The sequence below is a fragment of the Diospyros lotus genome, chromosome 14 (assembly GCF_014633365.1).
Source record: "Diospyros lotus cultivar Yz01 chromosome 14, ASM1463336v1, whole genome shotgun sequence".
Taxonomy (NCBI): domain Eukaryota; kingdom Viridiplantae; phylum Streptophyta; class Magnoliopsida; order Ericales; family Ebenaceae; genus Diospyros; species Diospyros lotus.
Genome location: NC_068351.1, coordinates 36,215,215 through 36,286,282, shown reverse-complemented (window position 1 = coordinate 36,286,282; position 71,068 = coordinate 36,215,215). Strand labels below are relative to the sequence as shown.

The window sequence follows — 71,068 nt, the reverse complement described above, 5'->3', positions numbered from 1 at the left end:
AACAGATGCAGAAGGGGGAAGCTCCGGTGCGGCCAACTGGTGAAAAGACAGAAGCCCGAACTGGTAAGGTTGAGGCGCTGAGCAAGGGTCTTCCCCGAGCATCTACCCACTTTCAGTATGGGTCCAGTTCTCGAAGTGCTGCCTGGTCACATCAGGGGTGGCGTAAGTTCTGGAACAGCAACGTGGATGCAGGCCGATCGTTGGAGGGTGACGCAGCAAGAAACTTCACAGATGGTGGGCCTCACCTTCGGGGGGCTTTTTCTCATGCAGGTGGCCGACAAAGGCCAGGCCCAAATGGGCCACGGGGACCTGGTACAGCCATGGAAGGGCGGCTGTCAACCAACCACCGAGCGGCCCCTCTCAATAGAGCAGGCCACCCATCTTCTGGGTATGTTCGTGAGCTCCGGCCCAAGGCCTTTGGGCCTTCTTCTTCTAGCCAGCAGCATAATAATGATGGGCTGCCTTTTAAGGGCCCAATATCCCAGCATGTGGGCCGACAGAAATTGGGCCCAGCTGGCCCAAAATCGCACGGAAATTTACCAAGGCGGCAACCCAATAAATCGTGGGCTGATGTCGCAGATGGTAGGGCCCACCGACCTCCCACGAGATTGGAATTTTTCCCACCCTCAGGTACGCAATCCGACATCCCTCTTGTTAAATTACCTAGTGACGTTATTGATGAATGCACTGAATATTGGATGAACACGTTGGTTGGATATTTTATTGAAAAGCGGCTACCTTTCCCAATTGTTCAAAATATTGCCAAGCGTTTGTGGCAAAGCAATGGTCTTATAGAGGTCCTTTCAAATAACAGTGGATTTTATTTTTTTCGCTTTGACTCCCAAGAAAGTATGTTGAAGGTTTTTGATGAGGGTCCATACCACTTTGCGGGTCGTCCATTTATTATTAAATGTTGGGAACCAGGCATGAACTTAGCTAAGGACTCCCACTCGTCTATCCCTTTGTGGATTAAGATTCATAACCTGCCTCTAGAAGGTTGGTCTTTAAAAGGAATTTCTATAATGGCAAGTCAAATAGGAAGACCGTTGTATGCTGATCCAATGACAGAGGATAGATCAAGATTAGGTTATGCGAGGGTATGTGTTGATGTTAATGTTTGCTCTAAATTCCCCATGTATATTGATATTGATCAGGGCTATGATGAGGCCACAGGTGAACGTCGTATTTCTAGGCTCCCGATTGAATATCAGTGGATTCCCTCTATATGTTCCCATTGTAAGGTTTTTGGTCATCCAGATTCCCGATGCCCAAAAAAACCTAAAGTTGACCCTAATAATGTTGAAGGTAGTAAGAAGGCTGATGAGGGAGATGGCTTCACAAAAGTGCAAAGGAAGAGAGGCAAGGCCCAAGATAAAGGAAAGGAAGTAAGTCCATCAGCTAGGCCGATTGCCCCTAATTATGCTTCTATGACCATGGCAGAGTGTCTTGAGTTTCATACGGTTACAGTCCCTTATGATCCTAAAGATGTTGATGCTCATATTAAAAATCAATTATGTGCCCTTGCAGAAGAAGATAAGGATGTCCCATCCCCTATGGAGTCAGATGGAGAGATAGTAGAAGAAACTACCCGAGGAAAATTGAGAGACCGGGATGATAGTAAGGACCAGATCTTAGAGCTTGAGAGGGCTGAGAGTGTTAACTCAGATGGGCACCAATCTAGGACTAGATCTCAAGCCAAAAGGGACAGGAAGAAGATGCGTGAGCAAGGTGAGCAGAAGCCTGGTTCGGCGAGTTCAGAACCGATTCCCCAAGAGTGTCAATGATGCAGATTGCTGCATGGAATGTTAGGGGTCTGAATCAAGCCCCTAAGCAATTTGAGGTGCGGTCTTTTATTTCTTCTCAAAAGTTAACGTTTGTCGCTCTTTTAGAGACCAGAGTCCAGGAGAGGCATGCTGCTGATGTCTCTCACAATGTTATGCCCGTTTGGAATTGGGACTTCAACTATGATACTTGTGATGGGGGCCGTATCTGGATAGGTTATGACCCGAACGCCCTTAGTGTGCGAACCTTACTCAAGACGGACCAGGCTATCCATGTCAAAGTGACCAGCTCTGAGATCCCAATCCCTTTCATCCTGTCTTGTATTTATGCGAGAAATGAGGAGGTAGACCAAGCCAGATTATGGAATTCCCTCAAAGCTATTGGGGTAGCAGCTTCTTCTGACCCTTGGCTCCTTATGGGGGATTTCAATGTGTGCCGCGATTGTTCTGAGATGAGGGGTGGCAACATCTCTTTCTCCTTGGGTATGCGCAGGTTTAACAATTTTCTTTATTCTACCTCGCTTCAGGACTTAGCTTATAATGGCCCTAAGTTGACGTGGACCAATAAGAGGTTTGGTGAGGAGTGTATCCTCAGGAAGCTTGATAGAGCTCTAGTCAATGATGATTGGCTCTCCCACTATCCGAATAGCAAGTCTCTCTTTCTCCAACCAGGGATTTCTGACCATAGCCCTGTCGTTGTGGCTTTGTTAGGAGATCTTCAGCATAAGGGTAGCCCTTTTAGGTTCCTTAACCATCTTGTTGATCACCCTCTGTTCTTGGATAAGGTGGAAGCCAGTTGGATGAGCCATATCCATGGAGTCCCCATGTTTCAAGTTGTTCAAAAGCTCAAAGCTGTCAAAAATGCTATGAAGACTCTTAACAGGTCTAGGGGTCATGTTTCTGACCTGGTCTCGTCCCTTAGGAACCATCTTCTTAGTATCCAACATCGTTTGCAGGACAACCCTCATAACCCTGTCCTTCACCAACAGGAGCTTGAGTTGAACAGAGACCTTTTAGTGGCCCTTGCGCAAGAGTCTGACCACTTTCGCCTTCGTGCTCGGATTAGGTGGTCAGCTGAGGGAGATAGATGCTCACGTTTCTTCTTCCAATCCATGCTCGCTAAGCGTAATAATCATCGTATTATGAACCTCCTGAGAGAAGATGGCACCCTCACCCAGTCCAAAGATGAGGTTGCGGACGTTTTGGTCTCCTACTTCCAAAATCTTTATCGGCCAAGTCCTCGGAACTCTCCCCTTAGTCTGATTGAAGTGGCCCACTTCATTGACAAGCGTCTGAATCAAGACCAATGGGCTGGGCTTATAGCTGAGGTTTCGGCTGAAGAAGTTAAGAATGCCCTCTTCAGTATGGGAGATGATAAAGCCCTGGGGCCCGATGGTTTTACAGTTAAGTTCTTCAAAAAGTCTTGGGAGATCGTGGGGGCGGACGTGGTTAAGGCTGTTCAAAGCTTTTTCGCGTCTGGTCGCCTCTTGGGCCAGGTCAACACCACCATAATTAGTCTCATTCCCAAGGTGCCTCATCCTGAGACGCCATCCCAATTTAGGCCTATTTCGTGTTGTAATGTCTTGTATAAAATCATAACCAAAATCTTAGCCAATAGGATTAAGCCGGTGCTCTCAGGATTGGTGGATGTGTCTCAAGCAGCCTTTGTGCCAGGGCGTTCGATTGGGGATAATGTTCTGCTTGCCCAGGAGTTGGTTTTTCAATACCATCTTCACCAAGGGGCCCCCCGATGTGCTATGAAAGTTGATCTTGCTAAGGCTTATGACACAGTGGAATGGGACTTCCTCCTAATGACCCTTCATCTGATGAACTTCCCTTCCCGATTTTGTGGCTGGATTCGAGAGTGCATTACGACCCCCCGCTATTCGGTTAAGATCAATGGTCAGTTAAATGGTTTTTTCCCCGGGGGCAGGGGATTGAGGCAAGGGGACCCTCTGTCCCCTTACCTCTTTGTTCTCGTTATGCAAGTCCTGCAAGGTATTGTTAAGCACCACTCGAGGGCTTCAGACTTCCAATACCATTGGAAATGTGAGCAGACTAAAACGGTGATGCTCATGTTCGCTGATGATTTGCTCCTGTTCTCTCATGGCGACCCATCCTCGGTTCGCATCTTGAAGTCATGCTTGGAGCGTTTTTCATCTTTGTCGGGCCTAATTGCCAATCCATCTAAAAGTGACTGTTTCGTCTCTTGCAAGGACCCATCCCATCGTGAAGCTATCTATATCGCCTCTGGCTTTCGAAGAGGGAGTCTTCCTATGAGATACTTGGGGGTTCCTCTGCTCTCCTCTAAGCTCTCCTATGGAGATTGTCAGACCATCATTGATAGAGTAAGGACCAAGATTTGTGCTTGGCGGAGCAGGGCTCTCTCATTTGGAGGCCGATTGCAGTTAGCACAGTCGGTCCTGTCCACTATCTATGTGTATTGGGCCTCGGTGTTTATTCTCCCGAAGAAGGTGACCAAAGAGATTGAGCAACTTATTCGTAACTTCCTCTGGAGTGGTAATGAGGCGGACCCTCATAAAGCGAAAGTTGCTTGGCATGACATTTGTTGCCCAAAGAGGCAGGGTGGCCTTGGCCTTAAGCCTCTCTATGTTTGGAATCAATCCTTGGTAGCCAAGCTTATTTGGCGCCTACTGGTTGGGGATAGAGAATCTTTATGGGTGCAGTGGGTGCACACTTATAGGGTAAAAGGGGCTTGCTTTTGGCTTCTTAAGACTCCGTATGCTTGCCCTTGGTATTGGAGAAAGCTGCTCCTATTACGGAGAATCCTGAAACCTTTTTTCGGGTGGAGAATTGGGGACGGTTGTAGCACATTTTTTTGGTATGATCAGTGGCACCCGTTGGGTGCTCATTGATCGCTTCCCTCGCCAATTACCTCGTCAGTTAGGTGTCCCTATTTTGGCTAAGGTTTCGGATTTTATTGAGGATGGTGCCTGGACTCAGATGGAGACCCTTAGTTCCATATCCTCTGACCTCTGTGGGAGCCACCTCCCTAGTTTGCCTCACCCTGGCTGCCGTGATGAGCCTTATTGGCTCCCAACTGCAAATGGCCTCTTCTCTGTTAGGACGGCCTTCCAAGCTATTCAAGCTCAACGCTCCCAGGTTCCCTGGTACCGTTTAGTTTGGTCGTCTGTTAGTATCCCCGCCTACTCGTTTATCTTCTGGCTTGCTATTCGGGAACGTTTATTTACTCTTGATCGTATTAACCTGTTTTTGTCTTTTTCGAATAGATGTTTTCTGTGCAGGGCGGACGCTGAGAGACATAGCCATCTCTTTTTCCAGTGTAGCTACTCCCGGGAGGTGCTGTCTTTTTTTCGTAGATCGAAGAAATTCAACTGGCCTTGGCGCAGGTGGGACATTGGAGTTCTTTGGGCTGCAGCTAGATGGAGCGGCAAGAGTCCCTGGCAGGTGGCAAACAGATTAGTGCTTCAAGCTATGGTTTATTTCATCTGGAGAGAGCGCAACAACAGGTGTTTTCGGGATCAGGAGAGATCAGCCTCTCAGCTAGCTCATTTAATTCAGTGTGCTGTGTGGGCCCGGCTGACGACTATTCGCTTCAGGCCATCCCTTCAGAGTCATGCGCTTCATCACGTTTGGAGACTTCCGCGAGACCAGAACTCTCATCCCCGTTGAGATGTGTTGTTTTGGTGGCAGGTGCGATTTCCTTGGCGCCTCATCTATGGTGCCAGCCTTCCAGTGCTTCTTCTTCACTCTTATTTCATTCCCAGCTCATTTGGGTTTGTTGGTTCATCAGTCGTTGGTCTGTCAGAGATCTTTCTCTTTGCCTTGCCATCAGGAGATGGTTTTGTTTCTCTTCTGGCCAGAACAGTTATACTGTACATATGTTTTGTTTTCTTTCGCCTTGCTTCTGTTTTCCTTTTTTGGCCCAGAGAGTGATTGTTGATGTGTTGTCTCCTCTGGTTTTTTGGTGGCCCGGGGTATGCCCTAGCCTTTGTTTGTAGCCTTCTTTGGCCTTTTTTTCTTTTATACATCTCTTATTTATAGAAAAAAAAAAAAACCCCTAACCCTAAAACCTAAACCCTAAACACCAAACCCCTAACCCCTAACCCCTAAACCCTAACCCCTAAACCCTAAACCCTAACCCCTAACCCCTAAACCCTAAACCCTAAACCCTAAACCCTAAGCCCTAAAACCCTAAGCCCTAAGCCCTAAGCCCTAACCCCTAAACCCTAACCCCTAAACCCCTAACCCCTAAACCCTAACCCCTAACCCTTAAACCCTAACCCCTAAACCCTAACCCCTAAACCCTAAACCCTAAACCCTAACCCCTAAACCCTAGACCCTAAATCCTAGACCCTAAACCCTAATCCCCAACCGCTAAACCCCAAACCCAAACCCTGAATCCCGAATCTCGAACCCCGAACCCTAAACCCAAAAACCCAAAACCCATTCTTCTCTTTTGTTTCTCTCTCTACCTTGAGAGGATTTGAGATTTTCGTGGCTATTCCCAAAAGATCAACGCACATGGCGAGTTCTCGTCGGTCCCTGCCGACGAGAACACGTCCAAGAAGTCGGCCTCCCCTAGGCCGAAGCAATGAGGGAATTACCAAGCCTTTTAATGGGTTAATGGCTCGGCATCTGATTGTTATGAACGAGATAGGCGCATGTAATGAAGCACTAACAGTGGCTGGAACGAGAGGGAAAGAAGTTGCAAGATCGGAAGCAAGCTCGGTTGAAGAGTTTAATAACTATGACTTTGGCGGCAAGTTGGCGGAACAAGAAGTGGGAAGCGCCCCGGTGTGGAATGATAATGCTGCTTATAGTGAAGAGGATCGTATGGTTTTGGAAGCTGGTGAAGATGACCGTGTGATGTTGGCCGTTGAGCAAGCTTTCTTTGTTGAAGAAGACGACCTGCTGCTGCTGGAGGACGCTGGCCTACTGCTAGAGGAAGCAACCACACAAGATAACGCCAATGGAGCATCTAGGCAAGGTGACGAACATTTGCAAAGGTTAGATTTGGGTGATACATTGGTTTTCCCTCCGCTGAGTGGTGGCCAAGCTCGAGCTTCCTCAACATGCGCAGAAGACGGTTTCGAAGTGTGGTTGTCCTCGTCGCATGCTGGGTTTGCTGGGGGCTCATGGCCACCTTCACTTGGTGGCGACGAGCCACTGGTAGATGGTAGGTACAACGCGAACCTTCAGGACAGCAGGGGTCTCCCTCATGTCAACTTCAGCTCCGTTAATCAGACCGACCAGAAGTTGCAGCAGGTGGTGGCTCCGGTGCATCCTACCGGAGAAGAAACAGTAGCTCAACCCGGTAAGGTGCAGGCCTCGATCACTGCTCTTCCCTGAGCTCCTCTCCACTTTTAGCAAAGGCCCAATCTTCAAGGTGGTGGTTGGTCACATCAGGTGTGGCGTGCGAACAGCAATGTTACAGCAGGGCGACCGTTGCAGGACAAGGCAGTAGGGGAGTTTGAAGATGATGGGCTTCAACTGAGAAAGGTTTATCTTCAAGATGATGGCCGACAAGGCCCAAGTGGCCCACGTGGCTTAGGCTCATCCATGCAAAAGCAGCAGGCGCCTACCAATCAACGAACAACCTCCTTCAACGGGGTGGGCCAGCCGATTGCTGGGCTCGCTCGTGGAGTCCAGCATATGCGCACTGGGCCTACTTCTTCTGGGCAGTAGCAGGGCGAACATGGGCACCATTTTAAGGGCTATTTGTCTCAGCAAGTGGGCCAACCCAGCTTTGGCCAAGGCGGCCCAAAGGCCCAACATAATTTTCAAAGAACAAAAGCGCCAGCCCAGCAAGGTGTTGGCCCTCTTCAGCACAATAGCAAACCTACATTGCAGCCCAATAAATCATGGGCCAATGTTGTGGATGTTAGGTCCCATCGAACTCCCACGCGTTTGGATTTTTTTCCACCCTCAGGTACGCCGTCCGAAATCCCTCTTGTTAAATTACCTAGCGATGTTATCGATGAATGTACGAAATATTGGATGAACACGTTGGTTGGTTATTTTATTGAAAAACGTTTGTCTTTCCCAGTTGTTCAAAATATAGCTAAGCGATTATGGCAAAGCCATGGTCTTGTAGAGGTCCTTTCAAATAATAGTGGGTTTTATTTCTTTCGCTTCAATTCCCAAGAGAGTATGCTGAAGGTTTTTTATGAAGGTCCGTACCATTTTGCAGGTCACCCATTTATTATTAAATGTTGGGATCCAGGAATGAACTTAGGTAAGGTAGTAAGAAAGGCGATGAGGGTGATGGCTTCACTAGAGTGTAAAGTAGAAAAGGCAAGGCTCAAGATAAGGGTGTGGAAGCCAGTCCATCATCTAGACTGATTGATCCTGATTATGCCTCCATGACCATGGCAGAGTGTCTCGAGTTCCATACCGTCACAATTCCTTATAACCTTAAGGATGTTGACACTCAAATTAAAAATCAATTATGTGCTCTAGCAGAAGAAGATAAGGATGTTCCATCTCCTATGGAGTCAGATGGAGAGGTAGTAGAAGAAAACACTCGAGGAAATTTAAGTGAGCGAGAAGGTAGTGAGGAACAAATCTTAAAGCCTGAGAGCGTTGGAAGCACTAGCTCTGAGGGGCATCAATCCAAGACCAGAGCTTAGGCTAAGAGGGATAGGAAGAAGATGTGAGAGCATGGAGAGCAGACGCCAGGGTCCGTGAGCTTGGACCCAAATCCCCAAGAGTGTCAATAATGCAGATTGCTGCATGGAATGTAAGGGGTCTAAATCAAGCCCCTAAGCAATTTGAGGTGCGATCTTTTATTTCTTCTCAAAAGTTAACGTTTGTCGCTCTTTTAGAGACCAGAGTCCAGGAAAGGCATGCTGCTGATGTCTCTCACAATGTTATGCCCTTTTGAAATTGGGACTTCAACTATGATACTTGTGATGGGGGTCGTATCTGGATAGGTTATGACCCGAATACCCTTAGTGTGCGAACCTTACTCAAGTCGAACCAGGCTATCCATGTCAAAGTGACGAGTTCTGAGATCCCAATCCCTTTCGTCATGTCTTGTATTTATGCAAGAAATGAGGAGGTGGACTAAGCCAGATTATGGAATTCCCTCACAGCTATTGGGGTAGCAGCTTCTTTTGACCCTTGGCTCCTTATGGGGGATTTTAATGTGTGCCGCGATTGTTCTGAGATGAGGGGTGGCAACACCTATTTCTCCCTGGGTATGCGCAGGTTTAACGATTTTCTTTCTTCTACCTCGCTTCAGGATTTGGCTTATAGTGGCCCCAAGTTGACGTGGACCAATAAGAGGTTTGGTGAAGAGTGTATTCTTAGGAAGCTCGATAGAGCTCTGGTCAATGATGATTGGCTCTCCTACTATCCGGATACCAAGACTCTCTTTCTTCAGCCAGGGATTTCTGACCATAGCCCTGTCGTAGTGGCTTTGTTAGGAAATCTTCAACATAAATGCAGCCCATTTAGGTTCCTTAACCATCTTGTTGATCACCCTCTGTTCTTGGATAAGGTGGAAGCTAGTTGGATGAGGCAAATCCATGGAATTCCCATGTTTCAAGTTGTTCAAAAGCTCAAAGCTATCAAAAATGCTATGAAGACTCTTAATAGGTCTAGGGGTCATGTTTCTGACCTGGTCTCGTCCCTTAGGAATCATCTTCTTAGTATCCAACACCGTTTGCAGGACAATCCTCAAGACCTTGTCCTTCACCAGCAGGAGCTTGAGTTGAACAGAGACCTTTTAGTGGCCCTTGCGCAAGAGTCTAACCACTTTCGCCTTCGTGCTCGGATTAGGTGGTCAACTGAGGGAGATAGATGCTCTCGTTTCTTCTTCTAATCCATGCTCGCTAAGCGTAATAATCATCGTATTATGAACCTCCTAAGAGAAGATAGCACCCTCACCGAGTCCAAAGATGAGGTTGCAGACGTTTTGGTCTCCTATTTCCAAAATCTTTATAGGCCAAGTTCTTGGAACTCTCCCCTTAGCCCTATTGAAGTGGCCCCCTTCATTGACAAGCGCCTGAATCAAGACCAATGGGCTGGGCTTATTGCTGAGGTTTCGGCTGAAGAAGTTAAGACTGCCCTCTTCAGCATGAGCGATGATAAAGCCCCGGGGCCCGATGGTTTTACAGCTAAGTTCTTCAAAAAGTCTTGGGAGATCGTGGGGGCGGACTTAGTGAAGGCAGTTCAAAGCTTTTTTGCCTCCAGTCGCCTTTTGGGCCAGGTTAACGCAACCATTATTAGTCTCATTCCCAAGGTGCCTCATCCTGAGACGCCATCCCAATTTAGACCTATTTCGTGTTGTAATGTCTTGTATAAAATCATAACCAAAATCTTGGCTAATAGGATTAAGCCGGTGCTCTCAGGATTAATGGATGTGTCTCAAGCGGCCTTTGTGCCAGGGCGTTCGATTGGGGATAATGTTTTGCTTGCCCAAGAGTTGGTTTTTCAATACCATCTCCACCAGGGGGGCCCCCAATGTGCTATGAAAGTTGATCTTGCTAAGGCTTATGATACAGTGGAATGGGACTTCCTCTTGATGACCCTTCATTTGATGAACTTCCCTTCCCAATTTTGTGGCTGGATTCGAGAGTGCATTACGACCCCCTTCTATTCGGTTAAGATCAATGGTCAATTAAATGGTTTTTTCCCTGGGGGCAGGGGGTTAAGGCAAGGGGACCCCCTATCCCCTTACCTCTTTGTTCTAGTTATGCAAGTCCTGCAAGGTATTTTCAAACACCACTCCAGCTTCAGACTTTCAATACCATTGGAAATGTGAGCAGACTAAGACGGTGATGCTCATGTTCGCTGATGATTTGCTCCTGTTCTCTCATGGTGACCCCTCCTCGATTAGCATCTTGAAGTCATGCTTGGAGCGTTTTTCATCTTTGTCGGGCCTAATTGCCAATCCATCCAAGAGTGATTGTTTTGTCTCTTGCAAGGACCCATCCCTTCGTGAAGCTATTTATATTGCCTCTGGTTTTCGGAGAGGGAGTCTGCCTATGAGATATTTGGGGGTTCCTCTACTCTCTTCTAAGCTCTCCTATGGAGATTGTCAGAGAATCATTGATAGAGTGAGAAATAAGATCTGTGCTTGGCGTAACAGGGCTCTCTCATTTAGAGGCCGCTTGCAGTTAACGCAGTCGGTCCTTTCCACTATCTATGTGTATTGGGCCTCGGTGTTTATCCTCCTGAAGAAGGTGATCAAAGAGATTGAGCAACTTACTCGTAACTTCCTCTGGAGTGGTAATGAGGCGGACCCTCATAAAGCAAAAGTGGCTTGGCATGACATTTGTTGCCCAAAGAGGCAGGGTGGCCTTGGCCTTAAGCCTCTCTATGTTTGGAATCAATCCTTGGTAGCCAAGCTTATTTGGCGCCTGCTGGTTAGGGATAGAGAATCCTTATGAGTGCAGTGGGTGCACACTTATCGGGTAAAAGGGGCTAGCTTTTGGCTTCTTAAGACTCCATATGCTTGCCCATGGTATTGGAGAAAGCTGCTCTTATTACGGGGAATCCTGAAAGCTTTTTTCGGGTAGAGAATTGAGGACGGTTGTAGAACGTTTTTTTGGTATGATCAGTAGCACCCGTTGGGTGTACTCATTGATCGGTTCCCTCGCCAATTACCTCGTTGATCAGGTATCCCTATTTTAGCTTAGATTTTAGATTTTATTGAGGATGGTGCCTAGACTCGGATGGAGACCCTTAGTTCCATATCCCCTTATCTCTGTGAGAGCCTTCCTAGTCTGCCTCACCCTGGCTGCCGTGATGAGCCTTATTGGCTCCCAACTGCAAATGGGCTCTTCTCTGTTAGGACGGCCTTCCAGGCTATTCAAGCTCAACGCTCCCAGGTTCCCTGGTACCGTTTAGTTTGGTCGTGAGTTAGCATCCCTGCCTACTCGTTTATCTTTTGGCTTGCTATTTGGGAACGTTTATTTACTCTTGATCGTATTAACCTGTTTTTGTCTTTCCCGAATAGATGTTTTCTATGCAGGGCGGATGCTGAGAGACATAGCCATCTTTTCTTCCAGTGTAGCTACTCGCGAGAGGTGCTGTCTTTTTCTCATAGATCGAAGAAATTCAACTGGCCTTGGCGTAGGTGGGACATTGGAGTTCTCTGGGCTACAGCTAGGTGGAGCGGCAAGAGTCCATGGCAAGTGGCGAACAGATTAGTGCTTCACACTATGGTTTATTTCATCTGGAGGGAGCGCAACAACAAGTGTTTTCGTGACCAGGAGAGATCAACTTCTCAGCTAGCTCACTTGATTCAGTGTGCTGTATGGGCCTAGCTAACGACTATTCGCTTCAGGCCAACCCTTCAGAGTCATGCGCTCTGTCACGTTTGGAGGCTTCCGAGAGACTAGACCTCTCCTCCTCATTGAGATTCGTTGCTTTGGAGGCAGGATGCGATGTCCATAGCGCCTCATCTATAGTGCCAGCCCTCCGATGCTTTTGCTTCATTCATTTCCCGCTCATCTGGGTTTGTTGGTTTATCAGTCGTTGGACTGTCAAAGCTCTTTTCATTGTATCGCCATTTTGAGATGGTGTCGTCTCTCTTTTGGCCAGAGTTTTTATACTGTACATACGTTATGTTTTCTGTCGCTTTTCATTTTTCTCCTCTTTTCTATTCCTTTTTCTGGCCCAGAGGGTGATTCTTGATCTGTTGTCGCCTCTGGTTTTTTTATGGTCCGGGGTATGCCCTGGCCTTCGTTTGTAGCCTTTTGGCCTTTTTTTGGTTTTATACATCTCTTATTTAAAGAAAAAAAAAACCCTAAACCCTAAACCCCAAACCCCAAATCCCAAACCCTAGACCCTAGACCCTGGACCCTAAACCCTAGACCCTGGACCCTAAACCCTGAACCCTAAACCCTGAACCCTGAACCTGGAACCCGGAACCCTGAACCCGGAACCCTAAACTCGGAACCCGGAACCCCGGACCCCAAACCCCGGACCCCGGAACCTGGAACCCCAACCCCAAACCCCTAAAACCCTAAACCCTAAGCCCTAATCCCTAAGCCCTAAACCTAAGCCCTAAGCCCTCAACCCTCAACCCTTAACCCGGAACCGCGAACCCCGAACACCAAACCCCGAACCCGAAACACGAAACACCCTAAACCCTCAATCCGAAATCCTAAACCCTAAACCCTAAACCCCAATCCCCAAACCCCAAACCCAAAACCCGAAACCTCAAACCCCAACCCCTAACCCCTAAACCCCTAACCCCAAACCCCAAACCCGAAACCCAAAACCCTAACCCGTAACCCCTAGCCCCTAACCCTCATCCCTCACCCCCTCAGCCCTAAGCCCTAAGCCCTAAACCCTAAGCCCTAAAGAAAGAAGTCAGACTGAGTCATCTTTCTTCGAGATCTTGATGTGGAGCTCTAGGTTTGGTCCTTATCTTATTAAGGAGCTCATTTCCTGGATGTAAAAATAAAGGAATCGGGCAAGACATAGAAGTCTATTGAAATCACTTAAGAATAAGAAAGACTTTTTTTTTTAGACGCTGTTTGGTACAATATTTGTGAATATTGGCAGCTTAATTATATAGATTGGAGATCCATCACAAACTTGTTGGAATAGGCAATAACATACGGAAGCGGGTTCTGACTTGAAGTCCTAGTAAAGTGAGATGACACTTGATTTCTGTATGCAATTTGGCCATGACAAAGTGGAGTGACAATTATATTAGATTTTGAAGTCAAAATTTTCAAATAACTGAATTTGGGCAAGTTCATGTTGGCTTCACTAGTTTCTTCTCCGATAGCTCATATCTATTGTTAATTGTCAATGGAAGATGTCAAAATCCAGGGTGTCTTTGTGGCAAATAAATAAAATGCTTGACCTGTGCTAACAACTAATTCTTACAAGTTTTCCCTCATGTGATGGTCTGTACATATTCAATCAGGAACAAAAGATTCGTAATAATACTATACGATGTGCTAGAACTATCTTCTCAAAAAATAAAAATAAAAAAAGAAAATCCATATTTGAATGAATCCAATTTGTTAGTTTTGTTATGTTTCTGTATGTTTCCCATGCAACATTGAGCATGAAATGACCCCTCCTTGTAAATGGTGTTTACTCACTTTTGACTTTTGTTTCTAATTTATTAAAAATATGATCATTGCTTAGTAGAAAAGAACAAATTACTGACAGAATATATTGTTACCGTGACTGAAATGAAGCTGCCTTCTCCAACTGAGACCTGGAAATTCTTGGCCGGTAATCAGTAAATTGGATTGATTACCAAATAACTCATGGGTCACCCAAGCACAGCCCTTGAGGGTGTGCATGGACTACATTTGGTCCCTCATTCACCATTTCAGTTGGAAGAGATGAATCGATACGGGGATGTTCATCAATCAACATGTGGAAGTTCTATTGTTGGAGTTAATCAGCATCTTAAAGTGCGGTGACTGTAGTACAAATTTTCAGCCATTAACTCATGTTTGTATGCATATATCCTATTTGTTATTACCACAATTATTTGATTACTCTATTAAGTTTGTCATTGCTCATAATTTTGAGCTTGGCTTGCCACTTCTATTTAATCAACCTATCACGGTTATTTTTCATTGACATGTTCCTCAGGAGAGTATAGAAGCAAAGACCTGCATGCCTGAGGCCCATCCAGTGTAGTCTAAAGGGTACGAATTAAGTGATAGTACTTTTGTTACTCTAATGCTTCAATTATCTCCATATTATTGGACTCATACACCTGGGTGTTGGATTTCAACAAAATATTCAGATTACTTAATACAAAATTTGAACATCTCAATCCTTAATCCCACTAGGTATGGTTGACTACATGGATTCTAACTTCAAATTATCTCTATCTATGGCCATATCTTTTGATTTATATTCCGTAACACACACACACACACTTCTATTTCTAGCATAAAATGGTGTTTGCAAGGTGATTTAAGGTTTTGAAGTAATTTGAGGCTTCACGCATTGCATCTGCGAAAACCAAATTGCTAAACATGCTTCTTAGGTAGATGTTTGACGGCTCATGTCAGTAACATATCTATTACATTGTCAAGTGTCTTAACAATTTTTCTTATCTTTGTGTTAGGTGATAAGAATTTTGCAGAGACAATTGCTAATGTGATCACTTCACTTCCTTTTATTGCTGTTGGATTTCAGGCCCCAAGGCATGATACTTATCTATGTTTTTATGATAGAGCCCAAGCTTAATCAGTATGTCGTTGTGTTTGATTCACACTTTTTTAGTGATGCAGGAAGAATCTGAACTGTAGGATATATGCTAATTCATTAATAGGGGTTGGTGTTGCCTCGAGTCTGTACCATGCTTCAAGATGAAAACTCAAGAAATATCTGAGACGGGCAGACTATACTATGATAGCCACAGCAACAGTGGTAAGTTTGTGTAGTCCATAAAAAAATATATATTTACCAAGAAAATTTAGAGAATATAATATTAAATAGGTCAAACAGTGATTGCTAAACCAAATAGATATACCTTCAATACTTGCCCATTTTGACACTAAAGTTTTTTATAACTTGTTATATTCTTAAACAAAAAAAAAAATGATTCCTTATTAGGAAAGAAAGGGTGGAAGTGCTCCAGTATTGTGTCCTAATAAAACCTTGATCTCTTCAAGTTGTCTTTGCCATCTTTAGTAAATCTAGGATATAGCTGAAGTTGTACCCAAAGTTTCTTTAGATTTATTAGATTCCTAAAACATGTAGCTAAGAGCAATGGTACATGTTTTAGTCATGGCATTTGCCAGAAAACGGAGTCACTTGCCAGCAACATTAATGCCATTATTCCAGTTTAGTCATGGTTAATATAATACAGTTTTGTTTGCCAAGTAAACTTCTCATTAACAAAAGTGAAGAACAGAGAGAAAATCTGCAGATGCAACCAACATCAAAGAAATAGAATTGGAGAAAAACTTCTTTAGAAACTTTGTCATAAGCTTTTTCTAAATCTATAAACACATATGCACATCCTGTTGTTTATATCTATATTTTCCCATTAGGCACCTCAGCAAGTAGACAATTACCACTGTTGATCTATTAGGCATGAAACCAAATTAATTTCAGACACCTTGGTTTCTCTTATTGTGCTTTCTCAATCACCTTATCCAAAGTTTCATAGTGTTGCCCATTAGCTTGATTCCTTGATAATTTCCACAACTTTGAACATCTCATTTATTCTTGTACATAGGCATTAAAATGATCTTCCTCCACTTGTCCAACATCATTTTTGATTTAGGGATCTTATTAAATAATTTCCTAAACCAAAAAATGTCCTTTTGGTTTTATTGTATCTATATATATGTTGCCATTGTTATGGACTTGTCCCCCAAAGAGAAATCTCGGTGCATCTCCCCTTTATGGGTTCATGGTCTATATAATGATCTAATTTTAGACCAAAAAAATAAATAAATAAATCCTTTTCTCCCAAGAAGTTCTATACTTCTATTGGGTCATTATCTGGTCCAACTGCATTATTGTTCTTCATCTCTTCAAATACTTGTTTTATTTCATTTGGGCCTATATGTCTATAGAAACATTTAATTTCTATCTTCTTTAGAGTTACTAAAATGCTCCAACACAACACATCACATGTACCGAAAAAGATTCATGGTATCTTCTCCTATAACAACTTTATCTACAATAATTCTAGCTCTTATTCTCTTCACACCCACAACTTTATCCTCTAAAGTCTTATACCAGAGTTATATTCAGATTTTATTAACATTTTAGCCTTCCTTCCAACCCATCTTGTCTCTTGGAGGCAAAAACAACAACATATCAAGATTTTATCCCACTATATGGGGTTAACTACATAATTTCTAACTTGTCAGTTTTTTCTCTCCATTTTTCTTATCTTTTATAAACTCTTTTGGATGCACATAATATTGATTGTTCTCCTCATCATGATGTCTACTACTTCCATTGATTTTCATGCCAAAGTCCCAATATTCCATTATTCAATCCTTAATCCATGATCTTAAATTAACTTCTTTACTCACATCCATCCATAAAAATGTGAGGACCCTTACAAATTTAACACTAAGCCTAGGCATCAATGCAGCTGTCCTAGCTTATTTTTAACTATACTCAGCCAATGTTGCGTGTTACTATGAAGGGATATGCCCCAACAATTTTCCATGTAAGTTTTTTTGACTGAAATCCAAATTTAGAAATTAAGGCTAAAATTATAATTGGAATATTTCAATTGCCCCTTTCAATCGTTAATGTTTGACAGTATCAATTTCTAAATTTCTAATTATATTGATTTCTAAATTTCTAATTAAATCATAAGGTAGGTGTAGTCTTTTAAAAAAAAAAAAAATGAGTACTGTGTATTTAATTATATCTGTACAATTGACCCCTATGATTTAGTATAAAATCATTTTTTTAGTGTAAAATTATATTCTATCACAGACTTTATATAATGTGATGTACATAACTATTATATGTAGGCGTACATATTTATAAATGCATTTGATGTATAGTGAAAATTCGTACTTATCTAGAGAATATACTTGGTATAACTTGAGTAGAAATGAGATATGTGCACACCTTTGCCGCTTCCCAGATTTTCCATTTAAATCTTTGATACAAATCCTATGACAAGGTTTCCTGTTGGCACATCAGCTGGTTTTCTAGTCATGTCTCCTTCCTTGCCACATTCTCTTAAGCTTCATATCTCTTGTGCTTGAACATGATAGTATGGCTTGCAAATACTAGATATCTAGTTCCCCTGCTTGCTTTGAACCGGGGGTTCAGTCAGTACCTGAGACATAAAAAACTAAAATTGGCAACAAAAAAAAAAAAAAACCCTTAACTAAGGGTTGTGTCTACAGTGTCTGTCAAGGGCATTGAGGAATGAGAATCCGAAGTTGTTGATGGCAGCATCTGCTTTGTTTCTACCTGTTCGGCCTTTCATGGTTTCAGTTGTTCACACTGGGATGATGGAGGTAAATGTACCGAGTTATAATTGATTTCCCCTTATCCTCTTATAATAAGCATTTAACATTTCTCTCCGGAGCAATGAATTCCTTATTTGTAATGTTTCCTCTTGATGTTTACTACTGTATCTCCAAAGTTGTGACCTATATTTCTTTGTTTAATATCTATTTTCTCCTCCTCGAGAGCAGCTACTAACTAGTATTAGTCCAGCAACTCCGGCCGTCGATGGTTGCCGCAAAGGATTACCAACGGCTGCGAGCACTTACAGGAATAGCTATGGGTTTTGGCACTTCTATTTCTGTAGGGGTAACTCCGTATTCTTCTGGGGACTACTGTAGGCATGAATTATCAGAGATATTTTTCCTCATTACTCACCCTTTTAAAAGTGTAAGTTCGTGAAATTAATAACTCACAGAATTCTTGTCTTATCATCTAACACTTTTGTAAAAGTGAATCGTGGACAATTTTATTTCTCATCTTTGTCCTCAGTCCTCCATCAGTTGGTTATGTGAGGACCACGAAAACTTTTTTTACGTGGACTCCTCATCTGGGGAGCCCAAAGTGGGTCAGAGCTGGGACAAGAACGAACTAAAAATGGAAGATTTGGGACTTTTTAATGGAGATGTTCCTCCACGTGGGCAAAATGACTAGAGGCAACACACTTGCACTGTTAGGATTCTGACCGTACATTTGGGTGCGAGAAACTGACACTGAACTGTTCTTTCAATTGTATCTTTGTGCAATTCTAAATGGTTATCATATAGGCACGTTGAGGTGCTTTTGATTGAATCAACTTGCTGCATCTTTTCCTGTGACATTGACTGATTTATATAATCCTTGAAAAAATGCTACTTTGCCCCTTTGCCCGAATATGGTTGATGCACGGAATAATCGAAGACATTAAAATGACAAAACTGTCATCACTCAAAGAAAATGTTTCCACGTTCGGGCAATGTAGCACGGTTTTAATTCTTGGCTGCAATTTTGCCTGCAGCTTCCTAGAACCTATGTGTACTTTCGTATCCAAGCAAAAAAAAAAAAAAAAATGGCAATTTCTTATCCTATAGTCGTGTCCTAAATTATCTTTTCTTTTTGTGGCAAACTTTAGAAGTCGCCATTCTTTTGGCAATTTCAATTTCAGGCCACATACTGCAAAGATCTAGATCTAGACCATTGCATTTTTTGGAGGAAAAAAAAGGGGGGAAGAGGCATTGAAGTCATTGGTTTCTGTAGGTTGCCTGAATTGAATTAACATTCTCCACCCAGAGAACATAAGAAGACTTTAATTCGTCCCTAACTGAACTGATTTCATCTGTTTTCTATTAACAATGTAAGCATTCTAGTTGGCATTTACTTGGATTGGATCAACCTGCAGTGATCTGGTCTCGTGTTCATGAATTGGGTTCATGTTTCTTTTCTTTTCTTTTTTTATCAGGGATCTAAATGAATGATTAATGATTCAGTTATTCTTTTCTTTGCTACTCCAGGTGGCCTTCGCAAAAAGAGCACAGCAAGATCCAGACCTAAGAACGGCTCACAAGTTGCACAAGATGTCGTCGCTTATAGGAGGTGCACTTTTTCTTGCGGATGATTTCTTCCCCCAAACTCCATTTCTTCATGCTGCTTGGCACCTCGCCGCAGCTATTGGTGTTAGCACTTGTAACAAGCTACTCATGTAGTTTCAGTACTCTTTTTCAATAAGACTTTAATAAATTCATTCCGTCCCAAAGACAAGGACGAGTAGCTTCAGCACTCTTTTTCACATAAGACGACCTCTTTTCTCTGTTACTAGTGGAGCGATGTTATCTGTCATCTTCCCATATAAGTAGTAGTAATTAGTAATTACTAGATACAAGACAAGTACCAGCATCAGCACACCCACTCCACTTGGCCTAAGCCAACAACACAGCCAACCCTTGATTCGTCAAGTGCTTGCCATGCATGACTTGCGGGTGCTATCCTCTGGCAGGATCCCACCCACACCAGGAACTTAATACCATGCTGGAAGAATCAAAAGGCAAAAGAAAGAAAAGAAAGAGGGAAAAAGAGAAGGGGGAGAGTCCTCATCTTCGAGCTAGGGTTTCTGGTTTGTTTCTCCTGTTTTCATTCTCTGTAAATGTGTGTAAAGTTTTGTTAAGTTTATATGGTTCGATAGGTTTCTGCCTTTAATCTATATTGTGTGATTATTGGACATTTTTGTGTTCTCAAACCATCATTTGTACAGGGAGTGTGTGAGCTTACTGTTGTGGGTGTAATATCGAATTCATATCATAGTACAGTGAGCTCTTCTCTCTTGAGCTCAACGTAGACGTAGCCTCTTTTGAAGTGAATCACGGTAAATCCCTCGCCTCCTTTCGTTTTTCATTTCTGTTTTGTATGTATGTTTATGCTTCCTGTTTGTTCATAGTGAGTTTCTGATTGAAAAGCATTAGTTGTAAACCCTAAGGGTCGAGTTGTTTATCCTCCCAACAGTTTCTGTTATTGTCATACATCAATAACAGTGCTGCATGTATTCTGAGTTCCACTGTCAACACATGACACTTATAAGGTATGTGTTTGACCTATTTAGTTGAATATACTTCCAAGAAATACATGTTTCTTTTATTTATTTATTGTGGGGGAAGGGGTGGAGAGTTGGGGAATCATGCGCCAATAAATACGTAGTACAATTCATTGTAAAACTATACTAATGCTCTTATTTAGGCATAACAGACAATGTTCTATTTTTCATAGACTATTTCGATGTGAGCAATTGAATTATGTATTTAAGAAAAATATGTAACTAATTTTCCTACCTTCCTCATCCTACACCTATAACTTGGTTTCATGCAACATACATAACTGTTTTCTTCACTTATTATCCCATTTACAGTGACCAATTTATTCCACATGACTGAATTATGAAATTGTAAGAATTTTGAAATGTTTTTCTATTTTGGCAAATAGAAAACTGAGGAAATTTGTTTTGTTTTTGTCAAGTTAAATCACAGATTTTGAAAAGGACATAAGTGACTTAAGATATATGTTACCTGAATGTGGATTGCTGTAATATGTTAAATGGAATATGTGGAATTCTGGATGTTCCAACACGTGGTATGGAAATGTCAACTTTTATACGTTATTGTTAACATCTAGGATCCTTGTAATATTATTTTCATTTTAACAATAAATATTCAAAATTAAAAATAATTTCTTATACTATTTATTCAAGTTAATCATATGGGAAGATATTTCTTGGAATATGAATGTCATTTCTTAACTATATTCTTTCAGGAGAGGAGCCCTGCCATCCATAGATTATTGGTTATTATATACGCACTTTTTTTGCTTGTTCAGAAATGATACTATATATGTCCTTTTTCCCCCTAATAAGAAAGCACTTCAATGAGAAAACATTGGACCGAATTATTAGTATCACATAGCTTAATCAACTTGACTGGTAGAAATTAAGATTCCAATCAATGAGCATATTATGATTCTTTTTTCCTTTCAATAAAACCTATTCCCCAGTTTGTTTACAACCATGAAGAGACTATAAATAATACACAAACATGGGGGGGGGTTGATTTTGATATACATTTTTGAATTTTAATCCTATAGATGCAAACTTCAGTTTGAATTCTGTGGCAACTTGAGTGTTTTGATACGATGAAATGAACTTTGGCCCAAATGTTGAGTAAACAGAGGGAAATAAGAATTAGAGATGTTAAGATGTTACGGCATAATTTTTTTGATTAAAATACTCCGTAGATTCTCGTTAGGATGTCTGGCAATTACTGCTAAGATGGATTTGACTGTCTTACAGATGGCTGCTATGCGTGATGTCTCAGCTACCGAAACTGCAATTATTTACGGCCTAGAGCCAGTGTGGGGTGCTGGTTTTGCATGGGTTCTTCTTGATGAAAGGTGGGGCATGACTGGATGGATTGGTGCTGCTCTTGTTCTAGGTAGGATAATATTTATGTTCTTCATTTGGTCTTTATTTTATTTTATTTTAAATTGAATTCATCAAACTTTAACACACATTTGTTGGTGGTCTGATATCTTCAGATTTTTAATGTTTGTTTGCTATGGGCCTCCGATATTGTGCTTATTTTGCTTTAGCTTTTTGTCAGCTTTGTTTACTTGCCCATGCTTTATCAATAAACAGACAAATAGGTGCCATAAAATTTGCAAGACGATATTTTGTGCATACCCAAAGACTATGCTTGGAAATACGTTTTTTCAACAAACAGGAGAATGGAAAGGAAATGGAGAATGGAAAGGAAATGAAATTGCTTAATGTACATTTAGTTTAATATGTTTATGAGGATATCTATTTCATTCTTTTTATTCGTTTCTATCTACAAATCCTAATTCCGAATGCATCAGCGATCAACACGTAAAGATGTGCACACATGAAAAGGGATTGTAAACCTGGTAAAAATGTATTAAACACGAGTGCAAATTTCAATTATGTGTTTGTTTACCAGAAAGGAAAACACCATAACAAAAAAAAACAAATTATAGTTGTCTTATATGTCTTTGATAATTAGGCTTAAACTGTGTATGCTTACATGTCACTAAGGCATCAAGGAATTGTGAGCCATGCACGGAATGACATCCAGAGGATTTTTCCCACATTATATATCTGTTGTTTATTGAAGGTTGATCCTAATCCAAAGAGTTCACATTTTAATTGCTGATTAATATCCTGGTTATGTTCGTTTGATCTAAGAAATAACCCTATACTGGTATATTTTATGAACTACGATAATAGAATTTGAAGTTTTTTTACTAGGACTATTAACTTGGAGTTGGAGAAATGACCGCAACTATTGTTGACTAATGCTGCTAATAATCGATTATGCTAAAAATTGCAAATATCAATTTGTCTTTTTTGCTCTTTGTCCTCTAGGTGGAAGCTTAATCGTGCAGATATTTGGGTCATCATCTACAAAGCTACCTAAGGAAGGGAAAGATAGTAGACAAAGGGAAAGGTTGTTAGTTTCAGATAAACTAGGTTGTTTATCTTCTCTGTAGGTTTTAATCAACCTATTATCTCGGCCAAATACAAATCAAGCACAATAAATAGAAAAATCGAAAGTTTTAAACCACAACTCACTCACATACAAAGACACAACGATCTACATGTTCGAATCAATAGATACTACTCATGGCAAAGGCTCCGCCTCTAGTCAATCCACTAGATCTCAAGTTTACAATCGATTACAAGATTATAAAACGAAAAGAAAGACAGTATTGCAATACAACTGAAAAACAGAAACTAAAACAAGAACAAGAGTAGATCTGTTCTTTATCAATCTTGCGATCAAGACTAAGTATCTGTTCTATCAGTCTATCAATCTCTCATGCCTCAGGCGTTTAAAACAACATAGAGATTAAGCAATACATTGACTTACCGACTGATCTTACCATGGAAACAATCAACCAACTAATCAAAACAGAGATCAAAACGAATGATTCACGGGATGTGTCTCACTTCAAGAATCACCGACTTAGGGTTTCAAAGAGAGAGCACAAGAAGAAAATTAGAATATTCTAGAGATTAGGGCATCAGATTGCCCTTTTATAACAACGCCAACATGGACCAACAAATTGGCTCGGCCAGCAATGCAAAGAGCAACACGAAATGAATATGGGCTCAGCCCATAGAAACTCAGCAGCCCAACAATAACCGATAGCCCAAACATATCAATAAAATGATAACAACATTTAAATTCAATATAATGAATAACAAATGCACCTCATAAATTTCATGTAATGATCATATAAACAGATTTAATGAATTAACATAAATTTGAGAAAAATATTTTGAATCACATAAAATCAACATTCTCCAGTTGTGGTCAACTCTAAGAAGAATGCTCCTGATGTATTAAACAAATAAGTCATACCTACTCATGTTTATACTGTATGGTTCTGTTGCTGATACATGTAAGTAATGTGAAATCATATACGGTCCTTGTAATATCTTTACAACTATGCCATCTGTTTTAGGTTTTGGTGGTTTAGAAAGTCAGCAATTACTTGGTGTTTGGCTTTCTACATTCTTTCATAATTTGTATGCATCACTTACACACAAATAGGAAAGAGAACATCCTCATTGTATTGGGCAACTAATTAATAGTTCACAGGCTTAAAATGGGCGTTTGCTTTTTAGGTTTTTTATTCTATTGGCCTCTGGAGTTGCTTATCGCATCCTATACGGAGACAGTAGGCTTGTGGATCGGTGGCCTTGGGGCATTGGTTTCAACCAGCCTGGGTGTGACACCATAATTGCTCTATTGTTTACTACCACTGACGTAAGCTTGAGCTTTTGTCGTAATTCAGAAGAGAGCTTAAAGTTATCGAACTTGGAAAAGGAACAAGTAAGACTGGTGGCGGTAATGTTAATGTACCATTGAGGATGGATTTTGCCACATGAGAAGCTAAGCCAAGCCACGATATGCAGTAGGCCTACGTGTTCACCTGTATTTGTAGTTGACTGACTGTAAGTCCGATCCAGTTTAGCTGCACTTTTGTTTTAAATTACTAGTGTTAAACCGTAACTGTAATCACAATAGATGATTTCGATAATCATCATATAAATAACATTTTATTAGAAATTATTACTGAAATTTTTAAAAATAACATAGTTAATCTAAGTATATATAATTATTGAAAATTGACATATTTTTTATAATGTTCTCCCCCGCTTCTTCAAAATATTGAATAAATAATACTCTTGAAATTTAATTTTTGTAATTATTATAAAACTTTAACTATATATATATTCTGATTTGATAAAAGAGCATTTCAAACTTCAGTGATTAACGAGTAATTAATTAATGGATACTTAAATTGATTACTTAATTACTTTTCATAAACTAATAATTTTACTATAGCCAATAGACTAAAAATAAGTCATTGGTGCATCCCACTTGAAGCACCACACAATTGACAAAGATGACAAATAAAAATAGTGATTAATAATCCAAAATCCATGTATTACTATACGCAAATAAAATTATCATTTAAATAAAAAAAAATTAAGGGTAAAACATACGCTAGGTCCTCATGAACAATATTGATAAACGAAGCATATTAAAAAATTATTATGATATCTACAAATAAAATTATCGTCTAACATCTAAAAAAGTTATTGTTGAGCCAACTTACTTATATTAATTAAGTTTTGATGATTAATAAAAATATTTTTATGATATAAATATATTTTCTACTCATGTAAAAAATAAATTTATTTTGAATTAAAGGTGAATTGTCTTTAAACATATTTTCTTATTTAAATAATTTATGTCTCAAAAGTTTATATTTGAATTTTCATATCTTGATAAATGTATTCCTCTCTTATGCAAAAAGTGAATTTATTTTTAATTAAATATGAACTATTTTAGGCATGCTTTCTTATTTTAATTATTTATTTCTCAAAAGCTTAATTTAAATTTTTATATTTTGATATATGTATTTCTTTCTTACGCAAAAAGTAAATTTTTTTTGAATTAAAGGAGAATTACTTTTAAACATTATTTCCTTATTTTAATTATTTATATCTCAAAAGTTTATATTTGAATTTTCAAATCTTGATTTCTCATGAAAAAAATAAATTTATTTTAAATTAAATGTGACTAATCTTTAAATATGTTTCCTTGTTTTGTTAATTGTGAAAAGATATAACATAAAATATTTATTTTTGATTAATTAATAGCATTGAAAAACCCATATAAATTTAATGCAAATTTTAGAAGCAAATAACAGTCTGACAGATTTAATGCAAATTTTATTAATTCCACAAATCTTTAAACGGGAAACTGTGTAAGTTAGCTTTGTGTAATAACTATCTTACTTATATATATATATATAATATATATATATAAAGATAAAGATTCCTAAATATTTATCTATTGTATTCAATAAATTGAATAATTCATTTTTGATACAATGGAATCTGCTATATTCAATAAATTGAATGTAGGCCTAGCAATAAAACAAAAAAAATAGAACAATTTAGGCGGTAAACTGTGAGTCAATTATATGCAATGACTATCTTATTTTTATATATATAAAGATTAGTGTTGAAAAATCCGTACATTAATCTTGTATTAAATTAAAGATAGTGATTAATTAATTAATTATTAAAATAAAATTATTTATTATATTATATATTTATTTATAAATATAAATATAAATTAAAACTTCTAAACATGAGCAAGCATGGGTTTTTCAATACTAATTAAAAATTCTCTTGAAATTTTTAATTTCTGCTCTTGAAATTTAATTCTTTCAATGATATAACAAAATATTGAAAATATAAATTTTAACTATGCATTAATTTTATCCCATAGTCTTGAAAATATGATATATTAGATCTTAATTAATATTGAAAAACTCACGCATTAATCTTATATTAAATTAAAAATAGTGATTAATTAATTATTAAAGTAAAACTATATAATATATTATATATTTATGTATAAATTATAAATATAAATATAAATTAAACTCTAATCGTGAGGAAGTATGGATTTTTTAATACTAATTAAAAATTCTCTTATATTTTTTTAATTTTTGATTTTAAAATTTAATTTTTGCAATAATAATAAAACTTTAAAAATATGAATTTTGATTTATTTTTCTTTCACTATACATTAATTTTCTCCCATAGTCTTGAAAATGTGATATCTTAATTTATAGTGTTGAAAATATGATATATTAAATCTTAATTAGTATTGAAAAATCCATGCATTAGTTTTGAAAATGTGTTTTCTTAAATCTTAATTAGCTGAAAACTTGTGCATTAGTCTTACATTAAATTAAAAATAGTGATTAATAAATTATTAAAGTAAAATTATTTATTATATTATATATTTATTTATAAATTATAAATTAAAATTAAAATTAAAATTTCTGAACGTGATGAATTAAACATAGGTTTTCAATGCTAATTAAAATTTCTCTTGAAATTCTTAATTTTTTATCTTGAAATTTAATTTCTATAATGGTAACAAAACATTGATAATATGAATTTTTATTGAAAATATGAATTTTGACTTATTTTTATTTCACTATGCATTAATTTTATTCCATAGTCTTAAAAAATATGATATATTAAATCTTAATTAGTATTGAAAAATTAACCCATGCTTTTAACTAACTTAAATATTTTTTTTATGGATTTGCTAATTAAGATATCACATTTTCAAGACCATAATATAATAAATAAATTTATTTTAATAATTAATTAATTACTACCTTTAATTTGATGCAAATTTTGAATTAAGGAAAAATAATTCATCATTGATTGCCACTTGATAAAATACTTGGCAGATTTTAATATATTAATAATTAAGATAAGATTCCTAAAATTTTGATAGCCCCATTTAGTCTCAATGTGGTTTGTTTTTCATTTTTAGCCAGTTGTTGTTTCAATCTGGTTGCTTTCTTATGGTCCACATTTAGGACAAACCTAAATCTGCATTATTTTGGGTTTGTTACTTGACGAAGTGAAATGTAGTTAAGTTGGGTAATTAAATTGTGAAGAAGAAGAAGAAGAAGAAGAAGAAGAATATAATTAAGCCATCAAGCTAGCTAGCTAGCTAGGTCCTTGATTCAATATATATAATTCATATTGTATTTGACCAAATCATGCATGGGCTGAACCAGAAAATGTATTTAGAGGGGTCAAATTTAATTTTAATTTTTTTAACAAATATAAATTAAAAAATTAATGTTTAATAAAATCACTTTAAAGATAAAAATACAAAGTTGTACATGTTCATTATTATCAAATTAATGTATATGCTTGAAACTTACTTTAGGCACCGGTGAATTGTGATTCCCTCACTGTTGATTTTTTTTTTTTTTTTTTGTTATGGAGTCGGACCTAGCTAGCTAGCTAGGTCTATATGAAAGAGAAAAGATATGGAACAAATTAAGTGAAAAAAGAAAAATGAACAAGAGGAAGCAATATTGGAATTAATGGAAGAAAGGAATGAAGAAATCAATGTTCCCAATTTCCTTATTTTGTGATTGGAAAAAGTAGGTGGATGCCATAGAATGACCTTCACCGTTGGAAACCTGATATGGTCATGAATCAGCTTTAGTACAACTTACATATTACAAATCTTCGCCAAAAAATATAAATCTAAACTCGAGTTATAATAATAATATGCGGAAGGCTTTCCTCTAGCCAATTCCATCGGTTTTAAGGCGGCATGATGTCTTGCCATGAGGGTCCACTAGCCACTTCCATCAATTTGCCCGTCGGAGACAAGGTGCGCCATGTATTGCTGCACGATGGGAAAGAAAACCAGAGATGGTTAGCTACAGTAAACTAATTCAACCATCAATGCTTAAGTTCTCAGCATATTCATGTTCGGTTATCAAGACAGCTCCCAAATGCATGAATGCAGATTCGTCATAGGGTTACAAAATACTATTGCAGAATTGCGTTTTAAAACTCCAAAAACAATGCAACTGATAACCAGAAACGACAAATGCAGCAACCAAAGTGCATAATGAGCGTAAATCCTGGCATTAATTGATTGAAAAATAAATGCTCTGCTCTTTCTTTGCTTCCCAATCTGATGTAATATGTTCTAGGGGAAGATGAAGCGGCAGATGTTATTTCTATGTTTTTTTTTTTTTTTATTCAGCTTGGCCGAAGAACAGACATGAGGCTTACAGGTTATCCCTAATTACACAGAATTTATGTAATAAAACCAACATAATGGACATTTATCTATGTAAACACTCATATCACCTTTAAGCTCAAAATTTGATATGGAAAGTTGAGAAAATCTCCAGTCATATTTTGTCTTTGCGCTCTCTAATATTACAACCTCACAACTTGATTTATGGCCACGTCTTCTAGGAATTCTCAGGTTTAGCAAGAAGGATTTCAAACAGTCAATTTGACATAACTGGAATGCAGTCAGTTCCTTTTCATGAAACTTTGCTCCTCATTTTTACCTAGTCTATCCACTGGAGTACATCCAGCTTCACCCCCCATAAATAAGCAAAATTATCAAGCCTTAATCCCACTAGGTGGGGTTGGCCACATGAATTTAAACTCACCAGTCATCTAATCTTCAATCATATCATATCTCCAATAATAATTAAAAAGCAAGGTGGGTGGGGTCGGGGAGAACTTAGGCATTTGCTGCAGGTCACAACCAGTCTTACCAAGAGTACCTAGATACGCCTTTGGAATTAAATTATCAACTTCAATCAGTTGTAACAAATATGTACTTCTACATAAGCCTTCATTATCTTCTTGTTTGAAGCCCAACCTTTTGTATAAACCTGGTGCACTTGCAAAAGTTTACTCCAATATTAATTATTCTTTGAAAGACCACTAGAATTTAAATATCTAAAATTGAGACATCTGATTATTATTGTTTATCTGAAATAGGGTCTCACTTTAGAGATTGGGGATCATCGAATCAAAACCTTACAGTCCACAGCCCGCAGTTAGACGTTAGTTCTTTGGATTCATACTGTGTGCTAGATCACATTCTTATAGTACCCCCATTCATGATTAAAAAACCCCTTAATGTAGCACAAGATAAACACAACAATAAAGCATTCAATTGTAATATAAATTAAAATGCTTCCCAACTAAAAGCATACACCTTCAAACATATGTATGAAGCATATGGAAACCATAATTCATTGCGTGGAACTTACTGCATGATAAGCATATGGAGATTTCCCTTGCCTTTCAAAGTGTTTAGCCATGATGCACCATTCAATTGGTCCCCATTCTTCTTCTTCAAAGCAATTTCCAAGTGCAGCTTTATATAACTAATGAAAACCATGATTATGACATGTCTGATCAGAAACAAAAAGAAACCAAGAAAATTTAGCCCGCATCCAAGTATGTGGCTAACCTTGGCTGTGTCAGTTAGAAGCTCAGTTCCAGCAGGGTACGATGCATAGAATTGGTCAGCTCTAGAATACCCAGCTCTGGTTCTGCATGTCCAAATTCATAAGAAAAAGGTTGAGACCCACATATGCTTCACCACAGCACCTGAAGTTAGATAAATACTCACGTGTTGTTCGTGTAAGCATAGCTTAAGACAGTGACAAAGCAATAAAACCCAGCATAGGATACCATTCTCCTGAACTTTTGAATCTTCAACACCTCCTTACAGCCATCATATAACCTCATGATTGGTCATCAGATGGTGTACCTATGCATTTATATTCCTGAGAATCAAAAACATCTCTGTTGAGACAATGAACCAAACATCTAGTGCTTTACAGTTTAAGGAATTACCTATAGCTACTGCAAAGAGACCTTACATGAAGGAATAATAAAAATTTATGAATTACAATTTACAAGTTTTCATTTTTCAACATTTTGCAAAATGTGTCCTGAGTTTACATGGTACTTATGCAAGTGCAGACAAGAGCCTCCAGGGCCGGATCCAGAAATTACCCGCCGGGGGCGGGGGGTTGGGGTCCCACCTCCACTTCCATGGGGCCCACGCCCACCCCTCACAAATTGCCGCAGCGAGCGACCAAGGGCGAACAAATCAAGCATAAACAGGTAAAAAAAGGGCGAACAAATCAAGCATAAACAGGTAAAAAAAAAAATATGGGCGAAAAGCATAAAAATCGCAAGCATAACCAGTAATATCTAGATTTAGCTTCCAGTCGAGAGAATCAAAAAAGAGAAAACATACCAGTTGTACAGATCCGGGCTCGGATGAAGCAGATCTGAGTGTTAGCCGCAGTGCCGCAGCGAGCAAGAGCGAGAGAGCTAGCGCGCAACAGCGAGGGCGAGCGAGTGACGGAGCGAGAGCGAGGGAGGGAGAAGGGTTTGCAGAAGGGCAGGGGGGAAGGGCTTGGCGGTTTGCAGAGGCCAGAGGCCAAAAGATTTTTTTCTTACCAGTATTGAATTTGAACCCGAACAGGACACAACACCAAAGATTGAACCAACCCTCAAAGATTGAACCAAAGTGTCCCAATGGCAATGCAGAGAGGCAAGCGACCCAGTCACCCAGCGAGAGCAAGAGTTAGAGAGCCAGAGCCAGTAGCCATAGATGCGACCTCCCCAGCTACCGACTGAGAGGCGAGGGCGAGCCGCGAGCCGCGAGCAAGCAAGCGTCAAGCGAGAGGCGAGGGCGACGCGAGAGGCGAGGGCGAGCCGCGAGGCAGCGAGCGAGAGAGTAGGGTTTGCAGAAGGGAGAAGGGTTTGCAGAAGGCGCTGATTGGGGGTGGGCTTTCGAAACATTTTATGGGCCCCCAAAAATGACAAAAATTATGGGCCTTGAGACAACCTCCTCATGGGCTTCACTATAGGTCCGCCTCATGGGTTTGATATTTTTATTTTTAGTTGATTTGTTATTATAAAATTAAATATAATTATTTATGATTAATTGGAGTATTATGGTCATTTTTTCTAGAATGTAAATTTAATTTTTTATTAAAAACAATGTCAAAAGAGATTCTTGATTAAAAATAAAACTATACAAAAATTAAATATCTAAAATTATAAATTTTAAAGGAATTTAATAAATTTGGGCACTGTAATAATTTTGTTCATGTAAATCTAATTTTTTGATCAAAAAATAATGTCAACAAAAAATTATCTGTTAAAAATAAAACTATAAGATAGTTAAGTGTCTTAAATAACTCCAAATAAATAGATTAAAATCTATTAAATTCCTATCCATTATCATCAAAAGAGAAACATGTTTAATTATCATCAAAATCATAATACCTATGCATTTGTTTTTCTTTTTAAGGCTATTTTAAAACTTTGAACTAACACTTTGAGAGCCATCAAAATCATATATTGTTCAAAATAATTTAAGTAGTTTATGCTCAAGATTCAAACAATATTTAAATTTTTTTTATAAAAACAACAAAATATCATCAAAATCAAGCCAACATGTTTTTTTATTCCTTCTGTTGGTTTCTTATACAACCTAAGTCTCGGTCAAACCACAAGAACAAGTGTAAAATCACAAAAGATAAATCATAAATGTAAAGAGCATAAGAATACAAGATTTATGTGTTCAGATTCATAAAGAGAATCCTACTCACTGCAGAGGTTTCATCTCTAGTCAATCTACTAAAGATTTTATCGATTATAACAAATTACATTGACTTATAACAAGAATTAAGAAATACAGTATTGCAAAAAAAAAAATCGAATAACTAAAACAAGTATAGATTATTCAAACACCAAGAACTACCTGTACAAACCGTATCTTCACTATAATCCCTCACGTGTCAGGCGTATTTACAATAGAGATTACGTAATACAAGTAGATCTTACCAACAACAAGCCGATCAATCGAAGAAAGGGATTCACGGGAGTGTCTCTCTTCATATGCCAAAAGTATAATTTTCAAAAAAAGAAATGAGCAATATGTCGATTAAGGCATCACAATCCCTTATATAACAACAAGAAACCAAGTTGAGCTAAAGATATAGCTCAATAAGAGACCCACGTTAATAATGGATTTTGACCCATAATATTAATTATCACAATTTTTTAAATACAAGTTATATATATATACACACACATTTAAATTGCATTTAAATGTAAGTAAAATAAAACCCAATTCTATATAAGAAAATGTGCAAATAGAATATACATGGAAAACATAAATGATAAAAATCATTTTAATGCATTTTGAATCACCTTATTTAACACCTTCTTTCATAAGAAAATTCTTAAAACTCCTTTGCTCAAATTTTTTTATTTTTAATTTTAGTATTTTAAAAATAAAATTAAAAAAATAACATTATTTGATTGCTTATTTTCATTTTCAAAAATTTTGAAAATATTTTAAAAAATTGAAACAATAAAAAACGTACTTTAATTTTTGACAATAATCATGATAAAAAATTGTTAAATTATAATTTAGTTATTTTTAAATGTTTTATTAAATTTTGTTCATAAAAATTGATGTAATATACAATAATATAAACTCAAAAAGTACTTAATATTAAAATTAATATAAACCCCCGCAATCAAGGTTTATAATAATGCATACCATATTAATTTTTTTAAAAAAAATTCATACAAAAATAAAAAAAAATGAATTGAATTAAAAGAAAAATAAAAATTTAATAATTATTATAACAAACATTAAAATATAAAAATTCAGTATATATAAAAATTTGCAGCTTGTATTGTATATCTCACAACACAAGATTCTTGTGAACTTTGTAATGCCCATAGCTTGCCAAGTGCCAAGTGCCAAGTTGCCAACCATCAAGTGGTGAATCGGTACAGTCCTCGCCTCAGCGACGGGGAAGCGGTGCCAAGGCGCAGGCGATGGGTGACTCTGTTAACAATTAACATGTAGCCGAGAAAATATTCATTAAAAAAAAAAAAGGAAAAGAGAAGAAAATGGGGAAAGAAAGATTGACAAATCTATCAGATCATCTCTGACCAGGTGAACAGCGTTGGGGTATAATTTCACCAATGTGTGAACGCTAGGGGATGCTCAACCATGGCTTCACCACCGCCAAGGAGATGGCCATGGAAGCGGGCAGCCACCTGCTCTCCTATGAAACTCTCAATTTCGTCCACTTCTTCCTCTTCTTCTTTCAATTCATTATCCATCTTAACAGTTCGTTGTACGATCAGCAGACAGCAGCCCCCTCTCGCCACATCCTCTGCCGATGCTTCTTCTTCGGTTTGTTAATCTAGTCATAATATGAAGAAGAGAGCAAGCAAATCACTGACATTTGGAGATGATTCAAAGAACGAGTCTTCTGTCGCTGTAAATTGCCCTCGCTCGCAACGGAAGCCGACTTTGAGTTTCAAGTCGTTGCTTGGGAGGCGATCTTTGCGGCGAAGGCCCTTGTTCAACTCCAGGAAAGTCAGGACCATCATTCTGCTCAATGTCACCACCTTTGTTTATGGTAACCTTTCAGTTATTTTCTTTTCGCAATTGCCTTTTTGCTGATTCTTTGCACCGTATTACCACTGTTCGTGTACGATATTAGATTTTCAATTTTTATAACGATTTTCATACCAAGCTGCTTGTTTTCAGCATCTTGGCTGTACATTGAAGGTTTAGGAAAAATGTGAGGTTTTATGATGGTGTTCTGTTCGTTTCATTGTTGTTCTAATTTAGATTTGAGCCGTATCTTGATTAAAAGATTATGAGTGACATAATCTATTGCAGGAAAAACAGGAGTACCAAGTAGTTACCAGACCAGGTCCTTCTGTTGAATTCAGTGTTTGCTAGCCTTTTCTGTGTGATGATGTCCATTTTGTGCTCTCGGCTTATTCATTGTATTGCAGCTTGGGACTGTCTATGGCTTTTACTAGAGCCTACTTCAAAATAGAGATCCACGTGGTTAACCTCACTAAGTTGGGCGTCGAGTTTTCTGAATTGAGTTGTGTGTTTGACAAACTTGTTATAGAATAGTTAAATGCTATTCTTATAGGAACTCGAGCTTGGTCTTTTATAAGTTGATGTGCACGAGCCAAATCCAATCTGCAATATATTCAGTAATATGTATGTATGTATATTTTTCATCAGTCCTTCCTTTTCCCTGGAAATGTATGATGGGGTCTCAGGTATTAAGAACTCTGTCAGTTTTTCCAGCGAGATGACATAAATTATCCTAATTTACCAACAAAAGATAAAAACTCCTAGATAAATATGATTAAATCAAATCAATTCAAGCATGGTCGTCACCTCCCTAATCATAACAGGCTTATTATCACTAATTCCACAAACATTTAGGTTCCCCAAGCCTCCTATCTTGCTCGTTAAGGCTGGGCTATTTGATAGGGAGGTTGTAGTTCTACTAGGAGGACCTATTGATTTATCAGTTTACCCCTGCTCATGTGAAAAGGGGTTGTGATTCCATCCAGGTGGGGTATGCTTGTATCATTTTCCCAAGGATTATATTAGAAATCCATATTCAGGCAATAGTTTAGCTAGGCTTGCAACCCTTTTGAGCTGAATATAGGGAATGTCTTAAATATGAAATCTAAAAATTCCAAAATTGGTCCAGTGGCTTACAGATTCTTCACATTTAGATGATAGAAACCTTGCATCTTGCCCTTTTTTGATATATTAACATTGCACTGAGATAAACGATTGCTTTTTATATGAATTTTTCTAAATATCCAACCAGGTAAGAGATAATAACCGGAAACAACATAAAGATTTTATTTTTATTTTCTCTTCCTCCCTGGCCCTACATCACCATTCATATATGTTATATTTTCATTATTCGCATGGTTCAATGAATTTGACAGGAACTGTTGTGGGGATATTTTGCAGGTTTTGTAACTGCTATACCCTTCAAGGTCACATGTCTTATTGTTACACCTTGCTAAACCTTAAATATATGAACCAGGCTAAATCATGAGCAAATAAAAAAATTAAAAATGTTCCAGGCTGTTCTGACTGAAATACTTGAAATAATTCTATAACTTCTACTAGGAGTCGTCTTTTTGGTACAGTTGAACATAGAGTAATCATTTTGTGTGATATCTAAAGATTTGTGATGTGGTGGGATCATTTGTATTATTACAAGCTCTAGCAGAGTAGAAATTTAGAATGAGTGTGACTTCCTTCCGTCATTTGTTAACTGGCAGTAAGTCGTTCCCCAATTAGATAATCCATCAAATTATACAATTTTTATATCCAAAAATTACTACATGTGATTCTGGAATTATTACAAATGTTGGTTCCGTTCCTTTTTCAACACAAACTAAAAGTTTCATGGATTGGTAAAACCCACTTAGCTAGTAATGCTTGGTATATTCATTGTTGAACATTCAGGCAGAACATTCCTTGTATTTTGGGTATACTGTTGTATCATATTGTAAAAATATAATTTGAAATCTGCAGTGCAGGAGTCAAAAATTTCTAAGATAGGTATTTGTTCCATGTAGCCAGTAATATTCCAGTTGTCAAAGAGGTTGAAGGTATCATGGATCCAGCAGCCTTCACTGTTGTGCGATTTGTCATGTCAGCTCTTCCATTTCTTCCATTTGTTTTACGAGCACGAGGTGATGCTCAAACTCGTAATGCTGGGGTTGAGTTGGGATTTTGGGTCAGCTTAGGCTATCTAATGCAGGCACTTGGATTGCTTACCTCAGATGCTGGACGTGCATCTTTTATTTCCATGTTCACTGTAAGAGAACTTCTCAAAGTTTCATTTAACTACTCTATTAACTAACAGTGTCTTGGTCATGGGAGTCGGTGGCAAATTTGACTAAGAGTAGTTGAATTAATCAGGTAATTGTCGTTCCCTTGCTTGATGGAATGGTAGGGGCAATCGTTCCTGCCCGTACCTGGTTTGGAGCTCTAATGTCCGTCTTAGGAGTTGCAATGCTGGAAGCCTGTGGATCACCTCCAAGTGTAAGTATTTTGTCCGTACCAATTGATCCTCATTGTATTTTGTAGCACAAGCTAATAAGAAAGAACAGTGAGAATTACCAAGGAGTTTAACTTAAAGTAGCTGGTTCCTCTTCATATTAATGTAAGTTATTCATGTCCTCCATGAACTCATTTCAGGTTGGAGATTTGTTGAACTTTATGAGTGCAGTATTTTTTGGGGTTCATATGCTAAGAACAGAGCATATTTCAAGGAGTACTGAGAGAGAAAATTTCCTAGCACTTCTTGGATATGAGGTTAGATAGTTAGCCATGTGTAAGCTACCATACCCAATGTTTCATTCATAAACTTCTCCATAAGCCGTGCAGGTTAACATGAAAACAAATTCCCTGCATATGATTAGAAACTATTCCATGCAGGTATCTGTTGTTGCTTTCTTATCAACTTTGTGGTGCTTTGTTGGAGATTGGTTTGGTGGCGTCCAGGAAACCAGTTCCTCATCTTGGACATGGGCAATGTTTTGGGACTGGATGACAGCATTTCCATGGATTCCTGCACTTTATACTGGCATGTTTTCAACAGGGTTATGCTTATGGGTAGAGGTAAAAGCTTCTTTTTTTTTTCTACCCTCCAACTTCTAACTTTGAATAAAGATGCATTCTTATCTCCTTGTCCTTTTTGGCGTTTTAGTTTGTTGCTGTTCTTTATAAATCACTAAATGCAATTGACCTATAAAGACCTTCTACAAATATATGGGTTTCAACATTACGGAGTTATTAGATAGTGGGCCCATGTGACCATCACATTCGTGGAATGGGGCATTGTGATCTCATCATAGTTGGAAGTTCCCGCCTAATTTTATAAAGGCTGAAATCACAGTGGTTGCCTCATGAGTTCCCACTGTTGCACAGGCGAATTTTTTATTCCTTTTATGGATTTTTTTTTGTTTTGTTTTTAATGACCTTTTTTTTGTTAATGTTATACTTTGAATTGTAGGTTCTTGGCATTCTTGGTCTTTTCAGTGCCTGAATGACTGCACTCTCACCCTGCAATTAAAACACAATAAAAACAAATCATAATAAAACTTTTATATTTTTTTTATTTTAGTGAGAGGTTTATACTCGCCAGTGTACGAGTGCAGTTGTAGTCCAAATTTAAATTTATATTTTCTGGATGAATCCAGGTCGTCCACTGAGAGATTTATTTATGGCAAAAGAAAAAGAATGTCACACACACCCACACGCATTTGGACAAATTGACAACAAGATTTTTTATGATTTTGTTTTTAGACAACAGATACTAGAAAATAAAGTAAGGCAAAAATTGAAATAAACATTAAATGTAAAAATATGAATTTGGATAGTGCTTGAGTTAAGACAATTTCAGTACCAACCCGTTGATTCCCAAATTTTAGCATAAAAGATTAGCAACATTAATTTAATTTCAGATATGAGGGTTTGTTATTAAATGCAATTAGAGATGATGATAGTTCTAGGTTAAGCAATCCTCATACATGATATGCGGGATTCTAATTTAAGCAACTATCATAAATTCAATTACAATTAATATACAAAACAACTAAATTAATCATCCGGGTTTGGGTATGATAGCATTTCCAGTTCTAGTAACTCTCATACATGGCATGAAAGCTCTAAGTTAGGCTTACGCTCCAATCCAAACCTAGTGATTTTTTAATAATTAATACACACTCATACTAAAATTTAAATTAAGGTTACTTATTTAAAACGCAGCTTTCTTTGGGAATCATTGGCGTTGGACACTGTCCTTGCCTTAATCCAAGATTAGATTTAGCTACTCATCTTTATTTAAAAGTTAATTGACAGAAATTTAAATGATGTAATTTAAATAACAGAATTTAAATGACAGGAATTAAAATAGTAAAAACTAACCGGCCATTTAGGCGGTGAATAATTAAATGACAAGAATTAAAATTGCAGAAATTTAAAGGCATAAATTAACCGACCATTTAGGCGGTGAATAATAAAATAATAATAAATGACATAAGAATTTAAAAGAAGAAAGGAAGGAAGTAAGATCACAAGAGAGAATACTAAAGAAAAAGGGAAAGAACAAGAACAATTCTCAAAGAGAGAATTCTAAAGAAATAACTAAACTTTGATTCAAGAATAATAATCACACTTACAAATGCAATCAAGTGAGCTATTTATAGGCCACAAGATGCAATACAAACCACACAATTTCAATTATTCAACTAGACATAATTATATCTAATGGGCACTCACACACTTAAAGTTAAATGGATTTTAGCTATAATACACACCTAATATTAAATGGATTTTAGCTAAAATACATACATAATAAAGCACTCATAAAGTTAAATGGATTTTAGCTATAATATCCACCTAATAGTTAAATGAATTTTAGCTAAAAAACACACCTAATAAAGCTCTCACATAAAAAATAAAAATAGATTTCTATAAATTGGTTTTTAATCTTCATTAGGATTAAAAATAATCCTTGGGCCTTCTCCAAATAATATCTTCCATGGGTTGCTCAAATTGGGCCTTAATTCTTCATGGGCTTGAATTCTTCATGGACTTGATTTCTTCATGGATTTAATTTCTTCATGGCTAAAAATAAAAAAAATAATTTAATATTATTAATAAATTATATATTATATATATGTATTACACATAGCACACATATATATTAGATTATATTATATATATAGTACATGCATGCATATAATGATGTATATGTATTATATATAATTTTATATATTATTATTATTTACTTTAGAACTTCATTTTATTTATCTTTCAATTCAAACTTGCATATAACCATAAAATATATATTAATATCTAATTTAAACCATATTTAAGATCGAAAGAAGGGTTTAATTATAACAAAATTTTTACAAAATTAACCACTAATCATACCCCCCAACTTAAACATTGCTAGTCCCTTAGCAATCAGACTATACACATGCCAAGCTTTAATAACTGTATGAATGTAAAAATTTCAAATTTGAAACCGAAATGCATAAAATTGAATAAATAATTTAGCATTCTAAATCAGATTTTTTTTTTTTTTTGGTTAAAGGCCATACAATCTCAGGAATAGCAATTAGGATAACCAATACACAGACTTACTCTCTCGAAGTTTTGACTTCAAATCTCACTATGGATTTTCTCTCCAATAAAAATGATTCCTCATGTGTACACACAAGGGGGTGCACCGTTATAAGAGTAAATGCAGAACAAGTTCAAAACTCGGTGCCATCCCAAATACAAGGAACGTATTTTCATGAAAGAACAAGGAAATTGACATAGCTTCATGATTGGAATAATGCCCTAGATGAGTAACTTCTGAATTTAAACATGATTCCCTACTCCAAACTCGAATTCTGAGATCACATGATTTATAGCATCAAAAAGGGACCAGACTGGGTTGTAATGGGGCTATAAGGTTAATATGGGTTGTCAAAGAAAAGGTAGAGTGTGCAAAGGGTGTGTCAGGATTTTTTTTTTTTTTACCATTTCTTTTGAAACAGTTATGCTGAATAGCTAAGAGAATTTTTCCCCATTTTTTTCACTTTTTTTTCTTCTTTTTTTTCTTTTTTTCTTTTTTTTTTCTCTTTAAATATGAAAATAGATAAACAGACTAATTCCCAAAATCACACCAAACGAGGATAACGAAAGAAATTGTACTACAAATGGCTCAAATGGGATAGCAAAGGAGGTTAATTTAAAGAAAGAAAAAGGTTTAATAAGCTCAAAATGAAAGAAATTGATCCCTCTATCATGCTTCTACAAAACGATGATACTCAGTCATCTAATTCAGAGTTTGAAACCAGTCAAACTTATCCATTATCATACTAGACATTCAAAACGAATTGATATTTTGAAGCCATTGAAAAGATAAGATAAACAATAAAACATATTTAAAGTAAGTGTTATTTCACTCAGAATTAACGGTTATTAGGCTCAAACACTCACTTGGGTAATAGTCTCCACTTCTGTTGAGAGATCATACAGTGTACTAATCAGCTAATTACTGTTACCTTTGACTTTATGACCGATAACCAATTTCTAAATTTGAATCCCTGATGAATGCAAATTACTTATTCTAATGCATATACGTTTTCAAATAAGAAATCAATGCATTCATGTTTCGTATTGCAAACTTAGCCGGCTATCAGTGCATAACTTCAAAGCTTTAGGAATAGCATTATTTAAAACACATAAATTTTTTTATTTTTTTTATTTTTTAAATAAGAGCAGATAAAGATAATCAATTCACACAAGACTACAAACTAGCAAACTCACAATTAAATATAAACCAAATGATTCATAACTAGACCTTACACCCCCTAACTTGAAGTGCAGTATTAAATTAGGGTTGTTAGGAATACCTATAACTCCACAAGTCCATAGATTTGCTGTGAACTGCTAAAACAACAAATGAGCATACCATATAGATATATATTTATATTTTCACACCAAAATAAAAATTTCATGCAAGTCATAAGATAAGCAAAATGCGTCTCAAGAGTACAAAAAGTACTCCTTACTCAGCCATCTTATCGAAGACTTTACTAACAACATTCCACAGTTTTTTTTTTTTTTTTTTTTTATGAACACAACCAAAAAAAAATCCTGCAAGTTGTACAATAACTAGATGCGTCTCAAGAGTACAAAAAGTACTCCTTACTCAGTCATCTTAATAAAGAGCATTTTTCACAGTGATAAATCTAAATTAATCGGACCCCTTGGGCGCTTGTTACTAATTGCCTTAGACCAGTCTATCCGAGGCTCATGAGGATCGTACTGTGGAACATAAGCATGTAATTTCTCTAGCAGCTTATCAATGGTGGATGCAGAAATGAGAATCTTTCTTGCTGAACGAGAAATGAACTGTTGGTCCACAGCCTGATCAAGAAAAGAGAGTAACCCATCGAAAAAATGGTTAACATTTAAAAGTCCAATAGGTTTGGTGTGGAGATTACTCTTGGCCCAAGAGATTATACAAAAGATTTCTTCAAGTGTTCCAAAACCTCCTGGTAAAGCAATGAAGGTATCTGACTGATAAATCTTACAAGCCATGCGTTCAGACATAGAAGTCGTTTCTATAAGTTGACCGCGTGTAATCCCGAAAATATGTGGTTCAGCTAAAGGGATTGGCATTACACCTACCACAGATGAATTTCCAAGATGTACAGCTTGTGAAACATAACCATTCAATCCACGACTTCCCCCTCCATATACCAAATTAATTTTTTTCTCTCCTAATTTTTTACTAAGTTCGTTCGCTGCAAGTGCGTAACAAATATCGCTCCCAGGTTGAGAGCCACAAAATACGCATATGGTATTGATTCGATGAACTAACTGGCCTTCCATGTTTGTTCCTTTTGTATGTCCTGAAAAGAAGTTTGGCGATCAAAAGTAGCTATACAACAATTCAACAAGAAATAAATACAAACAAAAATCATGCGTATGTATAAGTAGTTGTGATTGTGGCTCACATCTTCCTCTGGTTTTACGTCCAGAAACGGCTTAAACACTTTCTATGAAGCGGGGATAAGCTTTCCATCCAATTTTCTTATAGATTGGCAAACAGGGTCGTTTTTAGTCAGATTCCCAAGACTATAGCGTTGGTGGTCACTTCTGAACTGGGTCCATAAAGCAAGAAGTTCTCTTTGCACTATTCCACATGGATGCGTCTCAAGAGTCAATCGGATATCATCCAAAGACTCCTTACTCAGTCCATCCTTTATGAAACTAATTTTATCTTCTCGATTTATGGACGTAAACCCCACAGATTTGCATCGTGTGTTACAGGTCCATCGAGCACATTTGTAACAATCATTCACTCTTTTCGCTCTTCTTTTCTTCGCAAAACTACTCTTCCCTAAGCCTGAAAAATGCTTAAAACTAGGTGAAGTTTCACCAGCTAATCGAACTTTTGCTTCGATCAGCCAACGAATATCTTTAGGGATGTTATTACGCATCAACAGCCTAAGTCTTTCACACCTAGCATCATAAATTTTTTTCAAATCATTCTGCGGGAGAGATAGATAGTACTTGTGAATTTTTGAGAGATAAAGATCTATTTTTTTTTAAAAAAAAAAAAATTATACTAAGAAGAAAGTAAAGAACTATAAACTTTACAAAAGGGATGAGAGTACCTGATCAGAGAATAACACAAAGGAGAGAAGATTGAGCTCAAGAGGGGTGACTTGCCTCATACAGATATGGAGTCTTTTATAGAGCAATGGGCATCACTATTCTACACTCGACTCGAGGCATGCCATAATTGCACCGTCAGATTTGACGTCGTTTAGCGTCTCATTTTTCAACATTTGGCAATGTGCCCTTTTTTTTTTTCAACGCTCGGCGCCTCTATTTTGAACATTTGGCAGTGTGCCTTCTTTCTTTATAGGGCAGTGTGATTGCACTGCCCAAGAAAAGATGGCTACCACCAGCGTCAATTTTGTCTCTCTCAATTCAATTTTTGTTTTTAATTAATTTTGTTTTAATTTTTATTTTTTTAGGTAAAATTTTTTTAGACACCTTACCCCCCAACTTAAATTGCGCATTGTCCTCAATTGGCAATAAAATGATAGAAGATAGGCATACCTGGCGGTCTTCAATACATAAACTCGTATGGAGAAATTTTATTTAGACTGCACATAGAGAAACACTAGTTAAGTAATGCAGAAAAAGAACAACTTATATGTATATATAAAATTATTTTATTATATATTTTTATTTATTTATTTTTTAGATTTTTTTTTTCTTTTCTTCCAATTAAAGATCAAATGAGTGGTTGCCCACCTAATCGTATAATATCTCTCATTCACTACACCACTTTTAAAGTTATTTTCAAAATTATGTAAATTGATTTTTCTCATGAATGCACATACATATTTTGAAAATATATCGTCCGGAGGTGTTGGTTTTATTATATCCGCGTATGGCACATTAATTTGCACAAACATCTCACACGTGTTTGGTTTAATTTGATCCTCAATAATATCGACTAACCTAAAAGATAGAAATTGAGGGGTAAATATGGATAAACTTATGAATTTTTCACATTTTGGCTCTCGAATTTTATCCTCTTCTTCCTCCCAGGTTTCTTCTTTTCTTACATCATTTTGGTCTTTTTCTTCCTCAAAGGTTTCATTGACATCTACCTCACTGTGATCAACCACTCTCTCTTCTTGCACCAAAGGGTGTACTGTCCTAGGGGCATCAAGTTTCTCAATTATTTCTCCATTCCTTAAGACAGTCACTCCTATGTCCTGCTCCTGACTTTCACTTTTGATGATGGGTTTTATTAATGGGATTTGGAGTGAGTTGGGATGGACAGGCTCTGACATGCTCAAAGTCTGTGTTAGCTGTGTCAATTGGTTCCTAATGTCCTCTGTAACTCTAATGGTATGTTCTTGACATTTGGACATTTGTGTAAAAATTTCCATTTGGCCTTGCATAAATAGATTGAAGGTATCTTCTAATGAACTCCCATGAGGGGGTTGATATGCATCGAATGTAGACCCTTCATTCGTTTGAAATGATTGAGGCTGGGAAAGGAAGTGCTCATGTGGTTGGGCTACAAAATCATTTTTCCATGAGAAATTTGGATGAAAGTGTGAATTAGGGTGATATGCATCAAAGTCCGAATGATAGTTTTCCTCATGGTTCTGGTAATACATTCCCTCATAGTTGTGTGTGTGTGTGTAACTGGATTGACCATACAATACCTCCTTAAAAGTAGGTATTATAGGGCAGTCATCTGTTAAATGAGCTGAAGTTTCACACACAGCACACCAAACCTCAATTTCATGGTAAGTGGGTAACAAATGGGTAGTGTCTGGTTGCAAATCAAAAGTGGTTTGCCTAAGAGGGAATAGATAATCCTTAAGAGGTCTAGACAAATCGGATTCAAAATGATAATTTTCATCATGATAAGTATCTTGTGCAGACAGATTATAGTAATTTTGAGACATGAGTGTAAAGTTGACAATCCAATTCCAGGTAAAGACTCAGAATGATATGAAAATACTGTTTCAAAATTCTACCTGATCTCAGTCTCATATACAATGCACAAACAAAAATAAAGTAAAAGAGAAATAGAGTTACCGATTTTATCAAGAGATGCTTATTCTTTTATTTTTTTTTATTTTTTTTTCTTTTTGTTTTTGCCTTAATCTCCCCGGCAACGGCGCCAAAATTTGACTGCACTCTCACCCTGCAATTAAAACACAATAAAAACAAATCATAATAAAACTTTTATATTTTTTTTATTTTAGTGAGAGGTTTATACTCGCCAGTGTACGAGTGCAGTTGTAGTCCAAATTTAAATTTATATTTTCTGGATGAATCCAGGTCGTCCATTGAGAGATTTATTTATGGCAAAAGAAAAAGAATGTCACACACACGCACACGCATTTGGACAAATTGACAACAAGATTTTTTATGATTTTGTTTTTAGACAACAGATACTAGAAAATAAAGTAAGGCAAAAATTGAAATAAACATTAAACGTAAAAATATGAATTTGGATAATGCTTGAGTTAAGACAATTTCAGTACCAACCCGTTGATTCTCAAATTTTAGCATAAAAGATTAGCAATATTAATTTAATTTCAGATATGAGGGTTTGTTATTAAATGCAATTAGAGATGATGATAGTTCTAGGTTAAGCAATCCCCATACATGATATGCGGGATTCTAATTTAAGCAACTATCATAAATTCAATTACAATTAATATACAAAACAACTAAATTAATCATCCGGGTTTAGGTATGATAGCGTTTCCAGTTCTAGTAACTCTCATACATGGCATGAAAGCTCTAAGTTAGGCTTACACTCCAATCCAAACTTAGTGATTTTTCAATAATTAATACACACTCATACTGAAATTTAAATTAAGGTTACTTATTTAAAACGCAGCTTTCTTTGGGAATCATTGGCGTTGGACACTGTCATTGCCTTAACCCAAGATTAGATTTAGCTACTCATCTTTATTTGAAAGTTAATTGACAGGAATTTAAATGACGTAATTTAAATAACAGAATTTAAATGACAGGAATTAAAATAGTAAAAACTAACCGGTCATTTAGGCGGTGAATAATTAAATGACAAGAATTAAAATTACAGAAATTTAAAGGCATAAATTAACCGGCCATTTAGGCGGTGAATAATAAAGTAATAATAAATGACATAAGAATTTAAAAGAAGAAAGGAAGGAAGTAAGATCACAAGAGAGAATACTAAAGAAAAGGGGAAAGAACAAGAACAATTCTCAAAGAGAGAATTCTAAAGAAATAACTAAACTTTGATTCAAGAATAATAATTATACTTACAAATGCAATCAAGTGAGCTATTTATAGGCCACAAGATGCAATACAAACCACACAATTTCAATTATTCAACTAGACATAATTATATCTAATGGACACTCACACACTTAAAGTTAAATGGATTTTAGCTATAATACACACCTAATATTAAATGGATTTTAGCTAAAATACATACCTAATAAAGCACTCATAAAGTTAAATGGATTTTAGTTATAATATCCACCTAATAGTTAAATGGATTTTAGCTAAAAAACACACCTAATAAAGCTCTCACATAAAAAATAAAAATAGATTTCTATAAATTAGTTTTTAATCTTCATTAGGATTAAAAATAATCCTTGGGCCTTCTCCAAATAATATCTTCCATAGGTTGCTCAAATTTGGCCTTAATTCTTCATGGGCTTGAATTCTTCATGGATTTGATTTCTATTTTCATTTTAACAATAAATATTCAATATTAAAAATAATTTCTTATACTATTTATTCAAGTTAATCATATGGGAAGATATTTCTTGGAATATGAATGTCATTTCTTAACTATATTCTTTCAGGAGAGGAGTCCCGCCATCCATAGATTATTGTTTATTACATACGCACTTTTTTTCCTTGTTCAGAAATGATACTATATATGTCCTTTTTCCCCCCTAATAAGAAAGCACTTCAATGAGAAAACATTGGACCGAATTATTAGTATCACATAGCTTAATCAACTTGACTGGTAGAAATTAAGATTCCAATCAATAAGCATATTATGATTCTTTTTTCCTTTCCATAAAACTTATTCCCCAGTTTGTTTACAACCATGAAGAGACTATAAATAATACACAAACATGGGGGGGGGGGGGGGGGGGGTGTTGATTTTGATATACATTTTTGAATTTTAATCCTATAGATGCAAACTTCAGTTTGAAATCTGTGGCAACTTGAGTGTTTTGATACGATGAAATGAACTTTGGCCCAAATGTTGAGTAAACAGAGGGAAATAAGAATTGGAGATGTTAAGATGTTACGGCATAATTTTTTTGATTAAAATACTCTGTAGATTCTCGTTAGGATGTCTGGCAATGACTGCTAAGATGGATTTGACTGTCTTATAGATGGCTGCTATGCGTGATGTCTCAGCTACCGAAACTGCAATTATTTACGGCCTAGAGCCAGTGTGGGGTGCTGGTTTTGCATGGGTTCTTCTTGATGAAAGGTGGGGCATGACTGGATGGATTGGTGCTGCTCTTGTTCTAGGTAGGATAATAGTTATGTTCTTCATTTGGTCTTTATTTTATTTTATTTTAAATTGAATTCATCAAACTTTAACACACATTTGTTGGTGGTCTGATATCTTCAGATTTTTAATGTTTGTTTGCTATGGGCCTCCGATATTGTGCTTATTTTGCTTTAGCTTTTTGTCAGCTTTGTTTACTTGCCCATGCTTTATCAATAAACAGACAAATAGGTGCCAAAAAATTTGCAAGACGATATTTTGTGCATACCCAAAGACTATGCTTGGAAATACGTTTTTTCAACAAACAGGAGAATGGAAAGGAAATGGAGAATGGAAAGGAAATGAAATTGCTTAATGTACATTTAGTTTAATATGTTTATGAGGATATCTATTTCATTCTTTTTATTCGTCTCTGTCTACAAATCCTAATTCCAAACACATCAGCGATCAACACGTAGAGATGCGCACACATGAAGAGGAATTGTAAACTTGGTAAAAATGTATTAAACACAAGTGCAAATTTCAATTATGTGTTTGTTTACCAGAAAGGAAAACACCATAACAAAAAAAAAACAAAAACAAATTATAGTTGTCTTGTATGTCTTTGATAATTAGGCCTAAACTGTGTATGCTTACATGTTACTGAGGCATCAAGGAATTGTGAGCCATACACGGAATGACATCCGGAGGATTTTGCCCACATTATATATCTGTTGTTTATTGAAGGTTGATCCTAATCCAAAGAGTTCACATTTTAATTGCTGATTAATATCCTGGTATGTTCGTTTGATCTAAAAAATAACCCTATACTGGTATATTTTATGAACTACGATAATAGAATTTGAAGTTTTTTTACTAGGACTATTAACTTGGAGTTAGAGAAATAACCACAACTATTGTTGACTAATGCTGCTAATAATCGATTATGTTAAAAATTGCAAATATCAATTTGTCTTTTTTGCTCTTTGTCCTCTAGGTGGAAGCTTAATCGTGCAGATATTTGGATCATCATCTACAAAGCTACCTAAGGAAGGCAAATATAGTAGACAAAGGGAAAGGTTGTTAGTTTCAGATAAACTAGGTTGTTTATCTTCTCTGTAAGTTTTAATCAACCTATTATCTCGACCAAATACAGATCAAGCATAATAAACAGAAAAATCGAAAGTTTTAAACTACAACTCACTCACACATATAAAGACACAACGATCTATGTGTTCTGATCAATAGATACTACTCATGGTAGAGGTTCCGCCTCTAGTCAATCCACTAAATCTCAAGTTTACAATCGATTACAAGATTATAAAACGAAAAGAAAGACAATATTGCAATACAATTGAAAAACAGAAACTAAAACAAGAACAAGAGTAGATCTGTTCTTTATCAATCTCGCGATCAAGACTAAGTATCTATTCTATCAGTCTATCAATCTCTCACGCCTCAGGCGTTTAAAACAACATAGAGATTAAGCAATACATTGACTTACCGACTGATCTTACCATGGAAACAATCAACCAACTAATCAAAACAAAGATCAAAACGAATAATTCATGGGATGTGTCTCGCTTCAAGAATCACCCACTTAGGGTTTCACAGAGAGAGCACGAGAAGAAAATTAGAATATTTGGAGATTAGGGCATCAGATTGCCCTTTTATAACAACGCCAACATGGACCAACAAATGGGCTCGGGCAGCAATGCAAAGAGCAACACGAAATGAATATGGGCTCAGCCCATAGAAACTCAGCAGCCCAACAATAACTAATAGCCCAAACATATCAATAGAATGATAACAACATTTAAATTCAATATAATGAATAACAAATGCAGCTCATAAATTTCATGTAATGATCATATAAACAAATTTAATGAATTAACATAAATTTGAGAAAAACATTTTGAATCACATAAAATCAACATTCTTCGGTTGTTGTCAACTCTAGGAAGAATGCTCCTGATGTATTAAACAAATAAGTCATACCTACTCATGTTTATACTGTATGGTTCTGTTACTGATACATGTAAGTAATGTGAAATCATATACGGTCCTTGTAATATCTTTACAACTATGCCATATGTTTTAGGTTTTGGTGGTTCAGAAAGTCAGCAATTATTTGGTGTTTGGCTTTCTACATTCTTTCGTAATTTGTATGCATCACTTGCGGACAAATAGGAAAGAGAACATCCTCATTGTATTAAGCAACTAATTAATAGTTCACGGCTTAAAAGGGGGGTTTGCTTTTTAGGCTTTTTATTCTATTGGCCTATGGAGTTGCTTATCGCATCCTATACGGAGACATGTAGGCTTGTCGATTGATGGCCTTGGGACATTGGTTTCAACCAGCCTGGGTGTGACACCATAATTGCTCTGTTGTTTACTGCCACAAACGTAAGCTTGAGCTTTTGTCGTAATTCAGAAGAGAGCTTAAAGTTATCGAACTTGGAAAAAGAACGAGTAAGACTGGTGGCGGTAATGTTAATGTACCATTGAGGATGGATTTTGCCACATGAGAAGCTAAGCCAAGCCACGATATGCAGTGGGCCTACGTGTTCACCTGTATTTCTAGTTGACTGACTGTAAGTCCGATCCGGTTTAGCTGCACTTTTGTTTTAAATTACTAGTGTTAAACCGTAATTGTAATCACAATAGATGATTTCGATAATCATCATATAAATAACATTTTATTAGAAATTATTACTGAAATTTTTAAAAATAACATAGTTAATCTAAGTATATATAATTATTGAAAATTGACATATTTTTTATAATGCTCTCCCCCGCTTCTTCAAAATATTGAATAAATAATATTCTTGAAATTTAATTTTTGTAATTATTATAAAATTTTAAATATATATATATATATATTCTGATTTGAGAAAAGAGCATTTCAAACTTTAGTGATTAACGAGTAATTAATTAATGGATACTTAAATTGATTACTTAATTACTTTTCATAAACTAATAACTTTACTATAGCCAATAGACTAAAAATAAGTCATTGGTGCATCCCACTTGAAGCACCACACAATTGACAAAGATGACAAATAAAAATAGTGATTAATAATCCAAAATCCACATATTACTATACGTAGATAAAATTATCATTTAAATAAAAAAAATTAAGGGTAAAACATACTCTAGGTCCTCATGAACAATATTGATGAATGAAGCATATTAAAAAAATTATTATGATATCTGCAAATAAAATTATCGTTTAACATCTAAAAAAGTTATTGTTGAGCCAACTTGCTCATATTAATTAAGTTTTAATGATAAATAAAAGTATTTTTATGATATAAATATATTTTCTCCTCATGCAAAAAATAAATTTATTTTGAATTAAAGGTGGATTGTCTTTAATCATATTTTCTTATTTTAATAATTTATGTCTCAAAAGTTTATATTTGAATTTTTATATCTTGATAAATGTATTCATCTCTTATGCAAAAAATAAATTTATTTTGAATTAAATGTGAATTACTTTCAGACATGTTTTTTTATTTTAATTATTTATGTCTCAAAAGCTTAATTTAAATTTTTATATTTTGATATATGTATTTCTTTCTTATGCAAAAAGTAAATTTATTTTGAATTAAAGGAGAATTACTTTTAAACATTATTTCCTTGTTTTAATTATTTATATCTCAAAAGTTTATATTTGAATTTTCAAATCTTGATTTCTCATGAAAAAAAATAAATTTATTTTAAATTAAAGATGACTAATCTTTAAATATGTTTCCTTGTTTTATTAATTGATGAGAAGATATAACATAAAATATTTACTTTTGATTAATTAATAGCATTGAAAAACCCATATAAATTTAATGCAAATTTTAGAAGCAAATAACAGTCTGACAGATTTAATGCAAATTTTATTAATTCCACAAATCTTTAAACGAAAACTGTGTAAGTTAGCTTTGTGTAATGACTATCTTACTTTTATATATATAAAGATAAAGATTCCTAAATATTTATTTATTGTATTGAATAAATTGAATAATTTATTTTTGATGCAATGGAACCTGCTATATTCAATAAATTGAATGTAGGCAGAGCAATAGCTTAAAAAAAAAAATAGAACAATTTAGGCAGTAAGCTATGTGAGTCAATTATATGCAATGACTATCTTATTTTTATATATATAAAGATTAGTGTTGAAAAATCCATGCATTAATCTTATATTAAATTAAAGATAGTGATTAATTAATTAATTATTAAAATAAAATTATTTATTATATTATATATTTATTTATAAATATAAATATAAATTAAAACTTTTAAACATGAGCAAGCATGGGTTTTTCAATACTAATTAAAAATTCTCTTGAAATTTTTAATTTCTGCTCTTGAAATTTAATTCTTTCAATGATATAACAAAACATTGAAAATATAAATTTTAACTATGCATTAATTTTATCCCATAGTCTTGAAAATATGATATATTAAATCTTAATTAATATTGAAAAACTCATGCATTAGTCTTGTATTAAATTAAAGGTAGTGATTAATTAATTATTAAAGTAAAACTATATAATATATTATATATTTATGTATAAATTATAAATATAAATATAAATTAAACTCTAATCATGAGGAAGTATGGATTTTTCAATACTAATTAAATTTTTTTTTTATATTTTTTTAAATTTTGATTTTAAAATTTAATTTCTGCAATAATAATAAAACTTTAAAAATATGAATTTTGATTTATTTTTCTTTCACTATGCATTAATTTTCTTCCATAGTCTTGAAAATGTGATATCTTAATTTATAGTGTTGAAAATATGATATATTAAATCTTAATTAGTATTGAAAAATCCATGCATTAGTTTTGAAAATGTGTTTTCTTAAATCTTAATTAGCTGAAAACTTGTGCATTAGTCTTACATTAAATTAAAGATAGTGATTAATAAATTATTAAAATAAAATTATTTATTATATTATATATTTATTTATAAATTATAAATTAAAATTAAAATTTCTGAGCGTGATGAATTAAACATAGGTTTTCAATGCTAATTAAAATTTCTCTTGAAATTCTTAATTTTTTATCTTGAAATTTAATTTCTATAATGATAACAAAACATTGATAATATGAATTTTTATTGAAAATATGAATTTTGACTTATTTTTATTTCACTATGCATTAATTTTATTCCATAGTCTTAAAAATATGATATATTAAATCTTAATTAGCATTGAAAAATTAACCCATGCTTTTAACTAACTTAAATATTTTTTTTATGGATTTGCTAATTAAGATATCACATTTTCAAGACTATAATATAATAAATAAATTTATTTTAATAATTAATTAATTACTACCTTTAATTTTATGCAAGTTCTGAATTAAGGAAAAATAATTCATCATTGATTGCCACTTGATAAAATACTTGGCAGATTTTAATATATTAATAATTAAGATAAGATTCCTAAAATTTTGATCGCCCCATTTAGTCTCAATGTGGTTTGTTTTTCATTTTTAGCCAGTAGTAGTTTCAATCTGGTTGCTTTCTTATGGTCCACATTTAGGACAAACCTAAATCTGCATTATTTTGGGTTTGTTACTTGACGAAGTGAAATGTAGTTAAGTTGGGTAATTAAATTGTGAAGAAGAAGAAGAAGAAGAATATAATTAAACCATCAAGCTAGCTAGCTAGCTAGGTCCTTGATTCAATATATATATAATTCATATTGTATTTGACCAAATCATGCATGGGCTGAACCAGAAAATGTATTTAGAGGGGTCAAATTTAATTTTAATTTTTTTAACAAATATAAATTAAAAAATTAATGTTTAATAAAATCACTTTAAAGATAAAAATACAAAGTTGTACATGTTCATTATTATCAAATTAATGTATATGCTTGAAACTTACTTTAGGCACTGGTGAATTGTGATTCCCTCCCTGTTGGATTTTTTTTTTGTTCTGGAGTCGGACCTAGCTAAGCTAGCTAGCTAGCTAGCTAGTTAGGTCTATATGAAAGAGAAAAGATATGGAACAAATTAAGTGAGAAAAGAAAAATGAACAAGAGGAAGCAATATTGGAATTAATGGAAGGAAGGAATGAAGAAAATAAGGACGGGGCTGGCTGGCTTGCTGGCTTTAGTACTGAAACCTTAATTATATATCCCCACAAATTAAATTGATTAAGAAAAAGATAAAAAGTACGTCTCAATTTGCAAATGATATACATATATATATATATATATATAGGTTTCTTGATGAAACCCCTCATGATGAACAAAACCGTCATGAAAAGAAAAAGAGAGAAATTTATTATTATTGTTTTTAGTATTACAAATTAGCTAGTAATAAATAAAATTATCTATGTTTAATTTGCTTGCTAATTAAGAAATCAAATTTAACAAAATTAATTAAACCAATAAGTTTTATTTTATTGAGATATAATTAAACCTTCAAACGTATGTACACTACAAATTCAACAAGACAATTTAATATGTCTGTAAAATTGAACTATGTGATTTAATTTTTAAAAATTTAAAATCATTCTACCTGTGAAAAGATAAGATCAGATGATTTAAGGTTGTCGATTAATTGTTAAAATAGATTAGAGGAGGAGATAACAAGTTGAGAGCAGGATGAACTAGAGAGAGAGAAAGAGAAAAAATTATTTAAATATAAAAGTAAAATAATTAAATTTTATATTCTTAAAAATTGTATAACTAGCTAGTTGGTATAATAATAATTTAACAAAAGCCCACGAATAAAAAAAAAAAAAAAATGGCACCACCGGATCCGCATGGGCAGCATTGGCATGGCAATGGCAATAATTAATAATCGGAAGGAAGGAAGGAATTGGTTGGTGGGGTTTATTTATTGGTTTCTTTACCCTCCTCCTCCGATCAACCTGTGCTGTGCCCTATAAATATATATATATATATATATAAGTGAAACATAATAAATGGAATGGAATATATACCGCTCGTTTCTCTCTCATCTCTTTTCTGCAACTGTTTTTCTTTTTGCGGGAATTGATCCCACCTGCCCTGCCCTGCCCTAATTTGTGAATGGTGGAAATCTTAATTGAGCTGCTGCGGCTTGTCCATGATCTCCCCCTTGAGGAGTTCACGTACGGGAGGTCTCCGACGTCGCATCTCCTTTCTCTTTCGGATCTTGCATGCAAGGCTGGCACCACCGCTGCGTCGTCGGCCTCGACCCTTGAGAAGCCGCCGCCGCCACCAATTCCATCGCCAAATTAATTCATCTCCCCATACCTTGATTAACAATCCAATAAACGCGTAGGATACGATATATATCTATATACATATATAGCTCGACCATGTTGCTGTACAAGCCGAAGAAGAACCAGGCTGGTAAGGGCGGCAAGCGCCTGCTGATCAGCATCACCGTGCTAGGCAGCGCCGGCCCCATCCGCTTGGTCGTCCAAGAGGATGAGCTGGTCGCCGGCGTCATCGGCACCGCCCTCAAATCGTACTCTCGGGAGGGCCGCCTGCCAGTGCTGGGCTCCGATCTGAACGATTTTGATCTATATTGCACCGTTGCCGGAACTGAAGGTAGAGGTAGGTAGTACTGTTTGGAATTTATTTCTTTCAACAATTTTTTTTATTTATTAAACCTGCGTGTCTCCTACAAGTTGTTTTCAAATAAACTTGGTTGGGGGGGTTGGGTGGGTTGGGTGGGTCACGGGTGCAGCCTTGAGTCCGTGGGAGAGAATTGGGTCGATGGGCGCCAGGAATTTCATACTGTGCAAGAATCAGAAGGCTGGCGAGAGGGAGGGCAAACTGGAGGTTGGGCAGAAAGGGAACAATAACAATGGTTGGAAGGCATGGTTCAGCTTCAACAACAAGTAGTCTCTCAAACCACCTTGAGATATCTACCTAGCCATTCCACAGCCAAAGTGAAAGTGGGAGTTTGATTTTCGATTAGCAAACAAACAAAAAAAAAAAAAGGTGGTGGTGGGTGGAAGAAAAAGGAATTAAAAACAGAGTTAGCTAGGGCTTCTTTCTTTTTGTTTGCCGCTATCACCATATGATTAATTTTGATATTTTGAAATTTGGAAATGAAAGAGTTAAGAGCTAGGGGAGAACATTTGGCTATAACCGATCGAACGGTCAACTTTTTTACCAACCGAATCGAACTGACCATAGCCCACTAACCAAGCTGAATCGAACCGATAGGATACGCTAATCGAAAAATCGAAATCGAAATAATCAAACTTCACTAAAACTTACCGAATGGGCGAGCATGATCGGAGGGAAAGAGATGCAGCTGGGGCAGTGTTGGCCTCTGCATAGGAAGGAAACGAAATGCCGGAGACAAAGACGAATGGCCAACCCTTATTCAGTTTGGTCATTCATCTTCGACTGTCATGTGGCCATGAGATAGAGAGATAGAGAGAGACTGTTGTGAGGCGGTGAGAGGGGATCAACGGTCATAAGGAGGCGGGAGGGAGGCGACGGACCAATTGGCGCTGGCAACGGATCGACTGGCGCTGGTGAGGCCAGAGGGAAAAGAACAATGGACTTACTGAAGCTGGCACATGCGCGCGCGCGTGAGAGAGAGCGAGAGAGAGAGAGAGAGAGAGAGAGAGAGAGAGAGAAATGGGATGTTTGACGTTCATGAGGCCGAGAGGTTTTGGGCAAGGGAGAGAGAAGTTTGGTGTGAAGGGGTGGGGGTGAGGGGAACAGAAAGTGTTCGGGTCACGTGGGTGGGGTGGGGGGAGAAGTAAACCATGGTCAGCGTGACTCGTGAGGGAGAGAGAGAAGAAGTTTGGGGGAGGGGGGAATCGTGGGCAATAAAATAAAACTATGGCAGTAAGGGAAAACAGTGGGCGATGGAAAAAGAATTCAATTATTTCGATTAACCGAAATATCTGAATTTTTTTATAAAATTAACCGAACCAATTTTTACTTAATTAACTGAATCAAACCAAACCGACCAAGTCCCCCTCTAGTGATTTGATTTGATGATATTTCGTTGACCTCCTCTCTTACTACTAATAGTAGTAATAATAATAATATTATTATTACTGTTCGCGTTAGAATCAATCGATTGCGGTTTGTTTGTCCGCATTGGAAAGGTTAACATGATTTCAAAGAAAAAGAAGGAAAGAGGAAATACGTAATAGAGTTCTTACGTGATTTGACCTGAACGATATCTAGTTCACGACTATTCCTCTGATTATTCCAACAAAATAATAGCATGTTATTATTTCTCGTGTCTCATACAATAGGTCCAGTGGGCCTAATTATGGTTATGGAAAATGAGGTTGGTAATTTAAGTTTCACTTGCGCGCGTGTATATATATATATGTCTTTATGTTAATAATTTTAGGTCAAGATAACAATTATCGACTTAACAATCACATTCCAAACTAACTCGTGTGTTTAATAAAGAGACGTTTGTTAAAATGAGCAAAATAAGAAGTATCAAGATAAGTTTAGAATGCATTTCGGATCAAGATATGGAATGATTAAGATAAGACTGGTAAACATTCCAAAATCTCTATCAAAGTGTTTGTTAAATTTTTTGAAATCCATTGATAATTGTATTTTTTTTTCATGTGTTTGTTAATGCATATGATAAGTACCAAAATAAAAGCGTTTTTACCAAAATATCTCTATTATTAAATTTATGATAAAAATATTATTTTATGATTAATATGAATTGTCAAAAAATAAAAAATAAAAAAAATATTTTATTTTCTAAATTCATGTTCAAAAATAAATTTAAAAGGAGTTGAAAAGTAGAAATAATTATTATTAGAATTACAATAATTCCACCTAGATAATTAAAAATGGCCAAAACATATTTTCATAATAGATAATAAAATATAAAATTAAATAAAATAATTTAAAAATTGGTGAAATGAATTATATTAGTTAATAAAATATATATATAGAGAGAGAGAAAATTTTAAATTTTAAAAATCAATGAAATGAATAATGTCATTTAAATTTTAAAAATTGTCAAAACATATAACAATTTAAAAATGTATTAAATAATATTAATTATAAGATTTAAATAAATAAGTATTTTTAATAAATTTAAATCTTTAAAATACATTAAATGGCATTAACTATCCTACAAGGGGCATATAAGTAATTGAGTCTTATCTTGAAAGAGCCAGATAAATTTATTCGAGGGGGAGACTAAATAAATTTATCTTGAAAGGAAGAAATAAGAGACCACGTGAGGTTTTTTCGTAAATAGTCAGATAAATTTAACAAACACGTTGGAAAAACCAAACATCCGAAATGCTTCCCACATCTGACATTTTCTCCCTCTTATCTTGATTAACAAACACCCCTAAGAGAGAATTGACTGATAATTAATTTAATGAAATTCCAAACAATTTAAAGTGTCCAATATATATATATATATATATACATTATTGACGTTCAAGTTTGGTTGACTGTGATTCGTCGGCCTGTACTGATAGAATGTCCCGAGCGTGAGGGGTGGAAGTAATGGCACAATCAATTAGACAATGCACATGAATTTTTACGTGGTTTGGCCGTAATGATGCTTAGTCCACGATTGCTCTATAATCCTTTTGGCAGAGTGACAGTATGTATTTGTTATCATCATGTCCTTGCACTGATTTTTTGACCCCCTATTTATAGTGTAAGGTATTTATAGTTTACACAACGTTCCAAATAGTAAGGCCACATCGTGAGGGACAATGTGTCATTATCTCCATAAAATCGGGAAAGAAAAAGTTTTGCACTATCTGGGGATTGGTTTACCATTGATAAGGACATGTAAACATCATCTTCGATTATTCTGTTCCGTGGTCTTCTTTGACAGCTGACTAGATTAGCCAGCGAGTTAGAGGCATTGCTAGGAGCTCGCTTGCCATCAAGGTTGGAGCTCGCGCTTTAGTAATTATGTAACCTTATTGCGATGTTTTCGACCTTAAGTTCATTGGACTTCAAGAAATTGGGCCCAATTCCTTAGACTATTCCCAGCCCAAAGCGGTCCAATCAATAGCCCAAAACAGCTCAGAAAACGCTCATCACATATATAAAAAGTTAAAAGTCCATTCTTTAATGTCCTTGGAAAATAATTAATTTAGATGGAAGTAGCGAGCGCGTACATGGTCAGTGGACTATTACCGCTGTCCTGTTTTGATTCATTTTGAGACCCTCACTTTGGGTCATTGATTGTTTTTCTTTCATTTTTTGACCCAAAAAATGAAAGAAAAACAAATACACCCTAACGCTCAAATTAAATTGCATCACGATGTTTGAAATCCAAAATTAATAATCTTGATAATTACTTGACAAGGCAGATTTCACCCCTGGGTCCTCACCGGGTCCTTGATTCATCTAGCAACCACTAAAGGGTTGATCGTCACCCAAAATCGGAGCCCCCCTAGGGTTCCGCTGACTTCCCGAAAGACCCCTATGACAATTCGGTATTTCAACCTCAATCACAATTGTATTTTAGCTGTACCGAAAACCATCTCAATTTTGATTTCTTTTACTTCCATAAATCTTATCTCGGGACGCTCATCGAGATTATACCATTTTCCATAGCCAATTATACTCCGGGGCATTCCTTCTAGTTGATTCGGCGATTTATTTTGCTATCAAGCCTATTTTTCAGTATTCAAACCTTGCTTAAATGACGTGGCAACCTTACGTCAAAATGGGGTTTTACACGGCCCACTTTGGCCCATTTATTAAGGGCCACAAGGTCATGCCGGCCCCAATTTCCATTTCCTTGGCCCGATCTGTCTCCCTTGTGAGCCAAGCGGGATGCAGACCGGGTCAGCCAGGCTCGCCTATGTCCCATCTCTACTCGATCCCTGCAGAGCATTGCCTTAGTTCGTTTCTGGCGTTTCCCACATTCTTGCTTCCGCTCATGTCCAGGTGGATGACTCTTTCCTTATCTTTGGGTCCCTCAGCGGTCTCGTCGTCGCTGTCTGCCGATGTTCTTGTCCAAGCTTGGTGACCCTCGTGTTGAGGTGCTTTCTTGCCTCGCATGTTTGAGGTGTTTTGTCCTCGTTTTTCCTTTGTAGTGGTTGACTAGTGCTATTTTTTTTGTCTCTTCTCTAGGCTTAGCCCTGTGGTGTTTGTAGACGCTTGCACGTTTGTTTTTCTTGTTCTATACATTTCTTTTTTACAAAAAAAAAAAAAAAATTCAAAGCTCTAAACCCTTAAACCCTAAACCCCTAACCCTAAATCCTAAATCCTAAACCCTAAACTCTAAATCTCAAACCCTAAACATCAAACACCCAACCCCAAATCCCAAACCCGAAACCTTAAACCCAAAACCCTAAAGCCAAAACTCCAAACCCCAAAACTCCTTGTAATTAGGGTATTGGAGGTTAATAATCTATTTGGAACCCCTTACAAAAGTTCCTATAATTAGTGTAGCTGGTGTCGCTTATATACCCCCTATAAAGGACTCCAGGTTTTTGTTCGCCACGTTATGAACGATGGTTGGTCCACTTGGCACCCATTGGTTTGGTAGCTAAAAGGCGCGTTGGAGTACAACTGATGTGGATTTTGTTCATTTACCACAATAAATGCCACATGGGGGGCCTTTACTAGGGGAAGAAAGGTTGTTTGTTGGAAAGCGCACGTGGGGCTCACGCATCCTGGAGAAAAAGGATGGGTTGTACTTTGTGGGACCTACCTGTGAGTTAAGAATGGGTTAGGTGGGATTCGTAGTAATTAAAGCATCTTCAAATTTCAGATTTCAAATTTAATATCCTTAAGGTGACACTTGCAGGGGGAAGTACATGTACTTGATAGTAGTTATCACTAAAAGACAAAATAGTACTCCTAGCCCACCTACCATGTTTAATGGGCTTAGTTGGGAATTTATTAAGTGGGCTTTAATACGGGTTGTATGTGTGGGCCATCTGGTACACATCGAGCCAAAGGAGGAGCAAGAGGAATATGCATCTGATAGTGGGCCAAAGTGATGGTTTGGGTAGCCATGTTGGTCCGAGAATGCCCTAATTCAGAATTGGAAAGAGGTCCTACCCTATCAAGATAAGGGGTTTGCTTCCCGGGAGGTTTGTCACGGTCAATACACCGCGGGTTTCCATTTACTAGCATTGTCAATGCATCGGTGGGATCTACGATGAGAGGATCTGCCCTAATAATTTGGTGACAATGGGGGCCCCACACTTGAAATATTTGAACTATCCTTCGTTGGGCCATGGCGTGAACGAGAGTGCAAGGAGGCGCATTAGGTTGTTGTCACTCAACATCGACGACCAAGATAAAAGCACTCCTGGCCATAACAAGAACTATAGTGCATCAAGATGGAGATACCTATCGGCGACCATATCGACGATGAACACTCCTCAGGCGAGAACGATGCACATCATTGTGCATGATAACCAAGTTATCGAAGAAGACACTAAGCAAGCGAAATTTGTATTTCTTATTACTTGCTCAACAAACCTCAAGTACTACAGGAACTCGTATGCCTTTATGAAAGAGAAGGAGTCCCCGTGGAGCGCCACCTACCAACTAAAAAATTCTAACATCAAGACCACGGCCCACTTCTCCAAGATCAAGGCACACCTGAAACTAACGACGACCAAACTCATCGGAGAGATACCATTTTGGCCACCAGAGATAATCGTCCATACACACCGGTTCATGATGAAAGACATAGACGTTTGGCACTGTAAGTACGCTAAGAAAAAGGCTCATGCATTATGTTGGACGACATCGGCCATGATGGCAGCCTCATCAAGGAAAGCTAGGGTAACAAGTGGGCTTGGATGGGCCCATTCGTAAATTCACGATAGGACCTCCATGACTGGCCCTCTCAAGGCCCTTGAAGGACCACCACTGTCGTTGGGTCCAGCGTAGTTAGGCCTAGGTCCGTTTATTTCAAAAGTGGGCTCGGCCCACTCTAACACCATCCAACTAACCACAAAGCAACTGGGACACCTCACTACCTCCACAGTACAAGCATCTCTTGACGTCATCTCCAAGCAAGGAACAGGGATAAACCAGAAGGCCAACACGGCCAAGCCCATCTGATATGGTTGGGATGAACTGTTTGTGTAACCCAACCCTATTATATGTTAATGTTAATTTTATTATGATTCAATGGAAATGTTAATTGTTAATCATGCTTGCATGAGAATGGTGCATTAAATGTTGTGCATCCCACTCGTCATTAAGGAGTTAATTGTTAATGGTTAATGGTTTAGGGTTTAAAAAAAATGTGAAATTCGGTGTTCCTCATCCTCTTGGCTATGGCGTGCTGGGCTTTCACGCTCGGGGGTGTCTTCGTTGTCTCCTTCGGAGAAGAGGGGGTCAGAGATAAAGAAGAACTCCGCATTCTATAGGGTCCACCTCTTCAGGGATGAGTTCTCATCCTTGTCGATGAACTCTTTATAGCTGCTCTTAGGGCCCTCGTTGCATAGAATGATACAGGGAATCTTGCCATTTACCTACTTGGGTTTGGCGTACTTGCAGTTAGACTAGCAGTCTATGAGTGCCCCAATAAATTCCTCCAGTTTTCAGGTACTCCGGGCCCATGTCATCGATGACGTTGTACCATGCGTCATCGTTGTGTCAGCCCATGTCAAGGTGGCCCATGTAATAATCATTTGGCCCCAAACTCCTTGCCCACGAAGTTTTGGATTTCCTTGACGGGCCTTCTAATATAAGTCTCTTGGGCTTGGTGGGCCTGCTTTCTTCAGACTTGATATTGTCTGCAGCCCATTCAAGCATGTCCACTGGAACATGTGAAAAATTATGAAATTTGGACTGATATACTTGGGCATTCGTGGCATTTTTTGGTCGATCAATTACCCTCAATTAAAGGGCCAAGCTTATATAGTGAACGAGCAGATGCCACGTGTCTATACCTAACACTAATATCATCACCTTTTTAAAATTTGTGGGTTCCATATTTGAATACAAATTACTTGGGATTAACATGTGGTGTATTGGGACAACCCGGACAACATGGCCTAACTGGGTGACAAGTGTTGTAACGAGACAACGGGAACGAGAGGGGAAAAAATTAAGATGTCAGCATATGCACAAAATCAAGTACACCAAGTACTAATATAGCATTTAGTGTTAAGTGTTAAGTACCTTCTGGTACATGGTACATGTACTACCTCCTGGACATGTGGCACTTTGAATTTTAAATTTTGAACTTGAATTTTGAATTTTGAATCTGTGTTAAATGTTGCGCTTCCCACTCAAGACTATTTTCACTTATGGGTGGGTCCCACAAAGTACAAATCCACCCTCTTTCTCCGGACGCATAAGCCCTGTTGCGCTTCCCAACAAGCCTACTTTTCTCCCCTAGGTACAACAGTACCCCCTCCACATGGCATTTATTATAGTAAATGTGCAAAGTCCACGTCAGTTGTACTCCAAACGCAGCTTTTAGCCGCCCAATCAATGGGTGGCAAGTGGACCAACCGACTCTCACCACATGGAGGAAAAAAATGGAGCGTAGAGGCCCTTGTAATATTAAAGAGTCTCTACAAAGGGGACACTATAAAAGCGACCCTAGTTACCCCAATTACAGGGACTTTTGGGGGGGAGTCAATCGGTGTCACCTCTTATTTATATAAATGCCACAAGCCTTGAGCCAATTCCAGATAAATTCCAAAAATATTTTTCTCACTTACCCCCAATGCTCACTCTCAAAAGAAGAATACCTCCAATAGGTTATTAACCTTTAATACCCAATAAAGCCCGTATTCATAAGAGTATGCGAAGAGGCGCATGAAGATGAAAACCTGCACCTGCATTGCCTTATCCAATTTGAGGCCAAATTCCAAACGAAAAACCAGAAGTTCTTCGACCTGGTTTCACCGACGAGATCCACCCACTTGGGTCACTTTTATAGTGCCTCCTTTGTAGAGGCCCTTTAATATTACAAGGACTTTTGGGAGAGGGGAGCCATCCGGTGTCACCTCTTATTTACGAGTCTACCACCAAGCAAGATAAAAGCACTCCCGGCTCTAACCAAAAATGCTATGTGGCAATATGAAGATCTCGATCGACAACCACATCGACGAAGAAACTCCTCGACAACAATTCAACCCCTAGCCACGTCACCCTTAGTCCGATCAAGCTAGTATTCTTGTCCATGGCAGATCAAATGTTTCACAAACTATGCAAGCTATCCCTGCTCATCGACGCCTATACCATACAATACAGCCCCTAGTGCCCACACAATGCATCCAGAATGATGCACATCATTGTGCACGACAACTGGGTGATCGAAAAAGACACCAAGCAGGCAAAATTTGTATTTCCCGTCACTTGCTCAACAAACTTCAAGTACTACGGAACTCATATGCCTCTATGAAAGAAAATGAGTGCTCGTGGATTGCCACCTACCAGTTGGAAAATTCCAACATCAGGATCACGTCTCACTTCTACAAGATTAAGACACTTGAAACTGAAGACAACCAAGCTCATCGGAGAGATACCATTCCGACCACCGCAGATAACCGTCCTCACGGACCAGTTCATGACGAAAGACGTAGACGTCTAGCATTGTGGTACACTGAGAAAAAGGCTCCCACACTGTGTCAAATGGCGTCGGCCATGACAACGGCATCATGAAGGAAAGCTAGGGCAACAAGTGGGCTTGGATGGGCCCATTCGGAAATTCATGATAGGACCTCCATGACAGGCCCTCCCTAGGGCCCTTGAAGGACCACCACTGTTGTTGGGTCCAGCCCAGTTAAACCCAGGCCTGTCTGTTTCGAAAGTGGGCTTAGTCCACTCTGACACCATCTAGCTAACCACAGAGCAACTGGGACACCTCATAGCCTCCACAGTACAAGCATCTCCTGACTTCATCTCCAAGTAAGGAACAGGGATGAACCAAAAGGCCAGTACGGCCAAATCCATCTAATGTGGTTGGGATGAACTGTATGTGAAACCCAACCCTGTTAAATGTTAATGTTAATTGTATTATGATTAAATAGAAATGTTAATCGTTAATCATGCATGCGTGAGAATAATGCATTAAATGCTGCGCATCCCACTCTTCATTGAAGAGTTAATTGTTAATAGTTAATGGTTTAGGGTTTAGAAAAGAAAATATGAAATTCTGTGTAACAAATTATTCATTAGAATTATTTTATTAGAGCACTTCTTTAAATTATGGCTTAAAATTATATTTTATAGGACACTTAAATTTTTCCATTAGGATTTTTTTGAAGGTTAGTATTTTTGTAAGAGAGCTATATGTCGAGTGCAATTTTGTTTACCCCTTTAACGGGGGTGAAGATAACCCCCACCCATTTGGGGGTTAAATGTAACGGAAGGGCAGCCAATTGATTTGATGTTTGATTGCCCCTATGTTACATTTAACCCCCAAATGAATGGGGGTTATCTTCATCCCGTTAAAGGGGATGAACAAAATCGCACTCCTATATGTCGGGGACCAATTGAAAGTAGCATTTATTTTCCTGTCATCAATTTTCGTGTGACTTAGGTTCATGATGTATATGTACTGTTGATGCATTATGCTTTTTTTTTTTCCCCTTGTCTTACTGGTCACGAAATGGATTAATAATTAGTTTTCCAATGTTGGCTATGATTATCCTACTAATATACTGTTCAAAATTTGAATTTATTACATTAATGTGTAAAACATGTATTGGTAAATTGTACGTAAAATAGTTAAATAGTATATCAATGTGTAAAATATGTACGGTAGTTCTGTATATATAAAATAAATACAAAATAATTATAGGGTGGTCCAACGTACATTAATTTATATAGAACAAAATAATTGATGTGGCATTACCTAAAATTACTAGAATACCCCTACACGCTAATAGTCTTGCTCGCCACGTGGATTACCTGAGAGGCTGGCACGTGGCAAGTCAACAATATTGTGCGGAATCCGAAAGATCCAGGCTGGTCCTCATTAGGTATAAAAAGTTCTACAGCTCTTACATTTATTACGACTTGCATTTACTCTATTGATTTAAGCGTCGGAGTCCACCCCGGGGGACCCTAGCCCTGCCACTCCGTTATCTTGCAGGTCCTATCACCAAGGTCCGACATTGCCAAGTCCGAGGTCCGATTCCCGAGGTTCATTCATAGAGGTGGCACGTGGTGGTCGGTCCCAAAAACCATCATCATTTGGCGCCCACTGTGGGGCCGACGTCCAGACTCGCCAGCCTCTTCTTTCCCTACCTCGCGCTTCGAACTTCAACTCCTCACCTCGAACCTCGGTCTTTCCACGAATATCACACAACTTTCGCTCCTGGCCACAGTTAACTACATGGCTCCCCGCAGGGATGTGACTCGAAGCTAGGCTAGGGTTAATCTAGAGGCCCCACCGCAAGGGGAGAATCCACCACCTTCGGCCAATCCAATGCCGAAGGATCGACTCACCAGGCTGGAGAATCAGGTCCAACAGTTAACAGAGTTGTTGACTGGTTATTTACACCAAAATGAACAATATCGTTTGCACATGCCCTCTCAAAGGGCGGAGCACCAGTCGTCTCCTCCTACTCGGGAGCCTCGTCAATCCTGCCAGTCGGGCCAGGAAATCCACCCCTCTGAGGCGGCAGGATCTACTTCTTCCCCCTCACGAGAAGGAGGGACTTCGCAGGAAAGGCAATTGCGTTTCCTAGAGAGACAAGTTCAGGAACTCAAAAAAGGAAAGGAAGAGCTGCCCCACCTTGGCTCTAACCAACCCTTGAGCAAGGGTATCATGTCGGAGGTCCCACCAGAAAGGTTTCGTATCCCATCCATCAAGCTCTATGACGGAAGCACAGACCCCTATGATCACGTAAAACTTTTCTCCTCTCACATGCTGGTGCAATCGGGGTCCGACGCGATGTGGTGTCGCGCATTTTCAGCTACTTTGGGAGGTCATGCCCGAACCTGGTACTCCTGTCTTCCCCATCGTTCCATCAACAGCTGGGAAAAGCTAAAGACCTGCTTCCTAGCCCACTACACTCCCTTAAAGCGCCACCAGAAGTCTTCCATGGCTCTGGTGAACATCAAGCAAAACCAGGGTGAATCCCTAAGGGATTTCGTGGCTAGATTTAATGAAGAGGCATTGAGCATTGATGAATTCGATCAGCGGATCGCAATGGTGGCTCTCTAGAATAGCTTGAGGGCGGGACCATTCGCTCAGTCCTTGGCCAAGACTCCACCTCGTACTTTCACATAAGCCCTTACACGGGCTAATAAGTACATCAATGCGGAAGAGATGATGAAGGTGAAGCGAACTGAACAAGCAGACAAGAAAGAAAGAGAAAAGGAGATGAAAAAGCCGATGGTGGAATAGAAGACAGACTATCGCCCCTCCCGAGCTCCTGATTGCCTAAGCTTTGGGGGTGCCCATGGCAACCCCGTGAGTTATACTCCCCTCAACGCCAGTCAAGCAGAAATTTTACTGGCAATAGAGGATAAGTATTATCTACGGCGTCCTCCACCGCTGAGGTCTCCACCCAACACTCGAAGCAAAAGAAAGTATTGTCATTTACACCGCGACCATGGTCACGTTACAGAGGATTGCATACAGATAAAAGAAGAGATTCAGGAGCTTATCAACCGGGGTTACCTCCGAGATTTCGTTGGCTAAGAAGGCGTGAGTTCGGGTAGAGTTGAGTCCAAGTCAGATAATAGGAGAAGGTCTCCTACTCGGGATCGCTTCCGAGAGTGAAGTTGGACACCATCCCAGAGAAAAGGAAAACAGCCCGCTGGGGATGGATGAGCTCCGAGACCTGTCGTAAATCCGAAGAGTGACTGCACTCTCACCCTGCAATTAAAACACAAAACAAAACACAATAAAAATTTTATATTTTTTTATTTATTTAGGCGAGAGGTTTATACTCGTCAGTGTACGAGTGTAGTTGTAGTTCAAATTTAAATTTATACTTTCTGGATAAGTCCAGGTCATCCACTGAGAGATTTATTTATGGCAAAAGAAAAAAAGAATGTCACACACACGCACACGCATTTAGATGGATTGATAACATGATTTTTTATGATTTTTTTTTAGATAACAAATACTAGAAAATAAAGCAAGACAGAAGTTGAAATAAATACTGAACGTGAGAATATGAAATTGGAAGGTACTTGAGTTAAGACAATTTCAGTGCCAACCCGTTGATTCCCAAATATTAGCATAAAAGATTAGCAACATTAATTTAATTTCAGATATGAGGATTTGTTATTAAATGCAATTAAAGATAATGATAGCTCTAGTTTAAGCAATCCACATACATGATATGCGGGATTCTAATTTAAGAAACTACCATAAATTCAATTACAATTAATACACAAATCATCCGGGTTTGGGTATGATAGCGTTTCCAGTTCTAGTAACTCTCATGCGTGACATGAAAGCTCTAAGTTAGGCTTACGCTCCAATCCAAACCTAGTGATTTTTCAATAATCAAAACACACTCATATTGAAGTTTAAACCAATGTTACTCATTTAAAGCGTAGCTTTCTTTGGGAATCATTGGCGTTGGACACTGTCCTTGCCTTAACCCAAGATTAGATTTAGCTACTCATCTCCATTAAATTAATTGACAAGAATTTAAATGACATAATTTAAATAACAGAATTTAAATGACAGGAATTAAAATAGAAGAAACTAACCGGCCATTTAGGCGGTAGATAATTAAAATACAAGAATTAAAATTGTAAAAATTTAAAGGCATAAACTAACCGTCCATTTAGGCGGTGAACAATTAAATGACAAGAATGAAAATTACAGAAATTTAAAGGCAAAAACTAACCGTCCATTTAGGCGGTGAATAATAAAGTAATAATAAATGACATAAGAATTTAAAAGAAGAAATGAAGGAAGTAAGATCACAAGAGAAAATACTAAAGAAAATGAGAGAGAACAAAAGCAATTCTCAAAGAAAGAATTCTAAGGAAATAACTAAACTTTTATTCAAGAATAATAATCACACTTACAAATGCAATCAAGTGATCTATTTATAGGCCACAAGATGCAATACAAACCACACAATTTCAATTATTCAACTAGACATAATTATATCTAATGGGCACTCACACACTTAAAGTTAAATGGATTTTAGCTATAATACACACCTAATATTAAATGAATTTTAGCTAAAATACATACCTAATAAAGCACTCATAAAGTTAAATGGATTTTAGCTATAATATCCACCTAATAGTTAAATGGATTTTAGCTAAAAAACACACCTAATAAAGCTCTCACATAAAAAAATAAAAATAGATTTCTATAAATTGGTTTTTAATCTTCATTAGGATTAAAAATAATCCTTGGGCCTTCTCCAAATAATATCTTCCATGAGTTGCTCAAATTGGGCCTTAATTCTTCATGGACTTGAATTCTTCATGGACTTTAATTTGTCATGGGCTTGAATTCTTCACGAGTTTGATTTCTTCATGGACTTGAATTCTTGATGCCTAAAAAAAATAATTTAATGTTATTAATAAATTATATATTATATAAATGTATTACACATGGCACATATATATATATTAGATTATATTATATATATATTACATACATGCATATAATGATGTATATGTATTATATATAATTTTATATATTATTATTACTATTATTATTATTATTAAATTTTACTTTAAAATTTCGTTTCATTCAATTTTCAATTTAAACTTGCATATAACCATAAAATATATATTAATATCTAATTTAAACCATTTTTAAGATCAAAAGAAGGGTATAATTATAACAAAATTTTTACAAAATTAACCACTAATCAAAGAGCAGCATTACTATGTACTATAATCGATGAGTCCACGCTAGGAGTTTCATGCCATGAGATCTTGTATTCCGACGGTTCGACGTGAGCCATCCTCGAGACGCGAATAAACTAACTCTGAATTGGGAAGGACCGTACCGGGTGATAGAATCCTTAAGTCCGGGGGGCATATCGACTAGAAGACATGGAAAGCAAGTCCTTGAAGCATACCTAGAATGTCCAAAACTTAAGGAAGTTTTTCAATGAGGAGGGGAATTTCTCGAACTTCTTTGTACTCTTTTTTTTACGACTAATGACAAGACTTCGGATTCTCTCCATCTAATAGCAATCTCACGGAGGCCAACACTTCGTCAAAGAAAAATCCAAGGGTTACGAGCCCTAGGCCGTCCCCAAAGGTGGACTAATGGCCACGGAAAAACTCATCCAAGGGTCACGAGCCCTAGGCCGTCCCCAAATGTGGACTAATGGCCAAGGAAAAACTCTAGCCTAACACCTTCCTCCGTGAGGGAGTGGCTAAAATCCAAGGGTCACGAGCCCTAGGCCGTCCACAAGCCAAAAATAGACTAATGGCCAAAGAAAAACTCTAGCCCAACTCCCTCATCCTTGAGGGAGTGGCTAAAATCCAAGGGTCACGAGCCCTAGGCCGTCCACAAGCCGAAGATGGACTAATGGCCAAGGAAAAATTCTAGCCCAACACCCTCCTCTGCGAGGGAGTGGCTAAAATCTAAGGGTTACGAACCCTAGGCCGTCCCCAAAGGTGGACTAATGGCCAAGAAAAAAATTCAGAGCCCAACAACCTCTTTCGCATGGGAGTGACAACAATCCAAGGGTCAAGTGCCCTAGGTTGTCCCCAAATGTGGACTAATAGCCAAGGAAAAACTCTAGCCCAACACCCTCATTTGCAAGGGAGTGGCTAAAATCCAAGGTTCAAGAGCCCTGACTCGTTCTCGAATTAAAGGAATGTAGAAGGTTAGAGAAAAAAAAAACCACAGCTGGACACAAACCAAATGGAGCTCAATAGGCGCGACCTACCTTGGAAAATCTCGAGCCATACTTGCGACAAAGAAAAGCCAAAGAAACGGGTTAGTCAAGTCAAGACTTATTTTGTTATTATTAACAAAAAAAAATACATATATATTTAAAAAAAAGGGGGGGGGGGCAAAAGCCTCAAGGGTCGGCCATGGCCGACCCAATGTGCGCCCATATATATATTTATATATATATATATATATCTCCAAAAAAACAAAAGTAAACAAACAAACCAAAAAAAAAAAACAAAAAAGTAAGGAAGGGGGACAAGAGCCCCAAGGGTTGGCCATGGCCGACCCTATATATATATATATATATATATTTATGTATTAAAAAAAAAGTAAAGCGAGCAGGGGGGCAAGCACCCCAATGGAGGCTGGCCATGGCTGATCTCGGCCAGGCCAGCCCTAGCTGAGGGCGGCCAGGTCAGTCCTAGCCGAGCCTCAGCCATGGCCGAGCTTGGCCAGCGCGTGGCTGAGGCCGAGCTCGGCCATGCCGAGATCTGGCCTTAGCCTTCGCCAAGCTCAGCCAGGCAAAGGCTTGCCTGGCCGAGGAAGAAGATGACCTTTTTAAAAATAAAAAAAAAAAATAGTGAAAGAAAGATAAAAGTAAAAAATAATATAAATAAAAAAAAGCAATGGAAGAAATAAAAAAAAAAAAAAGGAAGAAACTAACCTCAAGAGTTTGGGGCTTAGTTGTCTAATACTTAAAAATACTCCTGCATATCTCGAGAAAAATTTACGGTTAAATAGCCTCAGAAATTAAGTTACTCCTCGACCCAGCGTGATTCTAAGCTCAGCTCAAGGAGTGGGGGGCAAGTGATGTGGCATTACCTAAAATTACTAGAATACCCCTACGCGCTAATAGTCTTGCTCGCCACGTGGATTACCTGAGAGGCTGACACATGGCAGGTCAACAATATTGTGCGGAATCCGAAAGATCCAGGCCGGTCCTCATCAGGTATAAAAAGTTCTACAGCTCTTACATTTATTACGACTTGCATTTACTCTACTGATTTGAGCGTCGGAGTCCACCCTGGGGGACCCTAGCCCCACCACTCCGTTGTCTTGCAGGTCCTATCATCGAGGTCCGACATCGCCAAGTCCGAGGTCCGATTCCCGAGGTCCATTCGCAGAGGTGGCACGTGGTGGTCGGTCCCAAAAACCATCATCAATAATCAAATGACTTGAGTTTCTTGAGTTGCAGAATAAATTTGTGAGGTTTAGTTTGAGCTAAACTAAGCTTGAGATGGTTTAATACATGTTAACAATTTAAAGTTCACTTTATTGAGATTCAATTATCTGTGTAACATTCCGCATTGAACGATAGGAAGGATCGGATCAATTTACTGAACTTTCCAGGGATCACCTATCCTTAAGCTTTCTTAGCTCAAGCATACTTAACCTAGGAGGTCTTTGTCTATATTCAGCCCAAAAGGTATCCAGTTGATATTGTTTCTTTTCCTTACTATCCTCTCTATATATATATTAGCTTTTTTGGGCTCTTGGGGTATTATATTCTCCCCCCTTGAGCACATGAAGTCCTCGTCATGTGACTTTACAACTGCTCTCAGATTTTCTCCTTTTGGGGGGTTGCCATCCTAGAAGCATGTTAGGAGTCGCTCCTTGTTCATGTCTTCGTGCCCTGGTGCCACTCCCTGCCCTCATCGGACAATCTTCACTAAGGGTCAGCTCTGATACTACCTGTAACATCCCATATAGAACGATAGAA

At 37.2% G+C, this 71,068-nt stretch overlaps 3 protein-coding genes and 1 pseudogene across 5 annotated transcripts; 3 read left to right on the top strand and 1 right to left on the bottom strand.

The window, feature by feature from the left end:
* The first annotated feature begins 11,446 nt into the window (after window positions 1–11,446).
* LOC127791037 (uncharacterized) lies at window positions 11,447–19,388 on the top strand (annotated as a pseudogene).
* An 8,263-nt stretch (window positions 19,389–27,651) lies between these two features.
* Window positions 27,652–30,911, bottom strand: LOC127790848 (uncharacterized). The gene is made up of 5 exons (XM_052320572.1): window positions 30,389–30,911; window positions 29,753–29,909; window positions 29,591–29,672; window positions 29,388–29,504; window positions 27,652–27,988 (listed from the first exon to the last, which is right to left on the bottom strand). Exons 2-5 carry the CDS (start codon window positions 29,869–29,871, stop codon window positions 27,938–27,940), a joined length of 369 nt encoding a protein of 122 aa, XP_052176532.1. The 5' UTR covers window positions 29,872–29,909; window positions 30,389–30,911; the 3' UTR covers window positions 27,652–27,937.
* Window positions 30,912–32,961: 2,050 nt separating this feature from the next.
* On the top strand, window positions 32,962–47,717 carry LOC127790847 (uncharacterized). Of its 2 annotated transcripts, none has more exons than XM_052320570.1 (7): window positions 32,962–33,590; window positions 35,587–35,828; window positions 35,933–36,055; window positions 36,212–36,328; window positions 36,452–36,634; window positions 46,480–46,621; window positions 47,578–47,717. In XM_052320570.1, exons 1-7 carry the CDS (start codon window positions 33,383–33,385, stop codon window positions 47,700–47,702), a joined length of 1,140 nt encoding a protein of 379 aa, XP_052176530.1. In that variant the 5' UTR covers window positions 32,962–33,382; the 3' UTR covers window positions 47,703–47,717. The 2 variants fall into 2 exon arrangements, with proteins under 2 accessions (XP_052176530.1, XP_052176531.1); XM_052320571.1 differs by having other exon boundaries at window positions 33,455–33,590; window positions 35,543–35,828.
* Window positions 47,718–53,658: 5,941 nt separating this feature from the next.
* On the top strand, window positions 53,659–54,663 carry LOC127790721 (uncharacterized protein At4g22758-like). 2 transcript variants are annotated; one of them, XM_052320342.1, is made up of 2 exons: window positions 53,659–54,137; window positions 54,277–54,663. In XM_052320342.1, the coding sequence occupies exons 1-2, from the start codon at window positions 53,903–53,905 to the stop codon at window positions 54,432–54,434; spliced, it is 393 nt and encodes a 130-aa protein (XP_052176302.1). In that variant the 5' UTR covers window positions 53,659–53,902; the 3' UTR covers window positions 54,435–54,663. The 2 variants fall into 2 exon arrangements, with proteins under 2 accessions (XP_052176302.1, XP_052176301.1); XM_052320341.1 differs by having other exon boundaries at window positions 53,667–54,143; window positions 54,277–54,655.
* Window positions 54,664–71,068: the final 16,405 nt, after the last annotated feature.

Excerpts from the sequence above, each read along its gene's own strand:
- LOC127790721 (XM_052320341.1), top strand. The coding sequence starts at position 53,903 with ATGTTGCTGTACAAGCCGAAGAAGAACCAGGCTGGTAAGGGCGGCAAG. Across the intron at positions 54,144-54,276 it reads TGCCGGAACTGAAGGTAGAG|CCTTGAGTCCGTGGGAGAGA; the intron begins GTAGGTAGTACT and ends TCACGGGTGCAG.
- LOC127790848 (XM_052320572.1), bottom strand. The coding sequence starts at position 29,871 with ATGAGGTTATATGATGGCTGTAAGGAGGTGTTGAAGATTCAAAAGTTC. Across the intron at positions 29,673-29,752 it reads TATGCTTACACGAACAACAC|AACCAGAGCTGGGTATTCTA; the intron begins GTGAGTATTTAT and ends TTGGACATGCAG. Across the intron at positions 29,505-29,590 it reads TTCTAACTGACACAGCCAAG|TTATATAAAGCTGCACTTGG; the intron begins GTTAGCCACATA and ends GGTTTTCATTAG.
- LOC127790847 (XM_052320570.1), top strand. The coding sequence starts at position 33,383 with ATGAAGAAGAGAGCAAGCAAATCACTGACATTTGGAGATGATTCAAAG. Across the intron at positions 35,829-35,932 it reads CTTTTATTTCCATGTTCACT|GTAATTGTCGTTCCCTTGCT; the intron begins GTAAGAGAACTT and ends TGAATTAATCAG. Across the intron at positions 46,622-47,577 it reads TGGTGCTGCTCTTGTTCTAG|GTGGAAGCTTAATCGTGCAG; the intron begins GTAGGATAATAG and ends TTTGTCCTCTAG.